We start from the raw sequence: 72,089 nt of genomic DNA, 5'->3' as shown, positions 1-72,089 counted from the left end.
AGAGGGGAAATTGGGGTAAAGAGAGAATACATTCCATTATATGAATTATGAAATGAAACAAAGGTATTTTGAAAATAAAATGTAGGAATAGAGAGTGTACAGAACAAAATATAAGATGACTTAGTCGGTAGAATTCCCTTGGAAAGACAGACGCTGGCTATGTGAGCTCAGGTTGTCCTGAAACTCACGACATAGCCCAGGTTAGCCTGGAACATGACCTGACTTCCCTGACTCCACCTCTGCTGCCCTGGACCACAAGAGAACACAGCCAGACTTGGCCCACTGATTACACTTCTGTGTAGAGTAGCATCGGTCAGCAGAGCTGATGAGATGAAAGCAGGAAGCCTCTTCGATTGCCCAGCATTTGGTCTCTGGATGCAGGAAGAACAGGCCACGCTCAGTTGCAGAGGGACTGCAAGGCCAGCTTGAGCTGGGTGAGACCAATCAGAGGAGGAAAGGCCAGCAGAGCCAGGTGCAGCTCTGGTTCTCAAGGTAGCACAGAGAAGAGTGAGCATCCCCAGCACAGGGCAGGGATGCCCAGGAGACCCACCGGGATGAGGGTTTCTCTTAGTAGTGCAAGCCCAGGCCTTGGCTCATGAAGCGCTGCTTTCTTGAGCCTCCAGGGAGACATGACAGAACTTTATAGGAAGGCGTCAGCAGCTTGTGGACCTGGTGACACTGCCTTGGCCACCTCCACCCAGCATGGAGGACAGGGTACCCTTCAAAAAGTGCACAGCTGGCTCTCACTGGAAGTGAATCAAGGGGCTGGGTGTTCATGGTAGCTGCCATCCCATAGGGAACTGAAGGACGAGGCTTCTGGAACTCCAGAAACAACAGGAGTAAGTAACAAGTGAGGGTCTCTTGTCCCTACACAGTGTCCCCAGGGGAACAGCAGTGCTTATCTATCAGGAGAGACTGTAGGTTAGCTGATGCAGTAGATCACTGACGAGACTGCAGCTCCATCCTTGTCATCCAGATGCTGGAAGCTGGAGTTGCCCATGAGCTCCAGCTGTGCAAGATGCTGCCCCTGTTTTCCTTGGCTGTGAGGAGAAGCGCACACACGCGGGTCCCAGGTAGCAGGGTAGGTCAGCGTGAGAACAATCGTGATGTGCTTCCAGAGTGACACGGCAGCCGTCCAGGGCATGATGTCCTGCCTCCCACGCATGTTGGACACCTTGGCACTGACTGTGGAAGGGCCTAACTGGGGAGGAACCTTGAGTGGAATAGTGGTGCAAGATCCAGCTGTGTGAGTGCAACACGGACAGTGCAGGCATTACCCTGAGCCGATTGGGTGATTCATAGGTTTACACCTGGTGTCAGAGGCCATAGAAGATGTGCACCAAGTTGGGCTTGGGAATGAGCACCACAGTGTTTACACTAAGGTGAGCAGAAATCCTGAGGCTCTCCTGTAATGTAAGTGTTTACCATGGTCTGTGAGAATGTTCCAGAGCAGTTCACAGTTTGAGAAGCTCAGAAAAGCAGCATGCTAGCTCAGTGAGTGCTTGCATCTTGGCTGCCAGGCCAAGACCTCTGCCAGCCTCCCCTCAAGTGATCAAGGTGTTTTGTGTCAAACCAAGTTTTAAATAGTTTGAAGAAAGATTTCCTAGATAATCTATGCCTTCGAAAGCCAAGCAAATTCCCAGTATTTTCAGGGAAATGTAAAGTGTTAGAGATTCCTGGGAAATAGGCCAAGGCAGAGGTCCTTCATCAGCTGAGATCATAGAGGAAAAGTCACAGCATTACATGACAGTAGTTGAGTCTCTCAGTTCATGCCCATTACAACTCTGTAAGTAACGCTCTTTCACTGTCACCTAAAACACGAACAGAATGGTGGCAATCATCCCACATACAATCCTTCTGCACTGCTAAAACTCAAAAGAAAAGACTATTAAGCAATGCAGATGTCTAAAGAGCAGCAGAGACAAAATTATAATTATGCACACTAAACAGGATCCGGGAGTTTTCACTGAACATCCCTGTATGCATGAGAAGTGATTATTCATATTAATTCTGTGGAAACATTAGCGGCTGTTTCCAATGACCACATGGAGCAAACCTCCTTAGATCCTAGTGAGTCCCATAAACCAATTCCCACAGAGATGGGCAATGCCTTCCCAGCACCAACCTAAACGATCTACAACACCATTTAGGAAGTCCACATATTTACTCTTTTGTCACCTATCCTTTGTTCATTATTTGTAAACATAACTTAAACTCCAGAAATACATAGAATCAGATTTCAGGATTTTTAATACAGCTTTGGGTACAAATATTGAGTTTTACAGATGTTTCGCATGTTGTATGCACTTAACATGCACACTGGTAGGAAAACATATTTTACATACTAACAAAATGGCTGACTTGTACATGAAAGTACCACATACATAGGCTTTCTCACTTCCATGCCTTGCTGCAGTGGGAAGGGATCAAACCAGGAAGTGCCCAGTCTGCTCACAGTCTTTGGCATGAGGCTGAATCTCTGCATGGATCAGTTCTGTAGGAGTGTTAAACGTTCCCAGGGGCGATGTAGCCAACTGCACCTGAGCTCACATAGTGCACTCTTCCGCCTGGGTCTCTGTTGTAGATTCTCCTCCCAGCAGACCTGCTTTACCTAGCTCCTTCGTGTGCTTGCCTGCCTGTGTTTCTCCTCCGGTTCCCTCCCTTGTTTCCCACATCGATGCATCTGTGGCTTCCTAGAACCCCTTTCAGATGAACGTCAGCAACTCTTTCTATCCTGCGGCATGGGGTCCTCTTCCGTGTCCTCAAGTTAAACCCTGTCCTCTTCTGAGTGTGAAATTCTCCACACAAGCTTATGGGTTTGAGTCCTTGAGTCTTCCTGTAGCTCTGACTTGGAGGCTCTCTAGGAGCTGCTGTCTGACTACAGGACGTAAGGCACCAGGGAAAAGTTTGCAGGCTGTAGCCAGTTGCCGACTCTGGTCCCGTCACTCCCCTGCATCCATGAGGAGACCTTAGCTTCCTCATGCTACAGAGTGAGCTTTCCACTTGTCAACCTGGCCTGCCATGATAGGTTGTGCCCCGTGAACTGTGAGCCAAAATAAGTCATTCCTCCTTTAAGTTCTCGGTGTGTTCTGTAGCAGGTGATGTGTCAGCCCATTAGCACTGAGGCACGGGCACTGGCTAGGATAAAGCTAAGCTTATGGCTCAATAAGCTCACAAGGCCCATCATGAGGAGGAAATGGCAGCCTTCAGGCAAGGATGAGAACACGTCTACACTGCTCTACAGAAAGTTCGACAGATATCCTGGGAACCGCAGAAGGCCAGGTCTCTGACAGAAACAAAGAGTGGGAAGAGTGTCTCAGCAGATTTCCCATGGGGAACGAGGACATTATTGGTGTTGGCCTTGAAAAGGATTGCTTGACATTCTATCCTGGAATCTGGCTCTATATTCTCCAGGGCCTAAAGTCAAGTGGTATCTAATGCAAAAGAAATGGACTGTTTGTAGAGGGGAATTCCACAAGTGAAGAAATACTGTCTTTCCCTCAGAACAGGGTTACATAATTGTATAGAAGACACAGACCCTACCGTGTAGGTAGCGTTTCTAACTACATGAAAAACAGTATGCTGAGTGACCTCTAATTTCATTTCAAGCCTATTTCATGTCCATAGAACTAACATCCATTTACCCAACATTCACAGACATCTTGATGTAGGGACCTTCCTAATAGCGGAATCACACCCATCACTCTGAAGAGGGTAGACTAAGCCATTCATTGTAATAGGAGATGGCCTCGTTTTCATACTGAGAAAAATGATCTCATGTGAATGTGACCAATTGATGAGTCTCAGGGTATATTTACCTTGACTCCTCGAATCAAGAAACTCTTTGCTGTTTTTTTTCTTACAGGCTTTGCCAAGCTGCCCAGAGAGGAATGTGCAGGTGCAGATGCAAACACAGTGGAATGCTGATTCCCTAGAATGCTTATGCTAACTTCCTTGGACAATCCCTCTCTAGTCATAGCTCTGCAGACCCTGCAAAGTTGTAAGGACGGTACCATGTGTGTTGAACCCACATTAAAGATTCCAATGTAAACAATGATCCTACTTGGTATGTCTATGCTAGGCCGCAGTGATAGCTCCAACTTCAAGATCAGCAACTCAGGAACACCGTGTGCCATGCACACACTGCCTCTCCATGTTGAGAAGCTCAGGCATTCTCTGGTTGAAAATACTTTAGAGAAACATGCTTGAGGACCTATCCAAATTCTGGTGCTAGGAGAAGTGCTGGTGGGTTTGACATTCTTCCCTGAAGTCCTGACTAATACATGTGAAAACACTGAATTTATCCCAACACACACCCTATTTCCTTAAAGCTTTTTTTTCCAAAAACTGTCATGAGAAATGAAAACTTCATCACAGCAATGAATGTAACTTATAGAAGCTAGCGCGACCATTGGACTCCTGTCCCACCTGGTGGGCCCTCTGTGGTGCAAGGTACTTCCTGCTTGCCCTGTACCTATAGCGCCATACAAAATTCTAGTCTGTGGCGTCTGGTCGGGGCTAGGACTCACAGATACTGGCGTTTTTGGAGCAAAGTCTTTGTCTGTGCCCAGGGAACTCAGATGCAGTCATTCAGCCTGGGGAGTCTCAAGCACCCCAGAATTCCAGTGGTTGTGTGGCCCGACTGTGTGATCGGTGGGTTTTCCAGCTGGCCTACAGTCACATACACTTGCAGTACAGTCTGTGGCATTGGCTTGGGGCTATATGACCCATCGACCATAGAGTTTCTTGAAGCAGAGGCTGTTTCTGCACCCTAGGAAATCAGATTCGGCTAGCTGCCTGGAGAGTGTGCCTGCACCCAGGAACCCCAGTAGTTGTTGGGTCCACTAGAATAATAGGTGGGTTTTCTAGGTGGTCTGTGGTCAGATGCACTGGCCTTCTAGTCTGTGGTGTCTGCTCGGTGCTAGGACCCACAGACCCCAGAGTTTTGGGGGCGCAGAGGCTGTTTCTGTGCCCTGGGAAATCAGACACTGCCAGTCAGTCTCTTGGGGATGCTCTTGCCAGCCCAGCATATTGGTGGCTCCTTGCCAACTGGATGTGTGGCTCTATCCTTTGCATCCTTGGGATCTGGGTCTTTACCAGGTTCCACACTATTTGGAGGCCTCTCCTCTGTGGGTTACTGGTGCTGTTGTTTTATGGGTCTCAGCTCAGTCCTTGGTTGCTGAACCTTTACCGTTTACCTGCTGTTCAAAGAAGGGGTGTGTTAGGAGCCCCCGTCTTGGATCCCTCACCCCAAAATGATTCTGGTTAACTTAGAAATGGGCAATTCTTCACCGATGAGCAAGTTATGAACTCGGTAAAAATGAATCTATCCAGTTACCATTTAACTCTGTTAAAGATTCTACCAATGGGTTACTTCTCTCATTTTGGAAGCAATAGAATTGTTTATGTTATATAAAATTGATTCAGACTATATGGTTGGTGGTTCTTCTTCAGCAAGATGTTGATATTTCTTTCAGCATCCCTCTGGATAAAGTCCCTTCTCTTATCCAATTGAAGAAAATTGTAACATGTGAGTGTGTAAATGAATTGTGGTTACCAACAAGGTTCAAAATATATTAAGAGATATACCACAGTTCTGGTTTAGAAGGTCATGGAAGCTTGGCATGAAACTCTTTGTTTTGTGGGAGGAGAGTTGACTACTTGCTCTTGGGCTCCTCCATGGGTAGATGAGGAGGAACATTGCTGCTCCAGAGACTAGTGTCCCTTGAGGACTCTGTTTTTCTGATATGTGTCATCTGACAGAGCATGCACACCTGAGGCAGTCCAAATGCAGGGCAGAGTGTCCTCTGTGGTAAGCCCTACCAGCCGTGCCGTCATGAAGGCAGCAGAGCCTGGTGTCCTCTGGAAGTCCGCACTCTTTGTCAGGAGTGCTGAGGGACTCCATGTGGCAAGCCTATTGTCCCTAGAAAATAGGGCACACTGGCAGGCATGCTCTGAGCAGTGGAAGGGAGTGATTCCTGGGTTGTCCTACAGGAATAGTAAGAGGTACCACCTCTGGAATTTTCCAAAAGCAAGTGTACATGGAAGTCTTCACAATCACTGTGGGCACTGAGGGAATTTTTGTGTTAACTCAGGGAATTTAAGAAACTAATTTTCCCCTCCCGAGTGCGTTGTCTGAGGAGATTCAATGCTATACCTGAAGACATTAGTCCCAATATGCACACAGGGCTTGGCATGCTGAGGGAATTCATGGCCATGCCTGGTATCCTTTGAAGGATTTGGCACACAGGAACAGGATTCTCCAAACCTATTTCCATTATTTCCAGCACCACCGTAACGAGTCGGCGCTCTGGACCAGTAAACACACGGTGTGTTCCCACTACAGTGGGATGCAAGGGTCTTGTATAGAGGTGTGTTAACCAGGAAGTTCTCTGGCTTCCAGAGGAAGAAAACAAGAAGCAGCTGAACTGCTGCATTGGGTACAAGCAGGGGAGTTGCTTGTACTTTGGGGCTGAGGATCTTGATAGATACCATAAGTCTTACAATCCAGAAGCAAAGCACACGGGGCTATTCACGTGTGTAGTAAGACCATACATAGCACTAAGTCATTCCGTGTGACTATGGCATGAACAACAGAGATGGAAAGAGGGAGGGCCCTTCAGGGAGAATTGAAAGGCTGAACAGGAGCAGGGCTGACCCTGGAGAAGGTCCTCTCTCTTGGCTCTTGTGTCACACTCCAGGCTGAGAGAGCACTTTGTAGCCACAGAAGGTTTATCATCTATGGGACTCATTGCGAGCTTGAGGAAGGAGATCTTCCTGGACATTCCTCAGGGAAATATTTATACATACACGCATCTAATATATTCCTAGGGAACTCAGACCCCGTGTTTACCATACACAGAAGGAATCCTCATGCCCAGAAACGTGGCCTCCTCTATGGGAACCAATGCTGCATCTGACCATGTGCTCTAGGAATCAGACTCCCTTACAGTACCTGCGTGGAGCTGCCTGCATCCTTTGGGCTTCCTCTTGCTTCTGTTTGCATAACAGATTTTCCCCCAAGGGAGATTTCATGCCTTTGAAGGAATCAAAAGATAGAACACACTCTGCTCTCCTGGGCCGGCCTCCGTGAGTAAAGATGATTTCCAGCCGAGAGTCCTCTATGGGCATCTCTGCGCCCACTGAGGGAATTTGAACTCTGGGTCCAAGCCAGCATCCAAAGACAAACATTTCTTTCATAGCTGACTTCCTGGGAGGGAAATGGAGTGGGCATCTGTCCTTTGCACTAAGAATCTGTACTTTGGGTCACGCACAGTCATTGGTCATCCATGATCCTTGGGAGAGAACATGAAAGCTCAGAGGAGCTCCAGTAGAGGCAGCTTTCTCTTCTGCCTGGCTTCTTATGATGCCATCTGAGAGCCTGGCGCGGCATCATTTCTTGTGATGAGAATACTGGGTTGCTGTCCTCTGACGGATCTTGGTACCAGGCCCAGGATACTTGCCCGTAGTTTCTGTATAGGGATAGACATGTTCTGAGTAGCTGTGAGGGGATCTGCATGCTGTCCTGACCATCATCACAGGAAGCTGACCTGAAAACAGAGATTGATGCAGCTTAACACAGTGCAAACACAAAACTTCTATATGGAGGAGGAGAACAGAGAGGACAGAGGTGAGTGCTCTTTGTTGCAAGTTCTCAGAGACACGAAGGTCCTACAAACACCCCAAGTGGACAGCCTCCATGAGAGAGACAGTGACACCACAGCCCTCCACTGGATCTTCAGGAACATCTCTCAGCAGTCTTTTACCTGGGTCTTAACCAGGATTGTAAGGGAATAATCTAGGTTTTGACCATTTCATACAGAGGCCTTAGAAACTAATACAGTTGTTTCCCAGTTCTGAGCTTCATTCTAATTGGTTCTCCAAGGATATCAGAGTCTCATCCCACACACAGTACAAGCATATGTCCTCCATATGGTGTGCACCAGGTTAAAGGAAATCTCTGATGTCTGGCTCAAGTGCAGTGAATCTATGGCCTTAGCAAGGTGGCCTCTAGATGAAGCTGAAAAACTCAAATGGAGGTAAGTCACATTAAATCCTATCAGAGACTTGTAGCAACTGCTTTACTTTAAATGACCAAGGGAAATGACAGCGGGTAAACATGCCTGAAGTATGAGGAGGCCCAAACTCAAGTGAAGACCAACATTACAGAAGCAAGCGAATATCGTGTGCTTCCCTGGGGGCTCTGGCTATATTCAGGAGTACTCATGAGGCCTTGGCGCTGCTTGGATTTGCTTTGTCTTCCAAACCCTAATATTGTCTAAGTTTGGTCCTTGTAGGGGAAATGCTGAAGTGGTATTACTGTGCTGGCTGAGGGAACATCTGCAAAGCAGCTGGTCATGGGGGCAGCACCCCATAGCTGGACTCTCTCATCCCTATAGTAGGTTAGGTGGTGGGGGACTACTCCAGTTCCCTCAGAACGAGGTGTTCCCACATGAGGCTGTTCTCAACTCTAGGCTCCTCCTGCCCACAGTGGATGCCCTCTCCACCTCTCTGCCACGTTGACACAATCATGGTGCTCATGTCAGGGCGCCTGTATCAAGTGTGCTGGCCTCAGCTCTGAGCCACAAAACACATGAACTTCTTCATTCCATGTCCCGACTCTGGCGTTCTGTTACAGCAATTGAAAACGGGCAAATATGGGCAAGCCTGTGGTTTCAAGTGCTTAGCAGTATATTATGAGTTTTTTTAAACCATTGGATTTGGTACATGATAACCCTGTCGTCCAAGTTTTATCAGTGGGCTGTCACTGTCCTCACCATCTCCCGTCTCCTTCTATACTGTTGCGGCTGGGGGTGGGCGTGTGTGAGAATGGCACAACCTGCCGGCTGCCTTGTCAGTGTGCTAAAGTCCATGCCTGGCTTCACAGAGTCTCCAAGACAGCCTTGAAAAGACAGGAATGCCAGGAGAGGGGATGCCTCTATGGCTAGCGTGTCTGCCTCCCGCGAAGGGAAGCCTGCCCTAGCTCTGTCAGACTGTTGCTATGACCCATTTATACAAGAGGACATTGCTTGCCCTGCTCCCACGCGGTGACTGGGCCTCTAAGGTTTTTGGAGTCTGACCCAAAACCTCCTCTTAGGTCCACTAATTTTATAAAACAAACAAACAAACATTTACAAAAACATCCAGCTGTCTGTTTTGTTTTTGTTTTGCCTGTTATTTTCTCCTCCACATTTGATCCTTGCCGCCTCCCAGTCTTCGGCAGCTCTTGATGATATTCGACAGCACAGTCCCTCATCGTGACACACCACACTTCTCCCACGATGAACAGTGCTTCCGGATTTCCTGAGAGAGCTCCGAGGTTCACTTGTCACTGACCCATAAGTTGCCATCAGGTCTCTCACAATCCCCAAAGAATTCGGTCTAATCCTATCCCCCCTCTTTTCTCTCCCTTCCCAGCCCTGCTAATTCAAGCGCCAGTCATTTCTCACATCTACACTGCCTCTGGGTCCCATCCAGTGCTCCTGATCACCGAGAGGGTACCAAAAAGCTCCCATGTGAGGCATTCCGACTCCTTCCTGTTCCTGCTCAGTTTGGTGACAGTTAACGGTCGCCACACCCAGCTCACCCTGGTCACCAGGCTCAGGCTGTGCTTGCAGAAGGCCTTACCAACCCTGCCCCATGAGCTGCAGTGGATGCTTCTTCTCTGGCTCGCTCCAGCTCAGAAGGCACGTTCCTTGCTCTCTGCTGTATGGCCAAAGTCGTCTGTGCGCAACCACTGCCAGTCGGCCGGCAGTCTGCTGCGCCTGCGCACTAGGTCCAACTATGGCACGTGCTGTCTCTTGGAGATGCTCATGCTGTTGTGAGGCATGCTGGGGTTGCGAAGGCTGCACGAATGGGGCACATCTCTTCTGGCCTCTGTTCCTTCAGCAGGCTCCACTGCTCACTGTTTAAAGAATTACCTTTTCTCCTTTGTTTCATTTCACCTTCTGAGTCTATACTATATTCTCTAATTTAATCAGTTAGAAGTTTCTTCTTTAAGTCCCGAACACCGGCGTACCTCATCTCTCCAATCTGAAACCCGTGGTCATCTCGGCTGCAGCCAGTCTGCTTGGAAGATGCCAGAAGATGCCAGAGCTCTACAAGACTCACCAGGATTTTGCTTCTTCACAGGGTTTTCTGGAGGAACTCAAGTTTTTCTTCTTAAACTGTTTTTTCAATGTCGTTGTCAGAATCACTGCCTGCAGAACTTAAAGAAAGAAGGCCCTTTGATTTAGGCATCACCTCACCCCTGCCGTCCCACAGTCCTTAGCCAGCTTACTCTGAATTGCAGTTCTAAACTTCTAATCAGAGCTGTGTTGGTATCACTGACCTGTCCCAGACACTGCGATTAAAAATGAGATTAGCAAGTCGGTATTTTACAGTCTGGAAGTGTCATAGCCCATTGTAGTCCTTGGCAAATAGTAGATTCTCTGTAGGCATTGAGCAGTGAATGGATGTTATGCATGTCATAAATGAAGTGGTCAGTTAGTGCATAAAAAAACTAATTTCTAATGTTCACTGGGTCATTGACTACACCCAAATTGGCCAAGGGGTTTTAATTGAAATGAACCTGAACTGTAAGCTTCGTGCGAGACAGTCCCCACTTCCGCCTTCACCTGCACGCAGTCCCCCGGATATCACGTGGCAAATGTCACTAAACCACTCTGGCCTTTGCACTTCCCATGGATTCAGTTTCATCTTTCCGGGGGACCAGCCCACTCCTAAGCTGAGCCTGGTCTCCAATCCCAAATAAGTGTTGGGATGCCACATGCCTCACTCTTCCCCAAATGCCAGCTACAGTGAAAGCATGAGGCAGGACACAGATTCTAGGCATAGATTGTTCCTTTGTGCCCGTGCCTGCCAAGTGGGGCTAGGAGAAATCCCTTCAGGACATCTGAGCTCTAGGATGGGCCACTAGGGCACAGCTAGGGGCCAGAAAGAGGTTGTAGCCAAGGGAAACTCAAATTGGAGGTTAGAGGAAGAGACCAATACAAAATATAAAGATTCCAGTGCTACGTCCATGTACGGTTGCAGGGATTTGGAAGTGACTATGGGCTTTGCCATTGAGACCTCAGTCTTAGGCTCCTGGGTTCTTAAACTAGTCATGTCTGTATCCACAACAGAGATTCAATCAGAATTCCACTCACTCAGGGCTTCCTGAGCTCCCAATTGTCAAGTATGTGAGTTTACTTATTTTTCTTATTTACTGTCCTGCCTATATCCATGGAGTATACACTAGGTCATATATTCCATGAACACAGGCACAAGACCACAGGGAGAGCCACCACCAAGAGCAGGCAAGTCAACAGTTACATGCAAAAAAAAAAGTGTCTTTTATTTTATATTACTTTTTCGTGTTTTATACTTTGATGAAGCATCAGTGACTCCGCTAGAGGAGTTTATTTGGAGCTCACAGTGTCAGAAGAGTAACAGTGGAAAGCATGGAGGAAGGTGGGGGTGACTGGTTCTTTCAGCAGTTCAGAGCTCACGTCTCAAACAACAAACGGGGACCCACAGAGAGCTAACTAAAGAGGGCAGCAGTCTTGAAACCATTGAGCTCCCCAACAGACAAACCTCCCTCAGCAGAAACATACCTCAAAATTATCCTTAAACAAGCACCAACTAGGACCAAGGAACTTAATTGTCCGACTTTTGGGGTGTGTGTGGGGGGAATCTTGGTCAAACTACTATAAAGGAGGAGACTGGGCATCTGGTGCTCACTGAGTGGGGTCTCCTCTTCAAGTTATCTGTCACTACCTGCCGAGCTTAGGTCCCACAAACGTGGTCTCTGCTCATCCTCTTATTCTCCAGATGGACAGAGAGGCTAATCCAGTTACCCAGAGTGACACTAGTGTCTTGTGATGGACACAGTGGCTGTGGTGGTCAGCCTTGCCTAGAACTAACTTAGTACCCTTCATGCTTGAGACCCCTCCATCCCTGCACAGGTCTCACCTCGGCCCTTGTAATGAACTTCCTGGGTTTCCCTCCTTATTTATTGCTCAGAACAGGCCTGGGCGAGGGTACCAACTAGTTGCACATATGGCCAGCAAAGTCTCTTCCAGGGAAGGGAGGAGATTATCCAGGTTCACAGCTAGAGTGACAAGCTTAGACCGCAGCAGAGAAGGACAGTGTGGCCTCAGCAGCCATAAGCCAGCCCACTCTCTGCAGGGTTCCCTTCGATGCCTGGAGAGGCCCTGTGGGGATGCTGGTCCCAGCAGGAAGGGGCGGCTTGTCAGTGGCTCTGTTGCTGCTACACAGCAGCCTGCCTGCAGCCTTAGCTTCACCTTTCCCAAAGCCACGGCTGGAAATAAGTGCAGCCTGGTTGAGAATGTCACCCAGGTAGACAAGCCCCAGAAGAGTTCCCCACGCTCAGGTGCAGCTGCCTGCGGGTCTTATTTATTTTCTTAGCCCGCTGTGTAGCCCGCTGCCCCCCACCCGGGAAACCAGCAGAAACTATGCATCATTCAGGCTTAACATGTGGAGCCCTGGTAGGCCTTCCGAGGCCAGAAGAGATGTGCCCCATTCGTGCAGCCTTCGCAACCCCAGCATGCCTCACAACAGCATGAGCATCTCCAAGAGACAGCACGTGCCATAGTTGGACCTAGTGCGCAGGCGCAGCAGACTGCCGGCCGACTGGCAGTGGTTGCGCACAGACGACTTTGGCCATACAGCAGAGAGCAAGGAACGTGCCTTCTGAGCTGGAGCGAGCCAGAGAAGAAGCATCCACTGCAGCTCATGGGGCAGGGTTGGTAAGGCCTTCTGCAAGCACAGCCTGAGCCTGGTGACCAGGGTGAGCTGGGTGTGGCGACCGTTAACTGTCACCAAACTGAGCAGGAACAGGAAGGAGTCGGAATGCCTCACATGGGAGCTTTTTGGTACCCTCTCGGTGATCAGGAGCACTGGATGGGACCCAGAGGCAGTGTAGATGTGAGAAATGACTGGCGCTTGAATTAGCAGGGCTGGGAAGGGAGAGAAAAGAGGGGGGATAGGATTAGACCGAATTCTTTGGGGATTGTGAGAGACCTGATGGCAACTTATGGGTCAGTGACAAGTGAACCTCGGAGCTCTCTCAGGAAATCCGGAAGCACTGTTCATCGTGGGAGAAGTGTGGTGTGTCACGATGAGGGACTGTGCTGTCGAATATCATCAAGAGCTGCCGAAGACTGGGAGGCGGCAAGGATCAAATGTGGAGGAGAAAATAACAGGCAAAACAAAAACAAAACAGACAGCTGGATGTTTTTGTAAATGTTTGTTTGTTTGTTTTATAAAATTAGTGGACCTAAGAGGAGGTTTTGGGTCAGACTCCAAAAACCTTAGAGGCCCAGTCACCGCGTGGGAGCAGGGCAAGCAATGTCCTCTTGTATAAATGGGTCATAGCAACAGTCTGACAGAGCTAGGGCAGGCTTCCCTTCGCGGGAGGCAGACACGCTAGCCATAGAGGCATCCCCTCTCCTGGCATTCCTGTCTTTTCAAGGCTGTCTTGGAGACTCTGTGAAGCCAGGCATGGACTTTAGCACACTGACAAGGCAGCCGGCAGGTTGTGCCATTCTCACACACGCCCACCCCCAGCCGCAACAGTATAGAAGGAGACGGGAGATGGTGAGGACAGTGACAGCCCACTGATAAAACTTGGACGACAGGGTTATCATGTACCAAATCCAATGGTTTAAAAAAACTCATAATATACTGCTAAGCACTTGAAACCACAGGCTTGCCCATATTTGCCCGTTTTCAATTGCTGTAACAGAACGCCAGAGTCGGGACATGGAATGAAGAAGTTCATGTGTTTTGTGGCTCAGAGCTGAGGCCAGCACACTTGATACAGGCGCCCTGACATGAGCACCATGATTGTGTCAACGTGGCAGAGAGGTGGAGAGGGCATCCACTGTGGGCAGGAGGAGCCTAGAGTTGAGAACAGCCTCATGTGGGAACACCTCGTTCTGAGGGAACTGGAGTAGTCCCCCACCACCTAACCTACTATAGGGATGAGAGAGTCCAGCTATGGGGTGCTGCCCCCATGACCAGCTGCTTTGCAGATGTTCCCTCAGCCAGCACAGTAATACCACTTCAGCATTTCCCCTACAAGGACCAAACTTAGACAATATTAGGGTTTGGAAGACAAAGCAAATCCAAGCAGCGCCAAGGCCTCATGAGTACTCCTGAATATAGCCAGAGCCCCCAGGGAAGCACACGATATTCGCTTGCTTCTGTAATGTTGGTCTTCACTTGAGTTTGGGCCTCCTCATACTTCAGGCATGTTTACCCGCTGTCATTTCCCTTGGTCATTTAAAGTAAAGCAGTTGCTACAAGTCTCTGATAGGATTTAATGTGACTTACCTCCATTTGAGTTTTTCAGCTTCATCTAGAGGCCACCTTGCTAAGGCCATAGATTCACTGCACTTGAGCCAGACATCAGAGATTTCCTTTAACCTGGTGCACACCATATGGAGGACATATGCTTGTACTGTGTGTGGGATGAGACTCTGATATCCTTGGAGAACCAATTAGAATGAAGCTCAGAACTGGGAAACAACTGTATTAGTTTCTAAGGCCTCTGTATGAAATGGTCAAAACCTAGATTATTCCCTTACAATCCTGGTTAAGACCCAGGTAAAAGACTGCTGAGAGATGTTCCTGAAGATCCAGTGGAGGGCTGTGGTGTCACTGTCTCTCTCATGGAGGCTGTCCACTTGGGGTGTTTGTAGGACCTTCGTGTCTCTGAGAACTTGCAACAAAGAGCACTCACCTCTGTCCTCTCTGTTCTCCTCCTCCATATAGAAGTTTTGTGTTTGCACTGTGTTAAGCTGCATCAATCTCTGTTTTCAGGTCAGCTTCCTGTGATGATGGTCAGGACAGCATGCAGATCCCCTCACAGCTACTCAGAACATGTCTATCCCTATACAGAAACTACGGGCAAGTATCCTGGGCCTGGTACCAAGATCCGTCAGAGGACAACAACCCAGTATTCTCATCACAAGAAATGATGCCGCGCCAGGCTCTCAGATGGCATCATAAGAAGCCAGGCAGAAGAGAAAGCTGCCTCTACTGGAGCTCCTCTGAGCTTTCATGTTCTCTCACAAGGATCATGGATGACCAATGACGGTGCGTGACCCAAAGTACAGATTCTTAGTGCAAAGGACAGATGCCCACTCCATTTCCCTCCCAGGAAGTCAGCTATGAAAGAAATGTTTGTCTTTGGATGCTGGCTTGTACCCAGAGTTCAAATTCCCTCAGTGGGCGCAGAGATGCCCATAGAGGACTCTCGGCTGGAAATCATCTTTACTCACGGAGGCCGGCCCAGGAGAGCAGAGTGTGTTCTATCTTTTGATTCCTTCAAAGGCATGAAATCTCCCTTGGGGGAAAATCTGTTATGCAAACAGAAGCAAGAGGAAGCCCAAAGGATGCAGGCAGCTCCACGCAGGTACTGTAAGGGAGTCTGATTCCTAGAGCACATGGTCAGATGCAGCATTGGTTCCCATAGAGGAGGCCACGTTTCTGGGCATGAGGATTCCTTCTGTGTATGGTCAACACGGGGTTTGAGTTCCCTAGGAATAAATTAGATGCTTGTATGTATAAATATTTCCCTGAGGAATGTCCAGGAGGATCTCCTTCCTCGAGCTCGCAATGAGTCCCATAGATGATAAACCTTCTGTGGCTACAAAGTGCTCTCTCAGCCTGGAGTGTGACACAAGAGCCAAGAGAGAGGACCTTCTCCAGGGTCAGCCCTGCTCCTGTTCAGCCTTTCAATTCTCCCTGAAGGGCCCTCCCTCTTTCCATCTCTGTTGTTCATGCCAAAGTCACACGGAATGACTTAGTGCTATGTGTGGTCTTACTACACACATGAATAGCCCCGTGTGCTTTGCTTCTGGATTGTAAGACTTATGGTATCTATCAAGATCCTCAGCCCCAAAGTACAAGCAACTCCCCTGCTTGTACCCAATGCAGCAGTTCAGCTGCTTCTTGTTTTCTTCCTCTGGAAGCCAGAGAACTTCCTGGTTAACACACCTCTATACAAGACCCTTGCATCCCACTGTAGTGGGAACACACCATGTGTTTACTGGTCCAGAAGGCAGACTGGTTACGGTGGTGCTGGAAATAATGGAAATAGGTTTGGAGAATCCTGTTCCTGTGTGCCAAATCCTTCAAAGGATACCAGGCATGGCCATGAATTCCCTCAGCATGCCAAGCCCTGTGTGCATATTGGGACTAATGTCTTCAGGTATAGCATTGAATCTCCTCAGACAACGCACTCGGGAGGGGAAAATTAGTTTCTTAAATTCCCTGAGTTAACACAAAAATTCCCTCAGTGCCCACAGTGAATGTGAAGACTTCCATGTACACTTGCTTTTGGAAAATTCCAGAGGTGGTACCTCTTACTATTCCTGTAGGAAAACCCAGGAATCACTCCCTTCCACTGCTCAGAGCATGCCTGCCAGTGTGCCCTATTTTCTAGGGACAATAGGCTTGCCACATGGAGTCCCTCAGCACTCCTGACAAAGAGTGCAGACTTCCAGAAGACACCAGGCTCTGCTGCCTTCATGACGGCACAGCTGGTAGGGCTTACCACAGAGGACACTCTGCCCTGCATTTGGACTGCCTCAGGTGTGCATGCTCTGTCAGATGACACATGTCAGAAAAACAGAATCCTCAAGGGACACTAGTCTCTGGAGCAGCAATGTTCCTCCTCATCTACCTACGGAGGAGACCAAGAGCAAGTAGTCAACTCTCCTCCCAGAAAACAAAGAGTTTCATGCCAAGCTTCCATGACCTTCTAAACCAGAACTGTGGTATATCTCTTAATATATTTTGAACCTTGTTGGTAACCACAATTCATTTACACACTCACATGTTACAATTTTCTTCAATTGGATAAGAGAAGGGACTTTATCCAGAGGGATGCTGAAAGAAATATCAACATCTTGCTGAAGAAGAACCACCAACCATATAGTCTGAATCAATTTTATATAACATAAACAATTGTATTGCTTCCAAGATGAGAGAAGTAACCCATTGGTAGAATCTTTAACAGAGTTAAATGGTAACTGGATAGATTCATTTTTACCGAGTTCATAACTTGCTCATCGGTGAAGAATTGCCCATTTCTAAGTTAACCAGAATCATTTTGGGGTGAGGGATCCAAGACGGGGGCTCCTAACACACCCCTTCTTTGAACAGCAGGTAAACGGTAAAGGTTCAGCAACCAAGGACTGAGCTGAGACCCATAAAACAACAGCACCAGTAACCCACAGAGGAGAGGCCTCCAAATAGTGTGGAACCTGGTAAAGACCCAGATCCCAAGGATGCAAAGGATAGAGCCACACATCCAGTTGGCAAGGAGCCACCAATATGCTGGGCTGGCAAGAGCATCCCCAAGAGACTGACTGGCAGTGTCTGATTTCCCAGGGTACAGAAACAGCCTCTGCGCCCCCAAAACTCTGGGGTCTGTGGGTCCTAGCACCGAGCAGACACCACAGACTAGAAGGCCAGTGCATCTGACCACAGACCACCTAGAAAACCCACCTATTACTCTGGTGGACCCAACAACTACTGGGGTTCCTGGGTGCAGGCACACTCTCCAGGCAGCTAGCCGAATCTGATTTCCTAGGGTGCAGAAACAGCCTCTGCTTCAAGAAACTCTATGGTCGATGGGTCATATAGCCCCAAGCCGATGCCACAGACTGTACTGCAAGTGTATGTGATTGTAGGCCAGCTGGAAAACCCACCGATCACACAGTCGGGCCACACAACCACTGGAATTCTGGGGTGCTTGAGACTCCCCAGGCTGAATGACTGCATCTGAGTTCCCTGGGCACAGACAAAGACTTTGCTCCAAAAACGCCAGTATCTGTGAGTCCTAGCCCCGACCAGACGCCACAGATTAGAATTTTGTATGGCGCTAAAGGTACAGGGCAAGCAGGAAGTACCTTACACCACAGAGGGCCCACCAGGTGGGACAGGAGTCCAATGGTCGCGCTAGCTTCTATGAGTTACATTCATTGCTGTGATGAAGTTTTCATTTCTCATGACAGTTTTTGGAGAAAAAAAAGCTTTAAGGAAATAGGGTGTGTATTGGGATAAATTCAGTGTTTTCACATGTATTAGTCAGGACTTCAGGGAAGAATGTCAAACCCACCAGCACTTTTCCTAGCACCAGAATTTGGATAGGTCCTCAAGCATGTTTCTCTAAAGTATTTTCAACCAGAGAATGCCTGAGCTTCTCAACATGGAGAAGCAGTGTGTGCATGGCACACGGTGTTCCTGAGTTGCTGATCTTGAAGTTGGAGCTATCACTGCGGCCTAGCATAGACATACCAAGTAGGATCATTGTTTACATTGGAATCTTTAATGTGGGTTCAACACACATGGTACCGTCCTTACAACTTTGCAGAGTCTGCAGAGCTATGACTAGAGAGGGATTGTCCAAGGAAGTTAGCATAAGCATTCTAGGGAATCAGCATTCCACTGTGTTTGCATCTGCACCTGCACATTCCTCTCTGGGCAGCTTGGCAAAGCCTGTAAGAAGGAAAACAGCAAAGAGTTTCTTGATTCGAGGAGTTAAGTAAATATACCCTGAGACTCATCAATTGGTCACATTCACATGAGATCATTTTTCTCAGTATGAAAACGAGGCCATCTCCTATTACAATGAATGGCTTAGTCTACCCTCTTCAGAGTGATGGGTGTGATTCCGCTATTAGGAAGGTCCCTACATCAAGATGTCTGTGAATGTTGGGTAAATGGATGTTAGTTCTATGGACATGAAATAGGCTTGAAATGAAATTAGAGGTCACTCAGCATACTGTTTTTCATGTAGTTAGTAACGCTACCTACACGGTAGGGTCTGTGTCTTCTATACAATTATGTAACCCTGTTCTGAGGGAAAGACAGTATTTCTTCACTTGTGGAATTCCCCTCTACAAACAGTCCATTTCTTTTGCATTAGATACCACTTGACTTTAGGCCCTGGAGAATATAGAGCCAGATTCCAGGATAGAATGTCAAGCAATCCTTTTCAAGGCCAACACCAATAATGTCCTCGTTCCCCATGGGAAATCTGCTGAGACACTCTTCCCACTCTTTGTTTCTGTCAGAGACCTGGCCTTCTGCGGTTCCCAGGATATCTGTCGAACTTTCTGTAGAGCAGTGTAGACGTGTTCTCATCCTTGCCTGAAGGCTGCCATTTCCTCCCCATGATGGGCCTTGTGAGCTTATTGAGCCATAAGCTTAGCTTTATCCTAGCCAGTGCCCGTGCCTCAGTGCTAATGGGCTGACACATCACCTGCTACAGAACACACCGAGAACTTAAAGGAGGAATGACTTATTTTGGCTCACAGTTCACGGGGCACAACCTATCATGGCAGGCCAGGTTGACAGGTGGAAAGCTCACTCTGTAGCATGAGGAAGCTAAGGTCTCCTCATGGATGCAGGGGAGTGACGGGACCAGAGTCGGCAACTGGCTACAGCCTGCAAACCTTTCCCTGGTGCCTTACGTCCTGTAGTCAGACAGCAGCTCCTAGAGAGCCTCCAAGTCAGAGCTACAGGAAGACTCAAGGACTCAAACCCATAAGCTTGTGTGGAGAATTTCACACTCAGAAGAGGACAGGGTTTAACTTGAGGACACGGAAGAGGACCCGATGCTGCAGGATGGAAAGAGTTGCTGACGTTCATCTGAAAGGGGTTCTAGGAAGCCACAGATGCATTGATGTGGGAAACAAGGGAGGGAACCGGAGGAGAAACACAGGCAGGCAAGCACACGAAGGAGCTAGGTAAAGCAGGTCTGCTGGGAGGAGAATCTACAACAGAGACCCAGGCGGAAGAGTGCACTATGTGAGCTCAGGTGCAGTTGGCTACATCGCCCCTGGGAATGTTTAACACTCCTACAGAACTGATCCATGCAGAGATTCAGCCTCATGCCAAAGACTGTGAGCAGACTGGGCACTTCCTGGTTTGATCCCTTCCCACTGCAGCAAGGCATGGAAGTGAGAAAGCCTATGTATGTGGTACTTTCATGTACAAGTCAGCCATTTTGTTAGTATGTAAAATATGTTTTCCTACCAGTGTGCATGTTAAGTGCATACAACATGCGAAACATCTGTAAAACTCAATATTTGTACCCAAAGCTGTATTAAAAATCCTGAAATCTGATTCTATGTATTTCTGGAATTTAAGTTATGTTTACAAATAATGAACAAAGGATAGGTGACAAAAGAGTAAATATGTGGACTTCCTAAATGGTGTTGTAGATCGTTTAGGTTGGTGCTGGGAAGGCATTGCCCATCTCTGTGGGAATTGGTTTATGGGACTCACTAGGATCTAAGGAGGTTTGCTCCATGTGGTCATTGGAAACAGCCGCTAATGTTTCCACAGAATTAATATGAATAATCACTTCTCATGCATACAGGGATGTTCAGTGAAAACTCCCGGATCCTGTTTAGTGTGCATAATTATAATTTTGTCTCTGCTGCTCCTTTAGACATCTGCATTGCTTAATAGTCTTTTCTTTTGAGTTTTAGCAGTGCAGAAGGATTGTATGTGGGATGATTGCCACCATTCTGTTCGTGTTTTAGGTGACAGTGAAAGAGCGTTGCAGAGGTGTAATGGGCATGAACTGAGAGACTCAACTACTGTCATGTAATGCTGTGACTTTTTCTCTATGACCTCAGCTGATGAAGGACCTCTGCCTTGGCCTATTTCCCAGGAATCTCTAACACTTTACATTTCCCTGAAAATACTGGGAATTTGCTTGGCTTTCGAAGGCATAGATTATCTAGGAAATCTTTCTTCAAACTATTTAAAACTTGGTTTGACACAAAACACCTTGATCCCTTGAGGGGAGGCTGGCAGTGGTCTTGGCCTGGCAGCCAAGATGCAAGCACTCACTGAGCTAGCATGCTGCTTTACTGAGCTTCTCAAACTGTGAACTGCTCTGGAACATTCTCACAGACCATGGTAAACACTTGCATTACAGGAGAGCCTCAGGGTTTCTGTTCACCTTAGTGTAAACACTGTGGTGCTCATTCCCAAGCCCAACTTGCTGCACATCTTCTATGGCCTCTGACACCAGGTGTAACCCTATGAATCACCCAATCGGCTCAGGGTAATGCCTGCACTGTCCGTGTTGCACTCACACAGCTGGATCTTGCACCACTATTCCACTCAAGGTTCCTCCCCAGTTAGGCCCTTCCACAGTCAGTGCCAAGGTGTCCAACATGCGTGGGAGGCAGGACATCATGCCCTGGACGGCTGCCGTGTCACTCTGGAAGCACATCACGATTGTTCTCACGCTGACCTACCCTGCTACCTGGGACCCGTGTGTGTGCGCTTCTCCTCACAGCCAAGGAAAACAGGGGCAGCATCTTGCACAGCTGGAGCTCATGGGCAACTCCAGCTTCCAGCATCTGGATGACAAGGATGGAGCTGCAGTCTCGTCAGTGATCTACTGCATCAGCTAACCTACAGTCTCTCCTGATAGATAAGCACTGCTGTTCCCCTGGGGACACTGTGTAGGGACAAGAGACCCTCACTTGTTACTTACTCCTGTTGTTTCTGGAGTTCCAGAAGCCTCGTCCTTCAGTTCCCTATGAGGTGGCAGCTACCATGAACACCCAGCCCCTTGATTCACTTCCAGTGAGAGCCAGCTGTGCACTTTTTGAAGGGTACCCTGTCCTCCATGCTGGGTGGAGGTGGCCAAGGCAGTGTCACCAGGTCCACAAGCTGCTGACGCCTTCCTATAAAGTTCTGTAATGTCTCCCTGGAGGCTAAAGAAAGCAGCGCTTCATGAGCCAAGGCCTGGGCTTGCACTACTAAGAGAAACCCTCATCCCGGTGGGTCTCCTGGGCATCCCTGCCCTGTGCTTGGGATGCTCACTCTTCCCTGTGCTGCCTTGAGAACCAGAGCTGCACCTGGCTCTGCTGGCCTTTCCTCCTCTGATTGGTCTCACCCAGCTCAAGCTGGCCTTGCAGTCCCTCTGCAACTGAGCATGGCCTGGTCTTCCTGCATCCAGAGACCAAATGCTGGGCAATCGAAGAGGCTTCCTGCCTTTATCTCATTAGCTCTGCTGACCGATGCTACTCTACACAGAAGTGTAATCAGTGGGCCAAGTCTGGCTGTGTTCTCCTGTGGTCCAGGGCAGCAGAGGTGGAGTCACGGAAGTCAGATCATGTTCCATGTCCTGAGTTTCAGGACAACCTGAGCTCACATAGCCAGCGTCTGTCTTTCCAAGGGAATTCTACCGACTAAGTCAATTTATATTTTGTTCTGTACACTCTCTATTCCTACATTTTATTTTCAAAATACCTTTGTTTCATTTCATAATTCATATAATGCAATGTATTCTCTCTTTACCCCAATTTCCCCTCTTTCATTCACCCTTTCTCCCTGAAAACCCTTCCCCCAACTTCACTCTTTTACTTCATGCCATGTGTGTGTGTAACCTGAGGAATTTACTGTGTGTCCTGCTAGAGCTCTACAGGGTTCCTCCCTGGAGCAGAGGCTTCAGCACTTAGGAAATGACACTCCTTCACTTAACAGCTCTTAACTGATAATCATTCCAGAGAGAGGGGTTGCACCTCCTGAGCCACCGTCATGATGATCACGTCATCATTGTCTAATTGGTGTCTTTTCACCTCAATTTTCCAGTCTAGAAGTACTAGACATTGATTTCATAGGGCAAGGGTATTGCTAAGTGGTACAGCATATTCCTAGGATGTCTGAGGCCCTGAGTTGCAAGACTTGACCAACACACACAAAAATCACACAAGTGGTTATTGTGAAAAGTAATTTATTTCAAAGAACATTACAAAATACAATCAGAAGTGTATATATTTGTGATATGATTCCAAACAAATGTATTTCAAAGCTTAAGAGGAACTTATAATCATGAAATTCTTTAAATTAAGCTTATATTAGTTCAGTTAGCTAGTGCCGAAGCGTCTGAGGCACTTGAGCAACACAGATATAAAAATCAATTTCTTTAGGTCCTCATTGGAGAAAATTATCGCAAACAGAATAGTGCACATCACAACTTCTTCAAATTTCCTTTCCTCAAGTGAGCCCCTTATGTGCCCCATTTCAGACTCAGTGTGACTTATATTTAGTATTTTTCCAGTTTACTTGACATGCTTGCTTAAAATTACTTCTTCATATACTTTTAAAGACTCGTTATAACAAAGACTTTTTTCAAAGGGAGCAAGACCTGATGGAAGGCTTTCATCATAGCAAGTCTGACTTGACATCAAGAAAGAAAAACAAAGACATCCTATTGGGACTCTAGATGAGAGAAGCATAGGAGAATGGCAAAATAGAAGGATCCAGAGGGTCCTAGAAACCTACAAGAAGAACATTATGATAGGCAGATTTGTTCCTAGGGGTCCTGCTCAAACTATGGCACCAGCCAAGGACAATACAGGTCGTAAACTTCAAACCCCTACCCAGATCTAGCCAATGGACACGACAATCTCCACAGTTGAGTGGAGAGTGGGTTATGACTTTCACACGTCCTCTGGTGCCTCATATTTGACTACGTCCCCTGGATGGGGAGACCTGGTGGCACTCAGAGGAAGGAAAATAGGCTACCAAGAAGAGACTTGATACCCTATGAGCATATAAAGGGGGAGGAAGTCCCCTCTAGTCAAAGTCATAGGGGAGAGCAGTAAGGGGAAAATGGGAGGGAGGGAAGAATGGGAGGATACAAGGGATGGGATAACCATTGAGATGTAATATGAATAAATTAATAAAAATTAAAAGAGAGAGAGAGAGAGAGAGAGACAGAGGGAGACAGAGACAGAGACGGAGATGGAGAGACAGAGAAAGACACAGAGACAGAAGCACACACACATGTACAAACATTACAAAATCCACAAACATTAGAAAAACTACACACACACACACACACACAAAAGAAAGGAAGCAGGAACACAAGAAAAGACTGCACACAGATAAAATTTAATAAGAATAATACTACAGTAACATCTATAATGGAAGACGGTACAATATTTATGATAGATATAATTAACCTTGATTTTATTCTAAAAGATACTAAGTAAGCAAATGAAGAAATATGCTTCATTCTCTCTCAGAAATTATGGTGGTATAACCAAACATTTAGAATACATCTATTGCTTTGTTAAATATAGTCCAAAAAAGACTATTAGGCACCATGAATCTCAGGAGAATGTCTGCCTTTGCCTTTTTTACTTCTCATGTTTAAAAACAACTTTAAAATTGTATTTTGAACATAGTTTTTCATTATCTACCCACCAAACTTTCAGTTCTTTCTCAAAAAACAAAATAAAATACAACTGCTTCACTACCTAAAAAACAATACCCAAACATGATTAAAAACCCTCAATCTGTAACCAAATAAAAGCAAACTCACAAAACTATGCCATGTATTCTATGCTGAACAGGAGGCCTGCCCTGGAGTAATTGATAGAACCAATGTCACTCTATTGGAGAAAATGTTTTTTTTCTTTCCCAGGAAATGCTCTGTGAAGAGAAGACAATCCAGATAGTAAGCCGTCAGCTCTAGGAGAGTATTGGCATAGCCTTCCCCTCTGTGAAAGGCATTTCAATCTTGCTGATCTCTCGAGACAACAATAATAAACAACATTATTTATATAAAACCTGCAAAGGAATTTAACATCTAGTATAATGAAATTTGTTGATAAAATATTAGTCTTCATAAGTCTGAAAACTGGATGTCTATGTGTAAAAAAATGAAACTGGACCCATATTTGTCACCTTGTACAAAACTCAAATCCAAGTGGATTAAAGACCTCAACATAAAACCAGAGACACTAAGTCACTTAGAAGAAAAAGTGGAGAAGAGCCTGGAACATATTGGCACAGGAGACAACTTCCTGAACAGAACACCAACAGCCCAGGCATTAATGTCAACAATTAATAAATGGGACCTCATGAGGCTGAGAAGCTTCTGTAAGGCAGGAGACACTGTCAAGAGAACAAAGCGACAACCTACAAACTGGGAAAAGATCTTCACCAACCCTACATCTGACAAAGGTCTAATATCCAAATTATATATAAAGAGCTCAAGAAATTAAACACCACCAAACCAAATAACCCAATTGAGAAATGGGGCTTGGAATTAAACAGAGAATTCTCAACAGAGGAATATCTAATGGCTGAGAAACACTTAAAGAAATGCTCAACCTCCTTAATCATCAGGGAAATGCAAATCAAAACAACTCTGAGATTCCATCTTACACCCATCAGAATGGCTAAGATCAAAAATTCAAGCGACACCACATGCTGGCGAGGATGTGGGGAGAGAGGAACACTCCTTCATTGCTGGTGGGAATGCAAACTAGTACAACCACTTTGGAAATCTATCTGGTGCTATCTCAGAAAAATGGGAATAGGGCTTCCTCAAGACCCAGCTATTCCACTCCTTGGAATATACCCAGAAGATGCTCCAGCACACAACAAGAACATTTGCTCAACCATGTTCATAGCAGCCTTATTCATAATAGCCAGATCATGGAAACAGCCTAAGGGTCCATCAGTAGAAGAATGGATAAAGAAACTGTGGTACATATACACTATGGAATACTACTCAGCTATTAAAAACAAGGAATTCCTGAAATTTGTGGATAAATGGATTGAGCTAGAAATGATCATAATGAGTGAGTTAACCCAGAAGCAGAAAGAGTCAAATGGTATATACTCACTTATATCTGCATATTAGCCCAAGGGGCATGTCCCACGAAAGCCTTCACTTACCAGGAAACTGAGACAGAGGGGAGGACATTCTAGTGGGACTCTAGATGAGAGAAGCATGGGAGAATGGCAAAGTAGAAGGACCCAGAGGGTCCTAGAAGCCTACAAGTAGAACACTATGATAGGCAGATTTGGGCACAGGGGTCCCGCTCAAACTAAGGCACCAGCCAAGGACAATACAGGCGGTAAACCTTAAACCCCTACCCAGATCTAGACAATGGACAGAACACTCTCCACAGTAGAGTGGAGAGTGGGATATTACTTTCTCACATACTCTGGTGCCTCAACTTTGACCATGTCCCCTGGAGGGGGAGACCTGGTGGCACTCAGAGGAAGGACAGCAGGTTACCAAGAAGAGACTTGATACCCTATGAACATTTACAGGGGGAGGTAATCCCCCTCAGGAACGGTCATAGGGGAGGGGAATAAGGGGGAAATGGGAGGGAGGGAAGAATGGGAGGATACAAGGGATGGGATAACCATTGAGATGTAACAAGAATAAATTAATAAAGTAAAATATATATATATATAGTCCTAAGTGAAAATAGGAAAAAAATAAAAGCAGGAACCCCATAAGGAGACCAACAAGGACTCAGGACCTAGGCCATGGGGGCTGCACACACTGCTGCACCTACCAAGGACACTGCACATGGAGAACCTGCACCCTCCATTCAGCGATGTGCAATGACAGCGCATGCTCCACCACTGGGAGGGAGCAGGGGCTGCCTCAGACACAGACTCTGGGGCTCCCAATTGATCACCTCCCCTTGGGGGGAGACCATGCAGGCACACAGAGGAAAGGCATGCAGGCTATCTGGATGAGACCTGACAGGCTATGGTCAGACAGTGGGGGAGGACGACCCCACACCCGTCAGAGGTCTACGGGAGGGAAATAGGGTGGAAGAGGTTGGGAGGGTGGGAATATAAAGATATATGCTCAGGGATAACAATCGGGATGTAATGTGAATAATTTATAATTAATTAATTAAAAATAAATATATAGGATCTAGTATTCACTAATATATGTAATTTCTTAAAGCTTTATGCATATGAATGTTTGCCTGTATGTATGTGAATGCACCATGTGTTTGCCTGATGATTGGGGAAGTTAGAAGACAGCGTTGGACATAACTGGACAGATGAGAAGTTCTGAGTCTAAGTGTGTGGGTGCTGGGACTACACAGAAGTCCTCTGCAGTGCATCAAGCTCTCACGGCTGCCGAGCCCTTTCCAGTCTCTACAGACCTAAATTTGAAAACACAGAAAACCAAACAGCAAATACAAGCCATAAATATGATAGCATCAGTAATTATATCAAGTACATAAATCATTCTTTCAAAACATAGAATACCATCAGATAAAATATGCTGTCTCTATAGGATACTCTAGTCATGAAAATGAAATTATCAAATCTATAAAAATATTTTATCAATTGAAAAAGAGGAGGGTACGGTGTGACAATAATGAGTCAGGAGTTCAAGGTTAGCCTGAAGAACAGCAAAGTCCACTCCCTAATAGGTAAGTAGAAAATAAAGTGTGACCCAAACAATAAGTATAATGCCAGTCAAAGACAATGTGAATATTAAACAGAGCGCTAACAGACACATATGCAATACTTCCCTGAGACTATACTATTTTTCAAATTTCTGTAACAAATTCTTCAGAATAAAGCATATTGGGTAAAGAAACAAGCTGTGCAACATTTAAATGGGTTGAAATAAGCCAAATATGTTCTTCACTTGTAAGGGAATGATATTGAAAATAAGAAATATCTATAATATGAACATTAACATAGTCTAAAATAAACATAGAAAATATGAAAGAAGCCAATATATTTGAGGTGAATGTACACATAGAAAGCATCATGTCCAAATCCATGTAGTGATGCCAGAACAGTTCTTACAACAGTATTTGTTGCCAAAAAGTCCTATTAGCTAAGATGACAATAAATATATAAAGTAAACAATGAACATGGATGAAGAGAAACAGACAATTCACCATTTAAACTGGAGACAAACATTTCTCTTCAGTCACTGAAAGAAATTAGAGGCACGGAATCAGTCATGAAGAGGTCTGAAAGCTGTGACAGGGAACTTGCCCACGTGATCCTATGGAGCAGCTCTGGCCTTTTCACCTCAACTTAGATCCTCTGGATACAGGGCTACACAGTCTTAAAGCACAGAGACTGGCAGGCACCTGGTCTGGGGGGCCATGGGTCCTATGTGAAGCCCAGGCCATGAAGATCCAGTCCTCTCACCAGGCACTCTTGGTCAAGGTGACTGCAAAGAGGTCTGTCTCTGCTGATCTTGGTCACACTGCAGCTCTGGAAGAAACTGCCTTTGGGCTTTTTCTTCTTTCTCAAGGCTCTTCTTTATAGGCAGCACTGATGGTCTCCACCAGATCCTCAGAACTGAGCAGGAAGGGCATAAGGGACAGGAGGGAAGTGGACAGGAGAGGGTTTGGGTGGAGGGACCATACTTATACCTCAGCTTGTTGCAATTAGAAAGCTTCATGAGAAATCAGCAGGGGCTTTCTGCATCACCAGGTCGGCAAAGATGGTGGCAGAAGTGGACTGAACATTGGCTCTACTTGTCTCCTGGATTCCACAATGGCATCCTGAGAGGTGCATTGGAGACTCCAAAACCTGAGCCAGGCTCAGACTTGGCATAATGGCAGTCTGTCCTTGGGGAAGGACATGAAGTAGGCAGACTCAGCATCCTGGGGTGACTGCTACCCTATCAGCTGCCAGGGGATGCTAGACATTCATGAAGGAGGCCCCAGGACAGCTTTGCTTATTCTAGCTTCAGCCTCCCCTTGCCCTGCAGGTCCTGCCCAACAGGGGATTCATGCCTTTGTCAGGTGGCATTGCAGCATGTCTAGCCTTGCTCCAAATATGACATCCTGTCCTATGCACTGGCCAGCTAGGGCCTCTTCCCACTCCTCTGACTCTAGGGCTCTTGAGCTGTGGAGATTCAGACTAGGGAAGCAGAGGAACAAGAGAGGAGTTTGGGGAGAGGGGAGGATACTGACTGTGATAACCTCCTTCTTTGAACCCCAGAACCATTCTGGAACCTTATTATCCTTTACAAAACTCTGGGATTAGAGTAGGACCCACTGCTGTCATTTTGCTAATGGTCTTGCTGGAAAAATTTTTTCTAAATATCTGTGCATAACACTCAAAGACCTGGGGTGCTCTCAGTCTTGATAAGAAAAGCTTTGTTCTTGTTGCTGCTGCTGTTTCTGCTGCTGGTGGTGGTGGTGGAGGTGGAGGTGGTGGTAGTGGTGGTGGTGGTGGTGGTGGTGGGGTGGTTTGCGGGTGGAATTGTCTGCTATAAAATTGTAAAGAAAAATGTTGCCATGCTTAAAATATGAAGTATAAGATTTGATTCTTTATGATCCCCCCAAAAGAAAGACACACATGGATTGAGTGTGGTTTGGCATCAATATATTAATAATTTCACCTCCTAAGAATTATATTAAAGGCACAAGACCAGTCAGTGTTATAGTCCACATCACTGAGACCCAGTGAGTCACAGAACAAGAGGGAAGGAAGGTGCTGAAGCAAATCCAGGAGTTTTGGAAGGGGAAGCTGGGAGCAGATAGGACTGGGATACATTGAACACGAGTATAAAACCCTCAGAGTATAAATAAGACAGAAAGATAAAATTTTTCAATAAAAAACAAATTTTAAGTGCACTAAAGTGACATGTAAGTCCGGAAGTCCAAATATGACAAACTTTTAAAAGTCTAAGCAGCAGTAAATATGTTCTCAGGGCCTACTATGCAGTTAACATGCATTATTCTAACCACATGTGTTAAACTCACATGAAAAAAGCCCCATAACAGTCCTATGAGGTAACTAATGTCTTCAAAATATGGTAAAAAGAAGAAATCCAGCATAGATAAGAAAGGTAAAGTCTATTATCACTGGTCAGTGACCAATTAAGAATTTAAACCCTGAAGTTCTGATTATACAGCGTGTTTCACGGTGTGATATGGCATTACTGTTTGTTTTTGAGCATTTAAAGAGATACAATGAAGAGAGGGTTTATCTGATATAGTCCAGAGATGCAGTGAGTCTACATCTAAAAGTGGGCTGATCAGACCTAGAGAGAGAGAGAGAGAGAGAGAGAGAGAGAGAGAGAGGGAGGGAGGGAAGGAGGGAGGGAGGGAGAGAGAGAGAGAGAGAGAGAGAGAGAGAGAGGGAGGGAGGGAAGGAGGGAGGGAGGGAGAGAGAGAGAGAGAGAGAGAGAGAGAGAGAGAGAGAGAGAGAGAGAGAACACTTCTTAAGTATGGAGTCACCTCACTCAAGTCTCTGACAACGGTTCTCAGTGATGCTCTAACATGATGCACAAATCAGAGAAGTGGCTTCTTCACATGGGCTCATGTAACAAATGGATTCAGGTGGGAATAGGGCTTCCTCAAGACCCAGCTATTCCAGTCCTTGGAATATACCCAGAAGATGCTCCAGCACACAACAAGAACATTTGCTCAACCATGTTCATAGCAGCCTTATTCATAATAGCCAGATCATGGAAACAGCCTAAGGGTCCCTCAGTAGAAGAATGGATCAAGAAACTGTGCTACATTTACACTATGGAATACTACTCAGCTATTAAAAACAAGGAATTCCCGAAATTTGTGGACAAATGGATTGAAGTAGAAATGATCATAATGAGTGAGTTAACCCAGAAGCAGAAAGAGTCAAATGGTATATACTCACTTATATCTGGACACTAGCCCAAGGGGCATGTCCCATGGAAGCCTTCACTTACCAGGAAACTGGGACAGAAGGGAGGACATCCTATTGGGGCTCTAGATGACAGAAGCATGGGAGAATAGCAAAGTAGAAGGATCCAGAGGGTCCTAGAAACCTACAAGAAGAACATTATGATAGGCAGATTTGGGCCCAGGGGTCCCACTCAAACTATGGCTCCAGCCAAGGACAATACAGGTCGTAAACTTCAAACCCCTACCCAGATCTAGCCAATGGACAGGACATTCTCCACAGTTGAGTGGAGAGTGGGGTATGACTTTCACATGTACTCTGATGCCTCATATTTGACCACGTCCCCTGCATGGGGAGACCTGGTGGCACTCAGAGGAAGGATAGCAGGCTACCAAGAAGAGACTTGATACCCTATGAGCATATAAAGGGAGAGGAAGTCCCCTCTAGTTACAGTCATAGGGGAGGGGAGTAAGGGGAAAATGGGAGGGAGGGAGGAATGGGAGGATACAAGGGATGGGATAACTATTGAGATGTAATAAGAATAAATTAATAAAATAAAAAAATTAACTTCCACACCTAAAAAAAACCAAGCAAACAAACAAACAACAAAACAAAACAAAACAAAACAAATGGGTTCAGAGAAACACTTAAGCATTGGGTGACCTTACCCTCTAGTAAAGATAGGCAACTCAATAAACAAAAAATCACCTGACCCCCAGGTCCTAAAAGGTATATTTTTAAACACTGAGATGGCTTGAGTCCGCAGTGGTAACTTCTTAAACATGTACCGATGATGGGGCCTCTGAGCTTAACCTTAGAACACTGGTTTAGGTCTTCAACAAAGGGCCAGTACCTTCAGAAAGATTCAGGAAAAAGAAGCTATTAGTTACTATTCTATACAATTGAGAAGAGACAATGAAACAAGTTCTGTTTGCTAACTTTAAGGCTTTCAGAATCCACACTTTTGTGGGCCTTAGTTATTCAGCTGAAAAGCTGAGCCAAACTTCTACCATCTAGGTGGGTCAATATGAAAGCATCCAAGTGTATTATAGCCAACTATCCACTTCTGCCTACCTTCCCTCTCCTCCTCCCCTAGAATGGCTTAGCGTCCTCCTGGATATATCAGAGACGTGTTTTTATGATGCAATATGAGTAACTATGGCCAAGGGTGCAGTACTTAGTCCAGCCGTGTATACCCCAGTTTGGAAAAGAATCTTTATCAACGCATTTTTCAAAGCCTACCTCCAGGCATGTGTTGTCTACATTCGCCACTCCTCTTTAATGCTCGCAGGCTCAGGGCCAGGCATATTGATGAGGGCACAACCCCTGCCCTCTAGGTTTAACGGGGACAGAAGGTTTAGAACTGTTGAAGCTCAGAGCAGGTGTCTATGTCCCCAGAAACAAGAACTTTAAGGAAGGTTTCATCATAGCAACATAGCATCATTGCAGAGTATGGAAAGGAGACTGTCCGTTTAGCAATCATAAGGTGACATGTGCTTACAGGAGCAGCCAGAGGCAGCTGGTTACAGGTAGATCAGGTCTAATGAGGCTCTTTCAAGAACTTTCCAAGCCTGGGAAGCAAGGATGGGCGAGGAGAGAACTAGGACCCAATGCTCGCCATGGCTACAGTGTGAGGCAGCCACTCAAATGAAGCCGGGATGCACAGGAGAGCTGGGGAGGTGGACATGGCCACACTGTAGTGACAAGTAGCCGGCAGTTGCTACTGTGGAGGTCCATTGTTTGCGTCAAAGGAAGGTTCAGAATTTTCACTTGTCTCTCTCTCACCCTAACGGGCACTTGAGCCATTCTCTGAAATGCTATCAGGAGGAAAGCAGGTTGGAGGCATATGGAAGCAGGACTTGGTCTGTAAAGTGGGAGGACCATCTGCCTGCTGAAGTGTACAGGGGTGATGCCAGCATATGGCAACAACGTGGATGAACTACCTTCTCTGAGTATCTTGAGAGGCTGGCTATGCCCTGTGGGCATTGCCTCTGGGGCAGTAGCTGTCAGCACATAGGGATCCCGATAGCATTCTTTATGAGGAACATGTGAGATAAGCACGGCAAGACTGCAAGGCTAGGGTGTCACGTGTGACGGGACACAGCTCAGGCATCTTGCTCCTTTGATCTAGGAAAGGTTGGTACAAACACTTGTGTCAAGTTCAGCCCTGGATTTTTCTCTTCTGAGACGAAAGTCTCCCAAGGCTTCTTGTGGTGCTGATTCCAGGTCAGGAACTCAGTGACATGCAGGCTTGTCCTCTCGGTTGGCAAGGGAGGGAGGGTCTCGTTCCACCAGGTTTCACGTGAGACCACATCACTGCTTCCGCATTAGCGTCCCTTGACTTCTTTCTCTCTGCCTTCCAGGGTTCTGCCACTTTGCTTTTACTACCTACTCTCCCTTCACCATCCAGTTGGGCACCTTCCCAGCTGATCTCAATGCCCCTTTTCCCTGGACCCAGAGGTCTACTACTCTCTGCAGCTTTGCCCCCCTCCCTGAGATCTGGTCACCGCAGGCTTCTTCATGTGGCTACCTGTTGTCACAGCCTAGCTCTGCCCAGCGCTACACATACCAGAGGTGGGTTTCATCACCAGGACCCTCTGTCCTTTCCCAGGTCCATCAACCCTGTATCCTGCACCAGAAACCTGAGACAGCTTCTCAGCATCCTCCTCTTCCTACCATCCCTACTCCACTTTGCCTCTCAGATCCATTTTGCTAATCCCTCCCTCCACTCTTGTATGCCCCCCCCATTTCCTTCCCTCCCCCTTGCCACCTATCTTAACACCTAGAAGCAGGCCAGCCTTCTCCACAGCACCTTTTTGCAGTTGCTTGTTAGGCCTTCCCACACTGCAGCGCAACTCTTGCCTCTCTTCTTCTTTTTTTTTTTTTTATACAAAAGCTGTCCCACCAGCCACAAAGCCCTTCCCAGCATTCAGAATCTGAGTAGCTCCTACTAGCCCTTGCAGGCACAGCTTCATGGCCTCATTTTCTCTAGAGGACTCCTGACTCTAAGGTCACATTAGTAAGGATGTTAGACTGCCTGGGTTTCTCCACATAAAAGAGGCTCCTCTTTGGGTTCTGCCTACAGCTAACTTCAGGCAAGGAGGATCTCACAGGAATAAAGATGAACAGCGTAGCCCCGTTCATCTTTGAGGCTGGATAACATTCCTCTCATAACCCCCAACTACTCAATAGTGACTTCATGAGAAGCAAGCTCTGTTCAAGAATCTATTTGTCCTTGCTTTGAATTCTCTTAGAGCTTAGGGAGGACTGGGTTTTCAGACTTCCTTAGCTGCTTCTTCATTTTCTTCCCTCATTTCTATGGCCCCTGCTTTAGGGGGAAAGGGGTGGGACACCTTGTGAGCAATATTTAGCAGGCCTGGCTGGTACAGGAGTCTTGCTGGCTCAGCATCCCAATGTTCTGACCCTGGCTATTGCAGGTGACAAACAACCCCAATACAAGGCTTGCCTAGGCTGCATTACCCACTGAGCTAGCGGGCTCTTGCCCGCTATTGCTGTCCACAGCACCCCCAGAGCAGTCAATATTGACACAATATTGATATTACAGTTATGTCAAGGGCTTAAAGTTCCTGAAAAGGAGTTCACATACCAGTGCCTTGGTCATAAAGATTCAATTAGAATGCGAGAAAAGGAGCTGGAGAGATGGGTCAGTGGTTAAGAGCACTGACTGCTCTTCCAGAGGTCCCGAGTTCAATTCCCAGCAACCGCATGGTGGCTCACAGCCATCTATAATGTGATCTGATCATACTGTATACATAATAAATAAAATCTTTTTTAAAATGCAAGAAGAAACACATTGAGCAAAACCCTCACCAAAGACATGCCCCCACACTGGGTCTATGGGAAATGGGCAGAAAAAAACTAGGAGCCCAGGAGCCTTGAGGACCAGTCTTAAGTCAGAGCTGCAAGACCACCCTTGCTGCCAGATGCCTCAAACAAGGTCTCTTTTAAGATGTAAGGTCCAGGTCTGAGATGACTAGCATGGGGAGGGCTGTATGGTGAATCGGGGAAACAATAATGTTTGTGCTCCTTGGGAAGAGCACAAGAAAGCCCCAGCCCCACTTACCTGCTTCACGTCCCTAGCAGGTGCCCATCACAGATACGGAATGGCGGGATGCAGCTAGCCTAAGAGTTATTTGTGTGATGATGATTGGGACCCAGAATTCTTAGTCTGCTAACAAGATAGAGTGTATCTCCTCTCTTGAACCCTTGGTTCAAAGTGGTTTCTTCTCTCAGGCTTCTTATTTTTGATGGCTGTCCTGATCTCCCCATATATAACTCAGTGTCACTCTTCTTTCTAATCCTGTGTTTTGACTACAGGTAGTACTCTGTGAGTTACACATGCGGCATAACACTAACATGTATATGGTTGATCACCTAGAATTATATTTACCTGGGGTAAATGGAACAGGGCTCTACATGATCCGCTACCTCAAATCATTGCCCCCAAGCACTGAAGATGAGGGATCTGGCAGTATGCTCTTCCATTCAGATTTCAGTGCTGGGAACTCTTCCTTCCTGAACATTTCTCATTTTTCCAGACGGCAGCGAACAAGCACGCCTCATTACCCCTTTTGATCATCAGCATTCACTGCCTTTCTCAACCTCCGTTCCTCTTCTCTCTCCTTCACTTCCTCACATTTCCCAAGTACGAGACTGCTTTGAATGTGAGTCCTATAGTGACTAGCGCTGTGTTACCTGTCCCTCAAGTTTGACAACATGCAGGGCTCCTCACCGCTACACTAGTCCTTTCACCTTCCTATGCAGTTACTAGTAAACCCTTTGGCTGAGAGAACATATGACGGCTTTACACCAACATTCTCTATGTATAAAACCTACTTCCTACCTTCCTCTGGCCCACTTTCAGGGTTTTCTTTCTTCGTTATTGTCTCCTGTGAAGGGGGAGTGTCATTGTATCCTTGCTCCACTGCAGTGTTCCCAGTCCAACTCTGTTAAAACACGTTACAATAAAGCATGTTCTCTGAGCTGGGGAGGCTGGGGAGGGGTAAGAGTACTTGCTGTACAGGCATGAGCACCCACAATCAGGTTGCTGGCACCCATGCACACACCAGGATATGGCTGCACACGTGTCTGGAACACTTCACTGCAAACTGCGTGGCTAATATAAGGATCACTGGACCCCTAGCAGGACTCTGTTGCCTGCTCTTTTCCCCTAAAAGGGGCTGCCTTGCGAAACCACAGGGGAAGAGGACATGCTCAGTCCTGATGTGACTTGATGGGGTGAGGTGGGTGGGTAAGGAGGGCTCCTCTTTTCTGAGGAACAGGGGAGGAGGAGGAGGATGAGAAGGAGGGAGGGTGAGACTTGGAGGAGAGGAAAGGGGAGCTACGGTTAAGAGTGTAAAATGAATTAATAAATCAAACAAAAAAGGAAACACATGTGAAAAGCTCCTTTACTGACTAATTACAACCCTCTTATTGGAAGCTAGGTATCTTGGTGCACACCTCTAATCCCTCCACTCAGGGAGGTAAAGGCAGGCGGATCTCTGTGAGTTCGAGGCTAGCCTGGTCTAGAGTGTGAGTCCAAGGCTGATGAACAGATTTGTAAATCTGCCTCAGAATACCTGGAGCTACATGAATAAAAATCCCACATGGAATTCATCCTTATTTTATTTTTAAGTGTTAGTGCTTGTGTGTCTATATGTATGAAGACATTACATGTCTTTAATCTATTGCAATTGTAATTTAAACATAATTTAACTATTTACTACAAAACAAGGCATATGGCTAGGTATAAACACACACACACACACACACACACACACACACACACACACACACACATTCACACACACATTCATGCACACATGTGCATGTTGCTTGACTAATAGGCGAACTACCTCACTATGAAAATGAAAAGGAAACATGTTCACAACACAGAACAGGAAAGCTGCCTTTGTTTTCCACATAATTTTAGATGACAGTTTATAAAATATGTACGTGTGTCCAGGTTCTTATAAGGGGCATTTCTATAACACATCATGAAACATGAAAAGTAATAATAATTACAGGTTATAGGATATTGCGTCTGTTACATATCTTGTCCTATGTAGTGCTAGGCATGAAAAGAACCTGCAGGAGCTGCCTCTTTTCAGTAAATGGACAACCAAGTATAATGTTTCCGTTACATTTCCTCCAAGTAGAAAATAGAAATCCAGAATAAATGGTTCCTGACTGACAGAAAATTTCCAAATTCACAGTAATCATTAATATGGAAAATATCACATTTTAGTTCCTCTCTGCAGTGCATCTGACACTTATTTGCCTATTTCCTGTTTTGATTTTTATATAAACAGAAATGCTAACAACCCTACTTTTAAAAAATATATTTTATTAATTTATTCATATTACATCTAAATTGTTATCCCATCCCTTGTATCCTCCCATTCCTCCCTCCCTCCCATTTTCCCCTTACTCCCCTCCCTTATGACTGTGCATGAGGGGGCCTCCTCCCCCTGTATATGCTCATAGGGTATCAAGTCTCTTCTTGGTAGCCTGCTATCCTTCCTCTGAGTGCCACCAGGCCTCCCCATCCAGGGGACCTGGTCAAATATGGGGCACCAGAGTTCATGTGAAAGTCATACCCCACTCTCCACTCAACTGTGGAGAATGTCCTGTCCATTGGCTAGATCTGGGTCAGGGTTTGATGTTTACTACATGTAGAGTCCTTGACTGGTGCCATAGTTTGAGCAAGACCCCTGGGCCCAGATCTGCCCATCATAATGTTCTTCTTGTAGGTTTCTAGGACCCTCTGGATCCTTCTATTTCCCAATCTCCCATGCTTCTCTCACCTACAGTCCCCTCTATCCTACTTTTCTGGTAAGTGAAGACTTTCATGGGACATGCCCCTTGGGCTAGTGTCCAGATATAAGTGAGTATATACCATTTGACTCTTTCTGCTTCTGGGTTAACTCACTCATTATGATCATTTCTACTTCAATCCATTTGTCCACAAATTTCGGGAATTCCTTGTTTTTAATAGCTGAGTAGTATTCCATAGTGTAAATGTAGCACAGTTTCTTGATCCATTCTTCTACTGAGGGACCCTTAGGCTGTTTCCATGTTCTGGCTATTATGAATAAGGCCGCTATGAACATGGTTGAGCAAATGTTCTTGTTGTGTGTTGGAGCATCTTCTGGGTATATTCCAAGGAGTGGAATAGCTGGGTCTTGAGGAAGCCCTATTAACAGTTTTCATTGTGAACATGAGCATTCAGGGTCAATTGAGTCACACATGCTGGTTATTATTCACTCTGCCCACTGGGCAGCACTATTTGATGTTCCCTTAACAGGCATATGTGTACCTCAGCTGAATGCTCATGTTCACAATGTTCTCTAACTGCCACCCCTGTCTAGAGTCTTCCATATGATTCTCTACTTTAAATAGTCTTTTTCTCTCCTTGTTGGTGTTTTAATGTTTAAAACTATAAATATGCCTAGAGTATTTTTTACCAAATTTATGATCCATTCCTTCCCTTTCAACTCCTCCCCCATAGCACTTCCCTTTCTCAGCTTGATGGGCTTTGCTTTTTGTATCCAGTGAGTTTGCCTAATGTTCCTTGTATTTGCGTGGGTATTGGACCATTTACCTGGACTTGGGTGGCCTCTCAGGAACATGTCCCCAAGGAAAAGTGACTCTTCTCCAGCAGTCACCAATTGCCCACAACTCCTGAGACGTGGTTTATACCTCATGGGCCCTCCCCCTCCAGCATGCTGGTACTTATGCTGACTTGATCTGACGAAGCTCACGAGTACACAGCTTATGTGTTTTCTTCAGGTGGATAGGTATTTAAAAGACTAACAAGTTTTCATTCCCAACCTATTTTCAAGTCCTTCCAGTAGAGCAGAGACTCTTAGCTGATGCAGTCAGGGTTTAACTTGTCAGCACATAGGAGATACTAGAAAATATCATTGAACTTACAGGCACAGGCAAGGGCTTTGTGAACAGGACCCAGTACAACAGGCACTAACAACAATGATTGATGAGTGGTTCCTTATGGAACTCACAAGTTTCTGTATAGCGAATGATACTGTCATTCAAATGAACAAGCGCTGTACAGAATGAGAAAATCTTTAGCAATTACACTTCTGACAGAGGGTTAAATATTGAGAATATACACAGAGGTAAAAAAAAAACATTGAGTATTAGGGAAAGAAATAAATTAATTTAAAAATACAGTGTTTGGCCTTGGTGTCATGACATACATGTGTAGCTGTTCTGGAAATCAGTGTGGAGAATTCTCCAAAATCTAAAATTAAATCTAGCTTATGACCCAGCTATACCATTCCTTGGCATATGCCTAAAAGACTTGAGATCCTCTACCGTAGATACTTGCCCAGCCATGTTCCCAGCTGCCCTGTCCACAATAACTAGGAAATGGAAACATTCTAAAGTCGTTCAGCCAAAGAATGGATTATGAAAATGTAGTACCGGACTGATTGTTGCAGTGTCAATTGTGACTGGTAAACACATTTCCTTTGCTCATCTTTTGTTAGTTCATTGAGAATTTTTTTACAGTGTCTTTTAAATATCCACCCTCTCCCCACATGCGTATCAAATCTAACCCCCCTTTCCCCCATCTTTATGTCCTCTTATTTATTTTTAATTATTTCTTTTATTTATTGAGATCATACTTTTATCATTTACCCACCCCTTTCCTCTTTTCAAACCCTCCTAAATATCCATCTTTGCCTCATTCAAATTCATGGCTCTCTTTTATCATTATTCATTTTTACATTCACTTATAGGTATGTGTACGTACATATATATTTCTAAATGTAACCTGCCCAGTCTGTATAATGTTACTGGTAATAAGTTTCCAGGGATGACCATTTGACATTGGATAGTGAATTGGTGTCCTCCTCCCTGGGAACAAAGTTTTCCCCAATATCAGTATTTCTTAGCTGCCTGTAGCTCTTAGAATGCGCATGCGGCATCCTGGTGTTTATCCTGTGCACTTTGGCATGCCTATTGCTATTGTTTTTGGGCAGTCATGTAGGTGAAACTTTATGAGTATAGCTTCTGGCATTACTAAGAGGCACAATATCCCTGAAAACTACCTGATCCTCTGGTTATTATAATCTTCTGAAATGTTTGCCAGGCTGTGGTGTAAGAGTTGCTTTATAGATGTATCCACTGGGGCTGGGCTCCACAACCCTGCCTTTTAACTGATTGTGGTTTCTGTAGTGGTCTATGCCTGCTGAAAAGAGAAGTGTCCCCGATGGGAAGTGAGGATGATACCTGTGTGTACAAGCACAAACGTTTACAACACAGTGAGGGATTGTGTTGCTTTGGTGAAGTGGTGGTTGTAAGTCCTTCTCTGTGACCCATGACTTCATTAGCCTTGAGTAGTTGACCACATTTCCAGTGCTAGGCATGGTCTTCCTACTGTTGGGCAAACCTTACATCTAGTAAGAGATCTGTTTGTTCTTGCCAAGGTAGGCGTGCCACTGCTGCACTTGTAGGGTTGTCATTATTGTGCTTTTTGTTGCGGAGGTTCATAGGTACCATAACTGGGTAAGACTGTTGGTGGTTTCCTTCCTTTTTAAGCCTTTTAAGCAACCATGACTGGTTGTTCCTAGGAAGGAGGCATTCGAGCTAATGTCAGCTCAGGGCCCTCTGAGCCCTGTCTGAAATGCAAGATATCATCAGCTACAGGAACTACAGCTGCGGTGGGCTACCAAAGCAGTAGTATCAAAGAAGGCATCTTATACCTGCTGCTTGAATTTTGACTCTTGGGGGAGTTACCATCAACCCAGATGAGAAATTTTCTTTGGAACTATATATGTGTATTTATACACAGACTTATATGTATTATAGGGGTTTTAAAGAAAATACGAAATACGATTCCTTATGACATTTTCAGTATGCTTGCTGTGATTTTACCCTGCAGTCTCACTTTGCATCCTTAGAGAGATCCTGTTTTCTTTGTCTCCCAAGTACTGGGACTATTGAGGCATGCCCCAACACCTGGCTCAGGGACCGCTTTCCTCCTCCTCCTCTTCCTCCTCCTCCTCCTCCTCCTCCTTCCCTATCCTCCACCTCCTCTTTTTATATTACATACCACTTCATTTTTCCTTAATTTTTATTTAATTTATTAGAAACACATTGAAAAAACTTTTAAAGTCTATAAAATACATGTGTTTCTGCTTTATACATCATTTCAGCCTTCCTTTTTCCATTCCACCCTTCCACTCCTGACTACCATTTGAATTCACGGCCTCTTTCATAGAACATTCTTATTAGATATGTCTACAGGCAGACTTTGGAAACTAGAAATGCAATGGCATGTGTCCATATAGACTATCTCTATTAAACCCAGTTCAAGAAATATCTCCACTATCTGTAGTGGAAAATGTCTGATTATATTTTCTTAATGGAAATATGATATTTATAAAATTATCTGCCTGAGCAACAAAGGCCTTATTTTGGAAGGGAATAAATACCTTGTTAACAGGCCTTTTTGGTTGATTTTGGGACTATAATCTTTCTCAAATAGAAACACTAAATCTGCAAGGAAAATGTGTTTGTGACCTTTGTATGACTGAGTGGCATTGTAAAGCCACAAATTTTGATTAACTTGGTATGACTCACTCTTTCAACTAATCCAATTAAGAGGCTACCAATTTTATAGAATCCATAACTTAAAATGATTTGTTATGTTACTCAACCTAATCACATTTTAACCATGTGATGAGATTAAAAATGAAACAGCATTACTTATGACATAACCAGGATAAAGTTCAATTATGTTTTTAAAAGTTTACCAATGTGACCATATTCTAAGCAAAATATGACTTACACGTAATCAAAGTTTTAACACTAAATACTGAATCACAGTTTACTATTATACATGATAACATTCTGTAGTTTGTGATATGCACCGTCACTAAGCAAAACAAATCATAACTGAACAAGAAATTTAAATTTAAATGATATTTACATACCCGTTCTGGGTTCTCTTTAATCTTATTGCGATCTATTCCACTCTTCAGTGACATTGATTTCTGTTCTGGATCTGTGGACAAATCCATAATACTGTTTTAAAATAACCATATATATATATATATATATATATATATATATATATATATATATCCATATGATGGTATAAATAAATAATTTTAATAACAGAAACAGTGCATTTTGTGTTTTTATTTTTCAAGACTTTCAAAATTTCTTGCAAGGTAGTTTTGACCACGATTGTATTCTCCACCTTCCTCCTGCAAATCCTCCCAGATTCATTCCCACTCCTCTACTCACACACCTTCATGTCTCCTCTATTTTTGCTGCCCGTGAAATCCAATGTGTGCTTCTCAACTCCTCTTGTTTATGGGAACAAATCATGGGATATGGTAAATTATAAAAGGGTCATACTTAAAACAAAAACCAGACTCTTTCACCAGAGACTATCAGTTTATAATGGCTTCTCAAGTATCTTGGAGTTTATACCCAACAACCCCATCAATGTGGAGATTTTTGTCTGGATTGATTTGGAAAGTTTTGTTTATGTTGTTTTAACCACTCTGAGTTCATATATTCAGCGATGCCGTCAGGTCTGTAAGACACTTCTTTGCAGTCACCCATCGCCTACTGGTTCTAACAATCTTTCTGCCTCACTGTTTTGTCAGAGTCCTTGAGTCATTGAGGAAGATGTGAGAATGGAAATTAGGTGTTATCAGAGCCTTTTCTGCATCTAAAGAGGTGAAAGTGTGGTTTGGGTGCTTAACTCTAGTTATGTGGTGTATTAAACTGATTAATGTATGCTGAACCACCCTTGAATCTCTGGGATGAAACCAACATGTTCATCATAGTTAATGTTTTTGATGTGCTTTTAAATTTGGTTTAAGAGTATTTGGTTGAGAATTTCATGCTTATGTTTGTCAAAGGGATTGACCTGTAATTCTCCTTTTGTTTTGTTGATTTTGTTATCAGGGTAATAGTGACTACATAAAAAGTATTTGGAAATAATCTTTTTACCCCCATTTTATGGAATAATTTGAAGAGTATTGGTGATAGTTCTCTAAAAGTTTGGTGGTATTTTGTGCTATACTGTCTTTTCATTTTGTTAATTAATTATATTCATATTTTTATGAAATTTTATGAAAATTTCAAATATCTTTATAATGAAGGATTATTTACATTTATGGGTACATGTATGCATATGTATACATATATTCAAACATATATACACATACACACACATACACACACACATATATCCTCCATGAAATGTGCCCATTATCTCCCCAATATACTCCTTCTCTAGCCTTGTAGTTTTGTTTTTCTGTTTGGTAACCCACAAATTCCTGTCAGTGCTGGCTCAGACCATCATTCTCAGTTGCATACTATCAATCATCCTGCACCTGTTCCAAGTGTACGGAAACAAACCCAACACTGGTAATGAACATGTGTCTCCTCCAGATCTTACCAAGGACACGATAGTGGACCAAAACAAATACAACCGCAAAAGGCCTGTAAGCAGAATTCAAAGAAATATTAATTACTCAACAACTCAAAGAACAGAAAGACAAGGATATAAATAATACAAAGAGGTCAATAAACATATTAAAAACATAATTCAATAAAGAGAGAATTGTTGAAGAAAAGGCAAAATGAAGTCACTCTAGGAACAGCAATCTCAACTTGCTACATGGGAACCGCATTGAAAGCCTCATCCACAGAGTGGATCATGTGAAAGACAGCGTTGAAGATAAAAGACAGATAGAAGAACTAGATTACTCAGTAAAAACTGATAAATTCATATGAGCTCATGAATTGAACACTGGAGAAGTCTGGAGCATGATAAAATGGTCTATCATCTGGATTATGGGCATTGAACAATGAAATATGTGCCACACAAGAGGCATAGAAGAAATTTTCAATAAAATTAGAGAAGAAGAAAATTTACACCTAGAGGAAGACATTTACCCAGTTATAAGAAGCCTCAGAACTCCAGACATACAGAATAGAAAAGAAATCCCTCATGACACTGTAACTTAAAACATTAAAACAAATAACAGGAATGAGCAAAAAGAAGCTCATAGGAACCAAGATTAAGTCACTTATAACATCAGGCCTACCTATTAGATTAACTTATGAGTATTAGATAGAAGCTTATAGAGATCTAGAAGACCACAGCTGTCAACTATCTCTTCAAATGAATGAGAAATTTAAAACACTTCCATAATAAAAAGCATTTGAAGGAATTTGTGAGCACTAAGCCAGTACTAGGTAGGACCCTGGAAAGAAATACTGCAATCTGAAGAGAAGTCTAATCACAACCAAGAAGAGCACAGAACATTTAGAAATCACATTAAGACAGTCAACTATCAATAAAAATAGTCCTTAAATATACCACAAAATCAAGTAAATGACAGGAATTTACAATATTGACAAAAACTAAGCCATATTGACCAAAAGACACAGAGAACACCCGTATTAAAGACCTCAGAAACCGAAAGGGAGGCTTTCCTACAATATCAATACCACCTAAAGTGTCCTAAGGACATACTTATAAAATCTACATCCCACAGGACTGGAAAATGTAAAAGAATCTGGGATTGAGACGATTGTAATTTTAGGTGCTAATATCTGGTGTTGTCTTTGTGGGGTGGGTGTTTTCTTCCTTGGTTCTTAGGAGTGTGTGGTGACTGTGTGCTGCCTGCTTCCCTGGAAGGAGTGGACTGTGGTTCCCAGTGAGTGCCTGTTGGAGCTGGGGACCACTTCCCTGGGTATAGCAGAAATGATGAATTTCTACTGCACACAAAACATAAAAATAAATCTAAATAATATGAACGCTTATAGATACCATAACCAGCATTAAGTCCTTTAAACTCTAATTATAAAATATGCTCATTAAAAGATGGACTTATTTAATTTTTCAATTAAACATCAAAGGAAGGAAGGCTCCCATGCTCTTTCACAAGTATCACCAAGATATCAAAACAAGGTAAAATGTAAATGAAAACCAAAAATTATAAACATATCTTCCTGATGTATATGGAAGCAAGGTTTCAGGAAAATACTAGCAAACCAAATCCAAGCTCATGTCAAATGAGACGATCTGAAAGCATATTAGAACTATTTCAAGAGTGTCTTGTTAGATGAAGTCTATCTCAAAGTTCCTTTGCTTTAAATAGGTGTTTGCTTTACTTTAGATCGCCCATAGTTCATTCTATTTTACCCCCTAATTTGAAACCCTGTGTTTGACCTCAGTATTTCTCTAATGCTTTTCTACTTATGACTTTTCTGATTTCCTTGTATCTAATCAATTTCTTGAACCATAGATACTACTCTTAAATTTCATATGAGGCATAACATTGACTGTTTCAATCTCAGCGCTGGTTATGTATCTCTAAATATGATTGATCAGATATGTTTAGAGTAATCAAAGGCAATTAAAACAGCTCTGCCTGATCAGATGCTTCAAACTTAATTATAGCAACCAAGCACTGAGGAGTAGTAGTCTGGCAGTATCTCTCTCTCTCCTCAAATAGAGCTTACTGCCAGAACTCATTACATAGTATCTTGACATTCCCAATATCACTCTACGTCTTTCCTGAAGGATTTCTTATTTTTCTAGATGGCAGCGAACAAGCACGCCTCATTTCCCCTTGTTGATCATCAGCATTCACTGCCTTTCTCAACCTCTGTTCCTCTTCTCTCTCCTTCACTTCCTCACATTTCCCAAGTATAAGACTAGTTTTGAATGTGAGTCTTATAGTGACTAGTGCTGTGTTACCTGTCCCTCAAGTTTGACAACATGCAGGGCTCCTCACCGCTACACTAGTCCTTTCACCTTCCTATGCAGTTAGTAGTGAACCCTTTGGCTGAGAGAACATATGACGGCTTTACACCAACATTCTCTATGTATAAAACCTACTTCCTACCTTCCTCTGGCCCACTTTCAGGGTTTTCTTTCTTCATTATTGTCTCCTGTGAAGGGGGAGTGTCATTGGATCCTTGCTCCATTGCAGTGTTCCCAGTCCAACTCTGTTAAAACACGTTACAATCAAGCATGTTCTCTGAGCTGGGGAGGCTGGGGAGGGGTAAGAGTACTTGCTCTACAGGCATGAGCACCCACAATCAGGTTGCTGACATCCATGCACACACCAGGATACGGCTGCACATGTGTCTGCAACACTTCACTGCAAACTGCATGGCAAATAAAAGGATCACTGGACCCTGAATAATATGAGACTCAGTCTCTGTTCAGTGAGAGGCTGTGTGACAGAACAGGACATGCATCGTCCTTCTCCAGTCTTTGCAGATGCAAATGGGCATGCATGCTCACGCTATGAAGTGCTGTTCCCTGGACAGCTCATGGCTATGGCAACCATGGAGTCACAACAGCTGGTTTACCTGCAGAAGCTCTATAAGATGAAACCCATCCAGTATAAATGGTGCAGATGAGCTTCAGGCCCCACTGCACAGCAAGGAGCTATTGACAATGAATATTTGCCAAGACATGGGGGGTCCTTTGAGGATATGGCTAATAGTAGGTCTTCCATGCCCCCGTGGATGGTCCCTAACTGATGCATATATGGAAATCAGTAGGTGTAGCAGCTCATGACCCCCCAAAAGAAGACGTGATCTTGTTATAGGCACGGGGTACATAAGACTAGCAAAAAGAATTATGGATATTATATTAATACAAAGCAATATAAAAATATATGAAACATTTTGTATGAATTTGTTGTATATGTGTGATGTACATAGGACAAAAAGTGGGGCGGGATACTGAACTCAGGTACCTATTATGCTGGTTGGTTTTGTGGTTTCAATGAGAATGGCTCCAATAGGCTTATATATTTGGGTGCTTGGTCCACAGTGGGACTGCTTGGAAAGAATTAGAAGGCATAACATCGTTGGAATAGGTGTGGCCTTGTTGGAAGAGGTGCGTCATTGAGGGTGGGATGTGAGGCTTTAAAAGTCCATTAAAGGCCCTCTCCCCACTCCCATCTTTCTCTCCCCTCTCCCCCCTCTTTCTCTCCTATCTCTTCCTTTCTTCTTCTTCTTCTTCTTCTTCTTCCTTCTTCTTCTTCCTTCTTCTTCTTCCTTCTTCTTCTTCTTTTTCTTCTTCCTCCTCCTCATCTTCCTCCTCCTCCTCCTCCTTCTTCTTCCTTCTTCTTCTTCGTCGTCCTCTTCCTCCTCCTCCTTGGTCATCGTCGTCGTCCTTCTTCTTCTTCTTCTTCTTCTTCTTCTTCTTCTTCTTCTTCTTCTTCTTCTTCTTCTTCTTCTTTCTTCTTTGTCGTCATTGTTATCCTCCTCTTGCTCCTCCTTCTGTCTCCCCTCTCTCTCCCCTCTCCTCTCTCTCTCTCTCTCTCTCTCTCTCTCTCTCTCTCTCTCTCTCTCTCTCTCTCTCAACAGGATGTAAATCATGCCTGTCTACTTCCTGCCATGATGGTCATGGTCATGGATTAATCATATAACCCTGTAAGCAAGTCTCCAATTTAGTGCTTTTTTTTTTTATAAAGGTTGCTTTGTTCATGGTGTCTTTTCTTAGCAACAGAACAATAAGTAACACAGTGTCTTTTTTGTCAACTTAACACAAGCCAGAGTCATCTGAGCATAAGGAACTGCAACTAAGAAAATGCCTACGTAATATTAGGTTATAGGCAAGTCTGCTTAGTATGTTTTGATTAATTATTGATTTGAGAGGGCCCAATTTACTGTGAGTAGTTCAAACCCTGGGCAGGTGTTCTTGGGATAGATGAGGAAGCAGACTAAACAAGCTGTGAGTTGCAAACCAATAAACAGTGTTCCTCCATGGCTTTTGCTTCAGTTCCTGCCTTCAGCTTTTCCATAGCTTGAGCTCCTTCTCTGACTTCCTCAATTATCCTTGTCTAGAACTATAAAATAAACTCTTTTCCAAGTTGCTTTTTGTCATGGTGTTTTATCATAGCAATAGAAACCCTAAGATGTTCATTTATGTGTATAAATATTTACATGGCAGTTGAAAACTATACTACTTTAGTAATATAGCATTAGTACTCTTTTAGAGCTCATGAGCTTTCAACTCAAGCATTCTTTTTCCTTTTTTAAAATATATTTTATTAATTTATTCATATTACATCTAAATTGTTATCCCTTCCCTTGTATCCTCCCATTCCTCCCTCCCTCCCATTTTCTCCCCTCCCCTATGACTGTGACTGAGGGGGACCTCCTCCTCCTCCTGTATATGCTCATAGGGTATCAAGTCTCTTCTTGGTAGCCTGCTATTCTTCCTCTGAGTGACACCAGGCCTCCCCATCAAGGGGATGTGGTCAAATATAGGGTACCAGAATTCATGTGAAAGTCAGTCCCCACTCTCCACTCAACTGTGGAGAGTGTCCTGTCCATTGGCTAGATCTGGGTAAGCGTTCGAAGTTTACTGCATAGATTGTCAACTCAAGCATTCTTTACTAGTTTTACATGTATGAGGCATGAGTTCCTCTCAGCTTGGCAGGCTTTGGGTCCAACTAGACAGCTATCGGTTGGCCCAGGATAAGAGTGCCTTTCCAGTCACCACAATTGCTGTGGTTCTCAGTCTTTACAGCTGGGTGAGACTGTAGATAGATTTTCTCCCTCGGCAGCTTGGATAGCACCTTCCACACTGTGAAAGCCATCTGTTATGGAAGACACTTCTAAGTGAGTACAAGCACGGCTTCTCAAAATTGTGAAACTGAAGTGTGTGGTATCTTTGGCAAGGGGTTTTACCATGGTGTTCTGGCAGGAAACTATTATGAATGCCTTATGGTTGCATACCAGAGGCCCAAAGCCCCTCTTGGCTGCTAGTCCTTCTCACCAGAAGACTTACCAGATACCAGATCCTTCCTTACCAGAAACACTGCAGCCTGCCTGTGTGGCATGGGGATGCAGGCAAACTCCTGTGATCACCTAACCAACCCTATAAATCCTTGTTGTCCTGAGGCTGAAATCTTTTAAGGACTAACACCTCCTGGCCCCTTTCCTTCCCTTAGGACTGGCTATGTTCCAGATCTCTCGAGAGATTCTCCATCCAGCCCACCTGGCTCAAGTACACAGGTAAAGCTACAAATGCTTCCCTCTCACCCCTTCGCTAGCCGGCCGCCCAGAAGTTGCCTGTGAGAGACCATGACCTCCTCCTTGCCCGTCTCATTCCTCTATGGGACTCACTAGTCCCAAGCCTACTCACCACAAGGCTCTCTCTCCAGCCAGCATAACTGCCTGGGGGATGCAGGTAAGTACACCCTTAAAGACTTACCTAGATCCCTTTAGCTGCCTGCCAGGGACCCTTCCATTGCCCTATCTGGACTCGTTACACTGCCAGGAGAAACTCATTCCAATGTCGTGTGTGTGTGTGTGTGTGTGTGTGTGTGTGTGTGTGTGTGTGTGTGTGTGTGGTTTTAAAAAGTAAAATGTCTGATCACTTACAATAAATTTGTCTCACTTCAGCCTTGCTGATGCCCCACCTCCAGACCCGCCTGGTTCTCATGCCCTCTGACCATAATCAGGAGACCCTGGTTCTATAAGTAAACTCTAGTGCTGACACCTTTGCATACCTCACACTCGTTTCTGTTTCCCACAATTTTAGATGCCATTGTATAAAATAAATATGTGGCCAAGTTCTTATCAGAGACATTGCTATGATAAAACATAAAGTATTGTAAGAGCTACAGGCACTATTCTATTCAGCTAGTAGAACACACGTGTCTTAAATAACTTGTACCGTTACATGTCGGACCTGAAGAGACTCTCAATACGCGGTCGTCACGAGTCTTTCATTCTAGAGCTGGGTATTATTTGGCGATATCCATGTATGCCCAGTTTCATCGAGAGTTTAATAGAATGGCTAGAACAACCTGATAAAACTAAATTCCAATACTAATTTTAAGAAATAAAATTTGAATTTCTAAGTGTTCATAATGCATATTAATTTTTGTAACAAGAGAACAAATGAGAGAAGTACATATAAAGATCTCCTAAAAAGTACGATATTTTCATTAAAAGTCCAACAAAGAACAAAGAACTATATTCAAGCATATATGCTCTAATATACATAGTTTTGAAACTAAAGCCACCAGGGAGACTAATTGATTAATTATCGATTAACACAATAATTTGATATGCTAAGCATTTATTAAAGCATAGGAATTGTGGTAGCTGTGTTAGTACTATTTAAACATCATATTAAGTTTCAGCTATCAAAAAATGCTTGCCCAAACCTAAGATTTTCTATATTGTGTGAAAAGTACCAGTAGTATAATTTTCCTAGTACTATGAATTTTCACCCTATTTTCAGTTGCTAGTACCTCAAAATATTTAGTATTCATCATAGTAAAGATAATTACATACTTTATATAATATATAATTTATATAAATGCACATTTATATGTAGCTTATGATTTATGTTTTTCTGTCCAACTTTTCAAATAAGATGATAGGTAGACCACAACTAAACTTTAAATGTACATACTATAGAAAACAAGTTTCAGCACAGTAAATAATTTCACAAAAGACAATTTACCTTGATAAAGCTATGCCATCTATCCCTGAGTGGTGTAAATAAGGTAATTCCTGAAGAAGATTCACTTAGAGTTCTGTAAAGCAAAACGCACAAAAAAATGGGTAATTGAAGCTATTCTAAAGTATGGCAAAAGTTCAGCTGTTTGAAAAGTTATTATTTTTTGTGCAAATCTAAGGGTTTCAAAGGACCATCTAGCTACCTCATTCTGCCTTGTCTCTCAATCAATGAAATAGTCAATAAAAACTCACAAATTCTTGGAGAAGTCTGAGATTTTATGTTCAAAGTTGCATGTCTTGGGGCTGGGAATGTGATTTGGTAAGCAAAATGCTTGCTGCACAAGTGTAAGGACCCGAGATCAGGTACTCTGAGCACATGTAAAAGCCAGGCATGGAGGAATTTGCCTGTCACCCATAAAAGGCGGTAGAGGTAGAGGTTTGTAGATGTGCAGATCCCTCTAGCCAGCCAGTTTAGCCAAAATAATAACCATGAGGCTCAGAGAGAAACTAAGTTGGAGATCAATAGAGGTGCTCCCACCACATAATAATCCAAACACTAAATATGCAGAACAAGAAAAATACTAAATGTTGCAAGGGGAAAAGGTCAAGTAACATATAATGGCAAACCTATCAGAATCACATCTGACTTCTCATCAGAGACCATAAAAGCCAAAAGGACCTGGGCAGACATCTTGTAAACCCTAAGATACCACAGATGCCGATCCAGACTACTGTACCCAGAAAAACTTTCAATCGCCATAGGTGGAGAAAACAAGATATCCAATGACAGAACTAAATTTAAACAATATCTATGCTCAAACCCAGCATTACCGAAGGTAATAAGAGGAAAACCTCCTACCCAAGGTGGTTCACTGCACACACACACACACACACACACACACACACACACACACACACACACACACACACATACACAAGAAAGAAAGGAAAGAAAAACCCACAGAATATATATATATATATATATATATATATATATATATATATAAAAATTCATAATAGCAAAACCAAAAACAGACAAGCACACAGAGTTCCACAACCAACACTAAAATGAAAGGTTCTAACAGTTACTGATCATTAATATCTCTTAACATCCATGGTCTCAACTCTCCAATATAAAGACACAGACTTAGAGAATGGATGTATAAACAGGACCCATCATTCTGCTGCATACAAGAAACACACCTCAGCAATAAAGATAGACATTGCCTCAGAGTACAGGGCTAGAAAAAGGGTTTCCAAGCAAACGGACCCAAGTAGCAGCCCAAAGTAGCCATTCTAGTGTCTAATAAAATAGTCTTTCAACTAAAATTAATCAAAAGAGATCAGGAAGGACCCTTCATACTCATCAAAGGAAAAATCCACCAAAATGACATCTCAATGCTGAACATCTATGCCCTAAATACAAGGGCATCCACATCTGTAAAAGAAACATTACTAAAGCTTAAGTCACACATCGAACTCCACACATTAATAGTGGGAGACGTCAACAACCCACTCTCAACAATGGATAGATCAAGACAGGAACTAAATGGAGAAATAATGAAACTAACAGATGTCATGAATCAGATGGACCTAACAGACATCTACAGAAGTTTTCATCCAAACAAAAAAGAATATACCTTTTTCTCAGAACCTCACAGAACCTTCTACAAAATTGACCATATAGTCAGTCACAATGCAAGCCTCAACAGATCCCAGAAAATTGAAATAATCCCTTGAATCTTATCAGACCACCTTGGACTAAAGTTGGACTTTGGTTCACAACAACAGAAATAAGAAAAAGAATACACACACATTTAAACTGAACAACTCTGTCCTCAATGACAACTGGGTCAGGGAAGAAATAAAGGAATTAAAGGCTTCCTAAAATTCAATTAAAATTAAGGTATAACATGCCCAAACCTATTGAACACAATGAAAGCAGTGCTAAGAGGAAAATTCATAGAACTAAGTGCCTTCAAAAAGAAATTGGAGACCATAAAAGCAACTTAACAGAACACTTGAAAGCCCTAGAAAAAAGAGAAATAGATACTCCCAAGAGTAGTAGATGGCTGGAAATAATCAAACTCAGGATTGAAGCCAATAAATTAGAAAGAAAGAAAGAATTCAAAGAATCAACAAAACTAAGAGATAGATCTTTGAGAAAATCAACATGATAAACAAACTCTTCACCAAACTAAGAGCTGGAGGAAAAATAATCAAATCAACAAAATCAGAAATGAAAAGGGAGACATAATGACAGATACTGAGGAAATCCAAAGGATCATTAGGTCTTACTTTTAAAAGCCTTTACACCTCAAAAATAGAAAATATAAACGATATGGACTATTTTCTTGTTAGATTCCACTTACCAAAATTGAATCAAGATAAGGTAAGTTATGTCACATTCCTGTCTACTATAGAGACTCTTGTAAGTGGCTCAATTTATTTTAAAATTCCACAGCACTAAACTTTGCCAGCTCCAAAAATTAAACACAAAATAAAACACATATGTCAAGACTAGTTTGAAACCTATTTTAATATACATTTAAATAATTTAGTACAATTGTAATTATCTTGTAGTGTTTAGTTCTGTATTATCTTTATCAACATTGTCACAAATCTCAGTATTTTTACCTTTAAAACCGTGTTCCCACTCATCCCCTGTTGTTCTTTTACAGCTTTCTTTCCTCTGTTAATTCTATGTTCATCTTTATTTTGGCCTAACTTGAAATTTTCACCCTTCTCCTTCTTTCTGATCACTAGAGACTCACCTCACTACCTGTTTGTTATTAAAATATCTTACTACACACTGATGGGTAAGGAAGAGGACCTTATAATTAATGGGAATAACTTTAAATCTCATTTTGTCAAATTATTACGTCCATAGAAGACAGCTTATTGCCTTTGAGTTTTAGGTGCTCGGCAGGAACAACCATTTGCTCAGGATGTTCATGTTTCATATCAGTTTCCAAGATTTCTTAACCCTCCCACTTCCTCCGTTTTTGTCTCTCTACCAACTAAAAAATGAATACGTGTCTAAGAGAAATTGAAAACTATACAAATAGGGACATAAAGAAAAGTAAAATATACAGCAAAAAACTGGCAAGTGATAGAGGATAAAGGATAGAAAACAGAGAAAGAGAAAACAAGTGATATGCACATGGAAATATACATTTATACTGTCCTTTAAACAGAAAACAAATATAATAAATATAACATGGTCACATGCACTTGTGCTTTAATTCTGGTAACATAAATCACCCCCTCCAGGACTTACTTCATCTTGATTTAGGATAATTTTCATGCTTAAATGAGATCTGTCCTAAAACTATGATGGTAATACTATTTATTGAGTAATACTGCAATTATCACAAGGGTTAGGACAAACTATGATACTGTCATGAGGTTTCTTAGTAAGCTGAAAAGCAGAAATCATACAAAGCAATAATTGCCTTTCTGAATTGATCTTTTGGGGAACTGTATCTTGACCACTGGTACATAGGACCCTCTCAATTAATGCGAAGAAACAAGAGAATGTGCTTCTCTCTGAAGAGCAGCATCCGTAGAGTCTTCTGGGGAAGAGCTTTGGCTGAAAGTCTGGTTATACTGAAAATTACAGTTTACAGTGAGAGAAGGAGCCAGGAAAGCTGACATTCAAATTATGGGACCACTACTTCTTAATCATGGATCCAACTAAGAAAACTATGAATGAACCAATTATTCAAATTATAGTGTCACATAATTAGAAAAAAATGCTATAATTTCACCAGTGCTTTAGAAAACTATTGCTATAAATCTAGCACACTATTCTACAAATATTCTACAAATAGCATTTTTAAGCATTTCATAGTCAGTTAAACTCTAATTTTTAGAAACTCTATACATCCTACCTGAATAAAGAGAAGTCTTCCGAACAACGTACTGTTAAAGAAAAAGGTAAAAATGTTAAACTGTAAAGTGTTTAAAAATGTAACATATAACTTCTACAGTGAATACTAATTATACTGCTACGAAGCAATTAATGCAACAAGAATACTTACTATTCTTTTCTACTTGTGAACAAATGAGGTAAAATTAAGTTTATTGGTAGCCCAGACATCAACGCAAACCGTCATTTACAGCATAACCAGACCATCAATCAAAACTCTGTCACAGAAAACTCTATGGGTGCTGTGCTTCAGGGAGCTTTTAAACACGCTCTTGGGAGTTAGCATGAGAGTAAGTTCCCAAGGATAAAAGAATTATGTGGTAAAAAAAAAAAAAGAATTATCTGGTATAGAATTGCGTGTGTGTGTGTGTGTGTGTGTGTGTTTAAATGTAAAAGATGTATATATATTTAATATAAAATATGTGTATAGAATTATATATTTATTTGAGATATAACAATATATAACTATATGTACATATATATACAATATATAACAACAATATAACAAGATATAACAATGGGAGCAAATTTTTTTAACCTACATAAAACGTGCAACAAAAAAAGAGAAAATAATACATGGTTAAACTTATTGTTATTTCTCATGAGAAGGAAAAAAATCAACTTATAGAAAGTGAGGCGTCAGTGGTTTAACAATTGTTCTTCAAAAGCATTAGGATAAATATGAACATGGGGCAGGGGTCGTGGGAAGATGTTGTTGTGGGTAAAGTGCTTCCTGTGAAAGTATGAGGACCTGAATTTGGATCCCAGAATCCACATAAAAGATGAAACAGCAGTGTACATCTGGTATCCAAGTACCAGGCTAGCAGAGACATGCAGACCCTGGTGGCTAACAGGCGTAGACAGTCTAGCCATAAGAGTGTTCTCTAGGCCCAGTGAGAGATTCCATCTTTAAAAAACATGAATAAAGTTGATAGCAATAGGAAAATACGTGGCTAAGTACACCTATGCAGATATGCATAACACCACACACACACACACACGCACACGCACACGCACACACACACACACACACACACACACACGTACATGCGTGCACGTGCGCGCAGACCAACAGAAACATGGCAAGCAGTAGCTCTGAGTAAGTAGTTGAGTACTTTCTAGGCGTATGGGAAGCTCTCAGTACAATTTTTAACACCTCTTCCACAGTGATCCCTAATTATTTGGGAGGAGGGAGTCTTGTACAGATGTCCTGTTTAGGCTTGAACACTCTGCAGTCTCTTGTTCTTCTCACCTTGATCAATTATAAGTATCCACATTAACCATGTTTACTACAAACAGAAATAGATATGCTAACTTATGCATATCGTCACTAGGAGTTGGTTTAACACTGTGGCCATTTAGCACAATGACAATAGTAGATTCTTTGATCTACCTACCCACAGGTTCTTGACCCTGATTGGTGCCGGATATAGGTTTCAACTTGTGATGTGGGCTTAAATTCAATTAAAAGTAGTTGGTAACTCCTGTGCCATTTGTGCCAGTACTGAAAGAGTGTGTGTGTCTTGCCAGGCCAGTCACTGCTGTTTAAGATGGAAGATTTTTTAACTCTCTGGTACCATGCATAGCATCTTCTATCACGTGAAAATTACCACTAGAGATGAAACTTTCAGGTCAGTAGCAGCTTGATTTCTCTGTGTTAGGTGACTCAAGTATCTAATGTCTTCATCATCAGTGTCTTTTTTTGCTTTGTTTCTTTGTTTTTGTTTTTAAATAATGATTCATTTATCGTATACACAGTATTTTGCCTGCATGTATACCAGAAGAGGGCAGCAGATATCATTATGGATGGTTATGAGGCACCATGTGGTTGCTGGGAATTGAACTCAGGACCTTTGGAAGAGCAGCCAGTGCTCTTAACCTCTGAGCCATGTCTCCAGCCCTTTATTATCAGTGTCTTACAGTCAAGTTCTGGAGAGCAGTCAAGAGCTCTGGTAACAGCCTGTAATGTTTGGAGCTCTAAGGGCCCTCACTGCCCAACAATTACAAAAATGGTAACCCATTTCCAGCATTAGGCTTTTTCATTAAAAAAAAAAAAAGGAAAACAATAATATGGAAACTACTACAGTAAGAACTACCTACACACACATAAAAAGGGCTTAAACTGAATTATCTGTTAATAGGGAAACAAGAACCCTACTAAACACTATGGGCTACCAAACCCGATTTTTACTATGACTTCTATTATATAAAATAGCACTGCTAATGGCAATTTATTAACAGAAATCTTACCTCTATTGGATCTTTGGATATGATTAATTATTGAATTTTGATGGTCCAAAATAACACGGGCACTGTCATGTACAAATAAGGTAATGCGTAAAATTATTTTAATGCTTATAGAAAAACACTTAAAATATATAAAATTTAATCATATTTCAGACATCAGAATTATTATCCAAACTTGATACTGTGAAATATTTGTATTGAGCTTGTGAGTGTAGAGGGAACTAATGAAGATAAATGATAAATAAAAGCAAATACCACCATAGAAACTATGTAAGTATGACGTAATGAAATGAACTTTCTAGTAGCCCTGGGTCTTTAAGATCTGCTTGTTCTTAGACAGGGCTTTCCCTTATGGCAGCATTGACTGTCAACTTGGCATAGCCTACACTTATCCAAAAAAAAAAAAAGCCCCAATTTAGTAATTGTCTTTATCAAGTTGGTTCTGTGAGTGTATGTTTGGGGTGCTGTCTTGATCGTTAGAGGGATCTAGTTCACTGTGGGTAGCACCGCCCCTAAGCAGGTACTCCTGGCCTGTAGAAGAGAACTGGCCAAACATAAGCTTGTGAGAGAACAAAGAAGTATTTTTCAGTAGTTTATACTTCAAGTTCTTACTTTAATGCCTGCCGTGGCTTCCTCCAGTGATGCACTGGGACCTGAAATATGTGCCAAAGAAATCCTTTCCTCCCCTAGGTCACTTCGGTCATGGTGTTTATTAAAGCAACAGGATGAAACCAGGGTAGGCTCAGGACTTAAGCTTCTAAAAGTATTTTGCTACTTTAGCTCGTAATGTCGGGGTGGTATTAAATAACATAAAAATATGCACCAAGAAATAAAACAATGGTATAATCTGTCTGTTAATGCTGAACTGGTTTAGAATCCCTAACAAAACCCAATGTGTACTTCATATCTGGGTCTATAGTCGGTAAATTCCACGTACCAGAAATAATCCCTGTTTGGACATTTTCTGTAGTTTTTATTTCTAAACAAATTCTTTAAATTGTGTGAGAATCTGATTTACTATCATGACACCAATGAACCAAAAAAATGAACAAAGTAATAAATCTCAAGATTTGGGTTGGTCCATCTCTGTTCCTCTAGCCAATCAGAGTTTGATCTAGTAGATCTTTGTCAAAAGGATGCTTAATCCTGATTCTTATTTCCAACTAACTAGGAAGAATTAACCCTGTTTTGTTTCCCAACTCTCAGCCATCACTGCTAAGCTCACATACACGAACGCAGCACTAACTGGATCCAGTAGGTGTTATACAGATATGTGTAACAATAATGGTCATAGGAAACATAATGACTTTGAGACGGGTGAGAGGGACCCAGGAAGGGGTTGGAAGATGTAGACTGAGTTGTGGGGACGATGTGAATACAGTGTACTCAGATACGAAAACTTAAAATGTTAAAACTAAATAGTGGACACCTGTTTTTAGCTTTGAAGGTGCTCGGTAATATTCTGATAAAGAGCCAAACCAGAATCAGTAGGCAGTCCTGAAGTTTAATCAGTAGTGGACTGAAAAATCTGTTGTAATAAACAGCACCACAAAAATAGAGTGGGTAGAAAAAAAAGAGCACGACAAGAATTTCCCCCTTTCTTTCCCACAAGGGAACGAGGATCCACTTTGACCTCGATGGGCCTGAGGGACCTCTCATGTTCTTGAGCATTCGAAGAGCAGGATGCAGAAGAAAGTTTCCAGGGCATGACGAGATTTTGAGACTACACGGAAACTCAGGAATGTAAGGACGTGACACTATCCATCAGCCATGCGCAGAGGCTGTATGTGGAGTGAAATGTAATGTGCTAGGGTCCCTAAGGATGAGGACCTAGCTACATCTCAGACAGGAGTTAGGGATGCAGCTTAGGGATAAGTGTTTGCAGGGCCCTGGGGCTGGATCATCATCGCCTCAGACAAGTCCTAAGACTTTACAGCTCATCTATTCCCACCTTTGACTTTGGCACAGATGAAGTGCACTAACACACTGTCATTTACAAACTGCTTCAACTAAGCAATGGAACCTGGTCCTGTGTAAAAGACAATATTGCTATTATTATGAACCTAAATCTGATCCTGACTGGCATTTAAAACACTTACACTTTACGACGGCCCATAACAGCGTATCTCAGTGCACTCCAACTGAAGCAATCTTTAAAAAATACATCAATGTCAAGCTTAAGCAGAAGGTCAACAATACGTTTTGAGTCTAATTTAACTGCATACATTAATGTTGTTCTGAAAAGACACAGATGATGTCATTATTAGGCATTCTAATAAAATCACTAAACAGATAACTGAGTAGTAGATTTTACCAATTTTATGCCTTGCCTGTTTGCACACAGTTGAACACTTACTAACAGACACGAGGACATATTAGAAGCTTAAGGGCTCATTTTTTCAAAGGCTAAAAGAAGAAAGCAAAACCAGAGCCTCTTTCCTAAGTGGGATCTTATACAGTAGAATTCTTAATTTAATGTTCTGTTGGTGGGAGAAGTTTTTGCTCACATTATTGATTTAAAGTATAAAAATACTCAAGTCAAATATTCTTTACTTTTTCCTCTTTAGTCTCATGCAACATAATTTAAGTCAGCTAAATGTCAAGTAAAGAAAGCGTATTTGTATACTTAAAACCATTATAACAATGCTGTAAATAACCCATGCTAGCTACAGTTATCAGTGGTGATAGCCATTTGTTATGTATGGCTAAATATGATTTAATTTTGGAGCCATTCCTCAAGCGTATCATTATCTTCATAATATTGCAAGATGCATTTGGTTACAAATAGTGTTCATAAAACCACACAATAAAGTTGGAAAGTAAAACTCCTATTTGTCGCTCATTCAGTTATTTGAACTAACGTTTGTCCAATTTTAGCTATTTTTTTCTTTTCTCTACCCTTGTCAGGTAATGAGCAAGATAACAAAATTACAGAGATTAAAGGAAAAAGCTACAAGTATCTGGTAATAAGTATAAATACTTACATATAGCCTAACATCAATATTCTTTTTTGCAGGCAAATTAAAGCAAAGAGACACCCAAAAATATATATCATTTTCAACTCTTATTAATGCTCAAGGTATAATCTAAAGTAAATAGCTATAAATACATCAAGAATTTGCTTGGGAGGGGAAAGTCAGATGTCTTAGTGGGTAAAGGCACTTATTGCCGAGCCTGATGATCTGAGTTCCATCAGAGGTCCACACAGTAGAAAAGGAGAACAGACACAGGCAAGCGCTCTTTGACTCCCACATATGTGCCAGGGTGAACACCCTCATCCCCACCCCCACACCACCACATCACAAAATAAAATGTAATAAATAAATTAAAATATAATTTTTATTGTGAATAAATAATAAAGCCAAAAGTCTAAAATTTTAAACATCAGTCAACTTTTGAAGAGACTGGGGGCCTTACCGTCTATGACTGTTTTACATCACTCATTTCAAATAAGCATTTTATAATTGATGTATTATACCGGTATTTTTCAGCATATCATCAAAGTTAATCTTATTCTTCATATCAAATTGATTTTTATGACTTGAGTGACTGTTTCCATTCTCATATATCACTACAGTGGTTTTTTTTTTTAAATCAAAGGATACCTTTGCTGATCATCGGACACATGTATATCTGCTCCCCTTCTTATTAAAAATTCTGCCATTAGTAGCTGGTTTTCTTTGAGGGCCAGCAAAAGAGGACTGAAGCCATCCTGTTAGGAAACCAATGAATAATTCAGAAGCCTCCTCAGCTGAGCTGAAGATCCTGTAGCTGACTCTATAAGCATCCCTGTGTGAGCCAGAGCAGTGTGACAGCATTCTGTTCCCTCTCATGTCACCACAGTCCCTCTCCCTGCAGCCCTTCTCCATTACTCACACGAGCCCTGTCCTCTCCAAAACTCACTTGCGACATTTGCTGGTTTCACGAATCTTTGGTGCCTTCAGAGCATTTGTCGCATGGTATTTTTGGAGTCGTGTGATTGCTCCCATCTGAAGCAAAACCTTGGGGGTCAGGGAGGAGCTGGAGGTTTACCTCAACAGCTCCAGATACAAAGAGTAGCAAAGACTTTTCAGTATTTTGACCAATAAATGAAAAGTTCTATTCTTAAGAAAATATTTTGCCTGCACTCTAAATAAACCGATCCCTGACTTTCTGTTGAAAGGATGTGACGGAATGGTAGGGTTTGTTTAAGTTTTTAAAAGGCTGTTCAGTTTCACTCAATTCCTCTTTAGCCGTGCTTCAGTGAAGTAGGTGTTAATGTGTGACAGGGTGATTTTAGGTACACAATGTAGAGCATCTTCCCCACAGACTACAGCCATGTCAGGGGACTGTGGGCCCCCATCTGTTGTTCCAGGCCCTTCAGGCTCGTGATCCAAATGCCTCCCCAGGGAAGCAGACTCCACTTTAAAGGAGACAGACTTCAAAGCAACTCTGATTGCTTATTGCTAAATAGATCTGGGCTATTACAGGATGAAAGAAAATCATTTCAAGCATTGGAAAGTCCAATCCATGAATTCAGTAGCTACAATGATAATCTTGTGACAACGGTCTACTCCTACCACTATGATTTTTTAAAAGTGAGGTCTAAGTCTTATGATGTAGGCTGGCGTGTGTGAGCCTCCTGCATGAGTCTCCTCAATGCTAGCACTACAGTATTTTTAGTTTTGGCCCACTTTTGCTTCTGTGCAATCTGCTTTTCTTTTAGGTGAAACATAAAGCAAAAATAAAAAGGCAATACCTTGTCAATGAAAACTGCAATGCTTAGCCATGTTTTTACTATTTTTAACACAATGATTTCCTAAGTGACTAAGGCGCAATGCTCAAGAAAGAGACCAAATGTTGTGTGCAATGTGCACAACCTCTCTGACTACAGCTGTGATTAACCTAGTAGCTCTTACAGAGTTTCCCAATAATATTGCTATCTCTTATATTGCAAATAAAGTAAAGTGCGTTTTAAGGTGTTAAGTACTGAACCCACTGTCTGGTGGGTGCTAGGCAAGTACTCTCGCTGTGAGCCACATTCCCACGTCAAGAAATAATTGAAGGGGCTGGCGAGATGGCATAGTAGTTAAGGGCATGTCTTCCTCTTGCAAAGGACCTGAGTTCTGCTTCCGGCATCCTTGTCAGCTGCTTCAAAACTGCGACTCCAATTTCAGAGGAGTCAATGCTCTCTTCTAATCTCCTCAGACATTGCATGCACATCGACTCAGAACACAGCGTATGGTTAACTGCATAGGACTGATGGAACCAAGCAGGGGGAAGGATTCTCGTTGCTATGTTACTTTATTTTGTGGAGTTCAGTGTTTGCAGTGGCCGCTCTGCAATGCTCGGGCTCCATAAACACTCACTGAGATCTCATACCGCACAGCTTCAACTGACAAAACTCATGCCGTGTTAATGTTTTAATAGAAAAATCACGCTTGTAATTAATATTTGTTGATCTGACAACCTGAATCGTAGCAAAGAGACAGAAATCCTTTAAAAATTCCTCCTCTTTATATTTAAAAAGGAAAAACTGCACACGATGCATTTGTAAATGTCCTCTGACTTGTGATAGATACTTTAGAGTAGGTTCTGCAATTAAATCTGCTTTTCGGCTTCCCTACCCAGGAGGCAGGGCAAGAAAGAGGAGCCTTGCAGCAGTAGTGAAAAGGAGAGGCTGGAAGGGTGTGACGCTTCATCAAACTCCAGCACTTTCAGAAATGTCTCAAGCTTTTGAGATCCCATGGCTCTCATCTGGAAGCTGCATCGCAGCCGTGAAGTTACTTTCATTCCTAGGCTTTATCAGATTTTCTGAATCAGATTCCTTATCTTTAGAGAAGCCTATAATTAGAGATTTCAAAACTCGGCTGAGTTCACCACGATGCACAACTCTAGTTTCCAATGAAGGAAACCGATGATATAGCTTCAGTCTCCACCTCCACGCAGCCAACCACCTCCCTTTATCCTCTGGAAACATGATCATAGAATGAAGGAGACAGGCACAGTCACTGACTGAAAGCTCCATTTATCTGGGCAGAGGCAGAACATACCTCAGTAAATTCAAAATGCAAGTTGATTTCATTGATCTGCAAGTGCAAACTAACATATGTCTCATTTGCAAACAATGCTTTATAGAGTGGAGAGTGGAGCTTAGCATTTTATCTAAAGCAAACGATTTGATCCTCCCTCTGGCTTTTCTCATAATTTGCACCAACCATCCATAGTCTAGCATTGCCAGTCTTCCTAAAACGTAAAGAGTTGGTCCTGCTGATTGAGAGCTGTAGGATATCTACGTCACAGGGCGGCAGCAGCAGGACATCCAGGAGGAGTCCTGCTGAGGATCCAATGTTGTTTGGTTGAAAGAAGCCAGAGGCCTTGAACCAGACCAATGATTCATTGCAATGAACATTTGCAAGTGAAGATGTGTAAACAGAAGGGCATACGTCGGGACGCACTATGAAATACTACAGCTTCCATTATGGGAAGTTGTCTATGCTTTGCTTTCTTTGTTTTATTTCTTTGTTATTTTCCACTGGGGGGGGAGATTGCAAGGGTGGAGGGTAGGTACAAGGGGATGGGGAGATGAGTGGACTGGGATGTATGATGTGAAACAAGGAATCAATAGAGTTGAAAAAATGATATCTGTGCTGTGACTCCATAATTTCTTCTTCCCCAAGAATGGGAAAGAACCATAGCAATACAAATGGATTGGAAACATTTTCAAAATGATAAATGCTTCTAGGTGTTATGACCCAACTACATAATTTCTAAATTTTTGCATGCTGAATTAAAAAAATTATTTATTAATTATGTATACAGTGTTGCACCTGCATGTACCCTGCACACCAGAAGAGAGCACCAGATCTCACTATAGATGGTTGTGAGCCACCATATGGTTGCTGGGAATTGAACTCAGGACCTTTGAAAGAGCAACCAGTGCTCTTAACCTCTGAGCTTTCTCTTCAGCCCCCAAAATTTATTTCTTTATTATGCATACAGCTTTCTGCCTGCATGTATGCTTGCAGGCCAGAAAAGGGCAGCAGATCTCATCATAGTTGGTTGTGAGCCACCATGTGTTTGCTGGAAATTGAACTCAGGACCTTTAAAAGAGCAGCCGATGCTCTTAACCTCTGAGCCATCTCTCCAGCCCCCAACATGCTGCATTCTAAAATTAATATTCCTTTCTATTTATCTTTCTTCAGTCTTGTGCCTGAGAGATGAATGACTAGATTGAACGTCACAAGCATCAGAGTTTAAGATCATGCTGGTTTAGTGGAGTAATGGTTGTAGATCCTCCTGCAGAATCCACGACATTACTGAGTACTTCACTAGGTTTCCAATATCATCAGTTATGGGTGTATTAATTCCAATTAGAGAGCTGTTGGTTACCACCGAGGTATATGTGACACATTTAGAGTTATTGTGCCATGCTAGTCACTGATATGCCTCCGAGGCTTCATACCTAAATAGGACCATTGGTAGCTTCCCTCCTTTTTAAGCTTGCATGCCGTCTTTTGGTGTCATGAAAGCTTGTCCTCTGGGAGGAGGCATTCATGTCAGTTCCAGAGCCTCTGAGCTTTGTTCCTGAAGTGTATGGTGCTAATAATAGTCTAAATATACAGATAAGTATAGTCTTCACACCTTACCCAAAAAAAACTTCTTGCAACTGGCAGTGACCACTAGAAAAATCCACAACCAATCAAAATGCTGAGCCCCAATGGATATATTTACAAACACTCTCACACCCAAGGCTCAGAGAACATGTGGGAGGGGTGTTGAAAAGATTATGAGAGGAAAAAAAAAGATTCTGAGAGGATCAGGGAGTTTGATGTGACATTGTGTCTCTTAACAGTGTGAGGAGCTGTACTTGCAGAGTCTCACCAACAGTGCTGTCAAAACCAGAGCTGTATAAGGACTATACCAGTGGGCATGCCAAAATGGATACAGGAAAGTCCACAAGGCCTCCCCACACTAAGCAAATAAGTGCTGGCAACCAAAACATGATGAAAGTGTTTGAAATAGTCTTCATCATGGAAGAGACCATCAACTTTCTATCCAATACCAAATGGAATGCCCTGAAAACATATATACAAGTAATATTATAACTTTCACACAAACTCTGGTGCCCTATATTTTACCAAGTCCCCTTGATGGGAAGGCCTGGTGGCACACAGAGGAAAGATAGCAGGCTACCAAGAAGGGACTTGATACCCTATGAGCATATACAGGGGGAGGAGATCCCCCTCAGTCACAGTCATAGGGGAGGAGAGTAAGGGGAAAATGGGAGGGAGGGAGGAATGGGAGGATACAAGGGATGTGATAACAATTGAGATGTAATATGAATAAATCAATAAAAAAGAAATTCACATCATGTGAGCCTTACCTCCGTCTTTTCCTCGATGTCTGCTCCATAGGAAAGAAGAATGGCAGCAATGGATGGTTTGCCCACGTACACAGCATAATGCAGGGCTGTGTGGCCAGTCACATCCTTTATATTTGGGTCAGCCCCATGTTCAAGGAGTAAAGATACAATGAAATCTTCACACATTTGTACTGCCTGTTAGTATTGTATCAAAAACACATTGTCAGTGTTCTAATCTCTAGAAATTAAATGTAAATCTTCCATAATTTTCACCAAGTAGTGATGTGCTTTTTAAAAATTATTTAGTGTTTGGGTGTTTTGCCTGCTTGTTAGTCTGCCCACCACTTGTGTGGAGTGCCCTCAGAGGCAAGAAGAGAGTGTTGGATACCCTGGTGCTAGAATTACAGTTGTGAGCCACCGTGTGGATGCTGGGAATCAAGCAAATGCTGGAAAGAACAACCAGTGCTTTTAACCCCTGAGTCATCTCTCCAAGCCCCAATTAGTTATATTAAAATGTGGTAATCCATTTTCCTTCCAAGCGTTTCCATTAAATCCATCTCAGATGAATTTTATTAATTTGATCTACCTTTATCAATGGTGTCGTCTTCTGACTGTCAAGTGCATTAATTTCACAATTGCTTTCCACTAGGATATTTACTATTTCTTCATTTCCATAACAAGATGCAAAATGTAAAGCAGTTCTGTGGAAATTAGAGGTGTCTTTTGATTAAACCATGCTACCTCATAATACACAAATGCACATGTAATTGCAAATATCAAATTATATGCAATTCCTCTGCCTTGTTAACAGCTATTTTACTTATACTATCACCTAGAAAGCCACAGGACAAAATTTTGTAAGTAGTGACTGTCCTAGGTAGGGCTACTGTTGCTGTGATGAAACAGCATGACGAAAACAAGTCGCAGGGAGCAAAGGGTTAATTTTAGTTTCCACTTCCAGATAACAGTCCTTTGCTGAGGGAAGTCAGGGTGGGAACTCAAACAGGACAAGAAACATGGATGCAGGAGCTGATACAGAGTCATAGAGGAGTGTTGCTTACTCGCTCCTTCAGCCTGCTTTCTTAAAAAACCCAGAACCAGCAGCCCAGGGACGGAACCATCCACAATGGCCTGGGCCCTCCCCCATTAATCACTAACTAAGAAAATGTGTGTAGGAGTTAAGATGTTTTTAGGTCTAGATAGAGGTTTTGAGTTGGCAGAGATGAGATATGATAGATATTGATTTACCCTCAGAATTTTAGACACAGCAAGATAGGAAAGATGTTTTCTACAGGTTGCCAAATGCAATTAGCTAAAACACCTTGAACGTAATATTCATGTGATCCCTGATTGTTTGTGGTTCTTCTTGCTGTATGTAATTTTTCTACTTATGTGTAATAATATAAGTGTATATGCCAAGAAAATAAAGAAAGGAAGGAAGGAAGGAAGGAAGGAAGAAAGAAAGAAAGAAAGGTGCTCCACAGGCTTGCCTGCAGTGCACCCTTAGCGCAAACTGAGATGTGGTCCACTCTGATGACTTTGGTTTGTGTCTAGTTGACAAACTACCCAGCATAATGACAAATAGGTCATTGTAGGCAGCGTGTACAAAGCCTGGAAACCCACATCTCCAGACCCTTTGCAAATGTGGAGATGAGTGTGATTTGGGTAGATTTTACTCTGTGCATTCGTCCTGTTTGGTTTCTACTGTAAAAATTCACCAAGAATCATGAATTGGTGAAGAAAATGATAATGGACCCATGAGAAGCAGCAACTTTTTCATAGGAAAATTTAGAAGACTCTGATCTACCTCAATTTGTAAAAAAAAAAATTTGATAAGCAAGATGACATTGTTGCTTTGTAAATTGTGGGGTCTGCCATTGGGATATATTCTCTTCTATCAGAAATCATGAGAGATATGAGAAGTAATTTGCAAATGACCCAGACCTGGAAAAAAAAGCCTGTTGTGAAAGTGTCAAGTAGTGAATAATTCAGAACTCCAGGAAGGAAGGGATGGAGAAGCACATGAACAATATGAAAAAATCTCCTGAAGTATGAATAATACAGCCCTTACTATACTGGTGAGAAATAACAGCAGGAAAAAGAGGAGGACCCAGCACCTTCCCCTTTCAAAGTTTCATTGACTCTACCTCAGTAACAAACATGTAGATATAAGTAAAATAAGACAACTGATTTCTGACTGGATTTAAAGCCAGTTTTACAATTTGAATTTGATTTCAATAAGTTTAGGTATGAGGTAAATATATTATGAAGAATATTCCTCTCATGCAGCTTTCTAGTATATATATATATATATATATATATATATATATATATATATATATATATCACATCATGCCTCTGAATGTATACCTTAAAATAAAATACTGTTCCATTTGTTACGTAACACTTTCTAGTAGGTGATATATAGGAGATGTAAAAGGGATGGGAAACAAGCTAGAGCTCTGGGCTTGTGTGACTACTCATGAAGACAACGGTGGCACTGGGACCCTGCATAATGTGTAGATTTCCAGGGCTGAAGAGACTGCAGGGGTCAGGAACGGGCCAGGTCCTCCCACTGTCTTCAGTGAACCGGAACAGCTGGGCTTCTCCCACACCTCCCCATCTCCCCACAGGCGCTTATCCCTTGTCCACAAGCCCTCACTTACCTATCATTCTCATCCCTGTCATTTACACTGCACTTTTCCTCTCTTAAGAGACTCTGTACTGTATTTACTTTCCCTAGACACACTGCGGAGTAGAACTTGTTGTCAGGATCGTATAGCAAGAGATCGTATTTGCTTTGAGCCTCACACCTACATGCCAGGCAATCCTTCCATTCAATAGTCTTCCCAGGGCCATCACAGAAACCCAGTGGTGTCTTGGGATTTGCCTCAGAGGCGAAGAGCTTCTTTATGTTTGAAAATAAATACATCACTGCTTTCCTGCCCTCATGGTTTGTCACTTCTTCCTGAACTCGATGTTATCCTTTCATGGTAAACCTACCAACTCTTGCTGCCAAGTCCCAAACAGGGCAATCTGAGGTGTGAGCTGTGAAGGACAGACACAGCAGGCTGATGTAACAGTTGCCACCTAGCAACACTGGCAAGCTTAAGCACTTGCGTGTTGTCTCTAACACAGTGCCAGCTCAAGGAGGGAAATCTTGCTCCTCTCTATTGAGGCTAGCCAACAAAAAGCCAAGTACCAAATGTAGGCTAATTTGCTTTCAAATTGTTGGTCAGTGGGGTCCAATAGACCCTCCCCACAAAATACAAGCTATTCCCCTTCGGAACTTGATGTGAAGACCGTGTTGCTGAAGGCATCACATCTTTCACTACTTTCACACCACCTGTGAGTAATGACTCATGGAGAAATCAAGCTGACAAACATCTGAAGGCTTCATCCCTCCCGTCTAGCTTTCATGGTGCTGTAAGGTTCTGTGCATGCTGCCGAGAGAATAAAAGTCATCAATAATCACGCACAACTTTGACCCCTATGAGCTATCATAGTAGCTGATTGGGCAAGACAGGTCATGATGAAACAGCAGTACAAATAGTAAGGGGGTAGCAAACATCTTTCTAATTGGATTAAAGCCCAGTTCACAAGATCACCTGATAACCATTAACTGCGTCAAAAACCAGGGTCTGGATAGGTACTAGGTCTTAGAAGATAACCAAATATTATTATCTGCTAAATAGATATAATATTAAACTATCCAAGTTTTTATCTTTATACCCATAGATCAGGATTTTTCTCAATTCTCACCATAGAACCTTCTTTTTACAGTAGATGGTAATTAATTCTGAGACCCACAGCTAGTCGGCCTGCAGAGAACAAGAGATTGTTCTGTAAATAGGATGTCTGCCTCACATCTCTCACTTAAAGAGTAAGATCCAGTAACAGACATCTGCAGTGGAACAGCATTTGCTGAACATAGAAGGGCTTATGCATGCAGGAACATTTGTGCTGCATACATGAGAGTTATGCAAGATCAAGCCAGCCCAAATCCTAGCACGGATAGGGAAGAGGCTCATGAAGTGCCATCCCTAATTGAGAAGCTGTTGGCAATTGACTCTTATGGGAAAGAGAGAATTAGTTTTCTTCCAGAGTGTTGCCCTGAAATGCTACCTATGAGGCAGTAGATTTGATTAATTTCCTACTGTAATTTGGAAGCATGTGTAAACATTTGTTTTTAGCTCACAGAAATAAATGTACCACATTTCACAAGCCCTTTACAAAAAAAGAATGAAAAGAAGAAAGGAAAAGAAGAAAAGCCAGCAAGCATCTCTTACTTAGGCTCTAAGCAAAAGTAGCTATAAACTAAGCAGCATAAAATCCATCTGCCTGCCTAGTGTCCTGGCTACATGGGTAATGTGATCTTGTGTGTCAGAAAATATAGCAGGTCTGTTACCTCAGCTCTTTTAGGATATTCCTACAAGAGAAGAGAAGCTCCCAGAAGTTTCCTCTGTGTGAGATATGAAGCTGCTGCTGCTGCTGATACTACTACTACTAAGGATGATGATGATGATGATGATGATGATGATGATGATGATGATGATAATTTAAATCAGTAAAATTTCCTGCCCTTAGAAAGTTCTGGTAGCTCCAGCTGAGGTGACAGGAGCTAGAGTCCACGACATATGGCGTATCTCTCAGCTACGGGAATTTGGTGGTCTGATTCTTCTGGGTTTCAAGTGTTTTTGTGACTTTTTTTTCCTTTTTTTTCTTCTCCTTTATTAATTTATTCTTGTTACATCTCAATGGTTATCCCATCCCTTGTATCCTCCCATTCTTCCCTCCCTCCCATTTTCCCCTTATTCCCCTCCCCTATGACTGTTCCTGAGGGGATTACCTCCCCCTGTATATGCTCATAGGGTATCAAGTCTCTTCTTGGTAACCTGCTGTCCTTCCTCTGAGTGCCACCAGGCCTCCCCCTCCAGGGGACATGGTCAAAGGTGAGGCACCAGAGTATGTGAGAAAGTAATATCCCACTCTCCACTCTACTGTGGAGAGTGTTCTGTCCATTGTCTAGATCTGGGTAGGGGTTTAAGGTTTACTGCCTGTATTGTCCTTGGCTGGTACCTTAGTTTGTGCAGGACCCCTGTGCCCAAATCTGCCTATCATAATGTTCTACTTGTAGGCTTCTAGGACCCTCTGGATTCTTTTACTTTGCCATTCTCCCATGTTTCTCTCATCTAGAGTCCCACTAGAATGTCCTCCCCTCTGTCTCAGTTTCCTGGTAAGTGAAGGCTTTCATGGGACATGCCCCTTGGGCTAATATGCAGATAGATATAAGTGAGTGTATACCATTTGAGTCTTTCTGCTTCTGGGTTAACTCATTATGATCATTTCTAGCTCAATCCATTTATCCACAAATTTCGGGAATTCCTTGTTTTTAATAGCTGAATAGTATTCCATAGTGTATATGTACCACAGTTTCTTTATCCATTCTTCTATTGAGGGACACTTAGGCTGTTTCCATGTTCTGGCTATTATGAATAAGGCTGCTATGAACATGGTTGAGCAAATGTTCTTGTTGTGTGCTGGAGCATCTTCTGGGTATTTTCCAAGGACTGGAATAGCTGGGTCTTGAGGAAGCCCTATTCCCATTTTTCTGAGATAGCATCAGATAGATTTCCAAAGTGGTTGTACTAGTTTGCATTCCCACCAGCAATGAAGGAGTGTTCCTCTCTCCCCACATCCTCGCCAGCATGTGGTGTCGCTTGAATTTTTTATCTTAGCCATTCTGATGGGTGTAAGATGGAATCTCAGAGTTGTTTTGATTTGCATTTCCCTGATGATTAAGGAGGTTGAGCATTTCTTTAAGTGTTTCTCAGCCATTAGATATTCCTCTGTTGAGAATTCTCTGTTTAGTTCCAAGCCCCAAAAGTCTGTAGCCTTCCTATACACAAATGACAAGCTTGCAGAGGAAGAAATTAGGAAAACTACACCCTTCACATTAGCCACAAGCAATATAAAGTACTTAGGAGTTACTCTAACTAAGCAAGTGAAGGACTTGTTTGAAAAAAATTTCAAAACTCTAAAGAAAGAGATTGAAGATGACATGAGAAGATGGAATGATCTTCCTTGCTCATGGATCAGAAGAATTAACATAATAAAAATGGCCATCCTACCAAAAGCAATCTACAGATTCAATGCAATCCCTATCAAAATACCTACACAATTTTTTAAAAAGACATTGAAAGTTCAATTCTGAACTTCATATGGAAAAACAAAAAACCCAGAATAGCTAAAACAATCTTGTACAATAAAAGGTGCTCCGGAGGAGTCTCCATACCTGATCTCAAACTGTACTATAAAGCAATAGTAATTAAAACAGCATGGTACTGGCACAGCAACAGGCTGGTTGATCAGTGGAATTGAATCGAAGACCCAGATATGAATCCACACACATATGGTCACTTGATTTTCGACAAAGAAGCCAAATCCATTCGATGGAAAAGGGATAGCATCTTCAACAAATGGTGCTGGTCTAACTGGATGTCTATGTGTAAAAAAAATGCAACTGGACCCATATTTGTCACCTTGTACAAAACTCAAATCCAAGTGGATTAAAGACCTCAACATAAAACCAGAGACACTAAGTCATTTAGAAGAAAAAGTGGGGAAGAGCCTGGAACATATTGGCACAGGAGACAACTTCCTGAACAGAACACCAACAGCCCAGACATTAATGTCAACAATTAATAAATGGGACCTCATGAGGCTGAGAAGCTTCTGTAAGGCAGGAGACACTGTCAAGAGAACAAAGCGACAGCCTACAAACTGGGAAAAGATCTTCACCAACTCTACATCTGACAAAGGTCTAATATCCAAAATATATAAAGAACTCAAGAAATTAAACACTGCAATCTTAATTTTAAAATAAAAAGTTTGACAGGCAGAGGAAGAAATTAGAAAAATTACTCCCTTCACGATAGCCACAAGCAATATAAAATATCTAGGAATAACCCTAACCAAGCAAGTGAAGGATTTATTTGAAAAAAACTTTAAACCTCTGAAGAAAGAGATTGAAAATGACATCAGTAGATGGCGGGATCTACCATGTTCGTGGATTGGAAGAATCAACATAGTAAAAATGGCCGTCTTACCAAAAGCAATTTACAGATTCAATGCAATCCCTATCAGAATACCTACTAAATATTTTGAAGATATTGAAAGAACAATTCTCAACTTCATATGGAGAAACAAAAAGCCCAGAATAGCAAAAACAATCCTTTACAATAAAAGATCCGCTGGAGGAATCTCCATACCTGATCTCAAGTTGTACTATAGAGCAACAGTAATTAAAACAGCATGGTACTGGCACAGCAATAGGCTAGTGGATCAATGGAATCGAACTGAAGACCCAGAGATGAATCCACACACATTTGCTCACCTGATTTTCGACAAAGAAGCCAAATCCATTCAATGGAAAAACGACAGCATCTTCAACAAATGGTGCTGGTCTAACTGGATGTCTACATGTAGAAAAATGCAATTAGACCCCTATTTGTCACCATGCACAAAACTCAAGTCCAAGTGGATTAAAGACCTTAACTTAAAACCACAGACATTAACCCA

The 72,089-nt window shown here is 42.8% G+C and overlaps 1 protein-coding gene across 2 annotated transcripts; it reads right to left on the bottom strand.

The window, feature by feature from the left end:
• Positions 1 to 31,178: 31,178 nt before the first annotated feature.
• Positions 31,179 to 67,781, bottom strand: LOC311597707 (uncharacterized protein). 2 transcript variants are annotated; one of them, XM_084781991.1, is made up of 10 exons: positions 67,175 to 67,781; positions 65,095 to 65,209; positions 64,530 to 64,703; positions 59,770 to 59,876; positions 58,264 to 58,401; positions 56,168 to 56,229; positions 53,880 to 53,910; positions 49,991 to 50,063; positions 35,330 to 35,432; positions 31,179 to 31,318 (listed from the first exon to the last, which is right to left on the bottom strand). In XM_084781991.1, exons 1-10 carry the CDS (start codon positions 67,438 to 67,440, stop codon positions 31,293 to 31,295), a joined length of 1,095 nt encoding a protein of 364 aa, XP_084638117.1. In that variant the 5' UTR covers positions 67,441 to 67,781; the 3' UTR covers positions 31,179 to 31,292. The 2 variants fall into 2 exon arrangements, with proteins under 2 accessions (XP_084638117.1, XP_084638118.1); XM_084781992.1 differs by having other exon boundaries at positions 67,326 to 67,505.
• Between the last annotated feature and the right edge of the window lie 4,308 nt (positions 67,782 to 72,089).

The sequence above is a fragment of the Acomys minous genome (genome assembly GCF_964271855.1).
Source record: "Acomys minous genome assembly, chromosome: 5".
NCBI lineage: Eukaryota > Metazoa > Chordata > Mammalia > Rodentia > Muridae > Acomys > Acomys minous.
Note: the sequence above shows the minus strand (reverse complement) of the source record. Positions and strands in the feature narration are given on the sequence as shown.

Bases quoted from the DNA above. Each gene is read 5' to 3' on its own strand.
- LOC311597707 (XM_084781991.1), bottom strand. From the start codon at position 67,440: ATGTATTTATTTTCAAACATAAAGAAGCTCTTCGCCTCTGAGGCAAAT. The intron at 58,402-59,769 runs GTATCCTTTGAT...GTGTCTTTTCAG, and splicing joins GTGTCCGATGATCAGCAAAG to AACAACATTAATGTATGCAG. The intron at 53,911-56,167 runs GTAAGATTTCTG...TTTCTTTAACAG, and splicing joins TATCCAAAGATCCAATAGAG to TACGTTGTTCGGAAGACTTC.